Source organism: Lactuca saligna, chromosome 7 (assembly GCF_052625555.1).
Source record: "Lactuca saligna cultivar CGN05327 chromosome 7, ASM5262555v1, whole genome shotgun sequence".
Lineage (NCBI taxonomy): Eukaryota > Viridiplantae > Streptophyta > Magnoliopsida > Asterales > Asteraceae > Lactuca > Lactuca saligna.
Genome location: NC_136423.1, coordinates 134828206 through 134900294, shown reverse-complemented (window position 1 = coordinate 134900294; position 72089 = coordinate 134828206). Strand labels below are relative to the sequence as shown.

At 39.9% G+C, this 72089-nt stretch overlaps 2 protein-coding genes and 1 long non-coding RNA gene across 3 annotated transcripts; 1 reads left to right on the top strand and 2 right to left on the bottom strand.

The window, feature by feature from the left end:
- Nucleotides 1-17783: 17783 nt before the first annotated feature.
- LOC145006579 (uncharacterized) lies at nucleotides 17784-18966 on the bottom strand. The gene is made up of 3 exons (XR_013662953.1): nucleotides 18684-18966; nucleotides 18129-18548; nucleotides 17784-18044 (listed from the first exon to the last, which is right to left on the bottom strand). It is a non-coding gene; the product is annotated as an uncharacterized LOC145006579 (long non-coding RNA).
- Nucleotides 18967-20914: 1948 nt separating this feature from the next.
- On the bottom strand, nucleotides 20915-22731 carry LOC145005122 (premnaspirodiene oxygenase-like). The gene is made up of 2 exons (XM_078964173.1): nucleotides 21757-22731; nucleotides 20915-21643 (listed from the first exon to the last, which is right to left on the bottom strand). The coding sequence occupies exons 1-2, from the start codon at nucleotides 22648-22650 to the stop codon at nucleotides 21017-21019; spliced, it is 1521 nt and encodes a 506-aa protein (XP_078820299.1). The 5' UTR covers nucleotides 22651-22731; the 3' UTR covers nucleotides 20915-21016.
- Nucleotides 22732-55619: 32888 nt separating this feature from the next.
- LOC145005723 (pelargonidin 3-O-(6-caffeoylglucoside) 5-O-(6-O-malonylglucoside) 4'''-malonyltransferase-like) lies at nucleotides 55620-57043 on the top strand. The gene has a single exon (XM_078964834.1). It carries the CDS (start codon nucleotides 55650-55652, stop codon nucleotides 56934-56936), a length of 1287 nt encoding a protein of 428 aa, XP_078820960.1. The 5' UTR covers nucleotides 55620-55649; the 3' UTR covers nucleotides 56937-57043.
- Nucleotides 57044-72089: the final 15046 nt, after the last annotated feature.

Genomic DNA, 72089 nt, shown 5'->3' with positions numbered 1-72089 from the left:
GTGGTCATTTATGGGATGATTTGGTGCCCATTGGTTCCCTCTTTGAGTTGAGGCCATGGATCTGGACCGATAGAGGTCCAGAGGGCCTCACTCATCAAGCTTTATGGGTGACAATGGAGTCTTTGACCTTGTGTTGTAGTATTTGAGTCAAAAACATCATATATGGTCATATAGAGGTTGTATGTGCATCAAGATTGTAACTTTACGTGCTAAATGAGCTTGGAGGGACTGGATCTATGGATTAATGGACTGGATCTGACCTTTAGAGCAAGATTGAGTCAGTGCATGGCACGGACTCGCCATGTCCGAAGAACAGACTCGGCGAGTAGCATGAATGTTGCCCGACCACACAGTGAGTGGCCTCGCCGAGTTGGGAAGGGTGAACTCAGTGAGTCAAGGGGGAGTCAGGATGGACAGGTGGACTGAGTCAAACTGGACTCGCCGAGTTGTTCTTGAGACTCGGCGAGTTGAGTCGTGGTGGCCCCACAACTCGTGCCAGGTGGAACTCGTCGAGTTGAGGGAAATGCTCGACGTGTCAGGGGAGGGTTCCAGGGAAATTGGTGCATGCGCTCAGACTCGCCGAGTCGCTATAGCGCACTCGCCGAGTCCGATCAAAGTTGACCGTTGACCGTTGACCAGCGTTGACCAGATTGACTTGTTATAGTGTGGTCAATCCTAGTTGGGAAAGTGTTAATTAGAGATGTATTGTGCTATAGGGGGGGGACTACAGCTCGGCAGATCGAGTGATTAGCGATTTCAGGTTTACGATTTACCGAGACACGCGAGGTGAGTCTTCTCACTATACTTTACCTTGAGTAGGTAACCAGAGCTATGTGATAGAGTATTTGTATGCTATGTATGTTATGTGTTGTACTGCATGATTTCTATGTGATTTATGTGGTGCATGTTTATCAGAGTTAGAACCTGAGGGTTCACAGAGTTTGGGTGCACGGACCCACAGAGTTATAGCCTAGAGTGGCTAATATGTGTTATATGTGGTATTTTGGGGAACTCACTAAGCCTTGTGCTTACAGTGTTGATGTTATTTGTTTCAGGTACTAGTGACGACCGCGGGAAGGCGCCGGCTTGATCCGTACACACACACGTTTGGAGCTCGACGTTATGATCTTGGGATTTGTATTGTTTTGTTGGACAATTAAAATGGCTGTTTTAATAAATATTGATGGAATTATGTTTTATAAAAATTGAAAATTTTGGTTTAAATTTTCGGTGTTACAAATTGGTATCAGAGCCTTGGTTTGAGGGATTCGGGTGCACCTTCGGGGGTATTTGAACTCAAACTGAGGAATTAAAGAGATATTTTCAAAATAAAAACCAAAAATTTTCTAAAAGTCAAAGATTTTCCAGGAAGAAACGTGTGTACGATCAGCCAGCGCCCGAACGGTGAATTCCCAAAATATCTTTTATTACGTTATAATTATTAATGCGATGTGTTTGCATGCTTGAGTAGGCTAGGTATTGCTGATAGGACTAGAATGGCCTGTTTCGTGATGCCTTAGCCTAGGGAATGGTGAGCTGCTATGATATGCTGAGAGTAATTAGGTAGCAGCTAGGGCTTTGTGTGAGACCTGTTGCAGAGTGATTTAAGTATAATAGAGTACTTGGGAATTGGGATCCGAAGAGGAAGATTTGGGGTGTGTACTGAGACGGTGCGGACAGTAGTATTGGGCCCGTACTACTGAAAGCACCGGTGCGGTACACAGTCCAAATAAGAATCTTGGGATGCCAAGAGTCAAGGAGGGGTGGATTGTCGAATGTAAGAGTGTTCGAGTGAATTATAATTATCGCATGTTGTATTTCAGAGGTTGATCATGGTGAGGACACGTCATATGCCAGAGGATGCTGGAGCTAGTGATGAGGAGATTCGATAGATCATTCATGAGGAGGTGGCTGCGGTCATCAGAGCTGAGATACCAGAGATGTTTGGGTCTATTAAGACCGCTTTGATTGAGACATTTGACGAGCGCTATGCCGCTCTTTCTGAGGCTGCGGTTGCAGCGGCTACCGCAGCGATTGCTGCGGCAAGGCCCCAGGGAGGTGATGCGTCGTTGTTTAGGGAGTTCAGCAACACCAAGCCACCAGAGTTTGATGGTACGCAGGATCCGGTGGCAGCTATGAGGTGGATATCTGATATGGAGGGATGCTTCTTCACTTGCTCGTCCCCTGAGCATTTGAAGGTTCGGTTCGTGCTGAACTAGCTTCGCTTGGGAGCGAAGGACTGGTGGAAGTTTGTGACTGCGCACTTCACACCGAATGAGCTTTCGGCAGTGACCTGGGAGAGGTTCACTACCATGTTCCGAGATAAGTACGTTCCTCAGGTGGAGAGGGAGCGTCTGGCACAGGAGTTTCTGACCCTCAAGCAGGGTACCGAGTCAGTTACAGCGATTACGAGGATGTTTCATGAGAGGGCGATGTTCTGCCCTGAGCACGTGTCCACCGAGCAGGCACGTATGAGCCGTTACCTGAGCATTCTGAGACGGGAGATTCGGGAGTTCGCTGCGAACTCCTCGTACCGGACATTTGCCGAGCTTCAGGCAAATGCTCGGAAGAGGGAGATTGAGCTTGAGACTCAGGCCAGGGAGGAGGCGGAGTCTCTGGGGAGGGATCGGCGGCCGGCACAGTCCCAGCCGGCAGCCAAGCGGGCCAAGCCCGCTGATCCCAGACCCGGGAGCCAGAAGGGCCGCACTTGTGGGAAGCGCGGCAAGGGTCACGATGGAGTCTGTCGGGCAGGGTCTTGCTACAAATGTGGCAAGGAGGGGCATATGGCCAAGGACTGCCCCAAGGGATTTGCAGTGTGCTTCCACTGCAACCAGACCGGACACCGGAAGGCAGAGTGTCCGCTGCTGCACGGAGCATCTCAGGGGTCTGCTCCCGCCGCCATCAGAGCTACTGCTGCAGAGAGTCGGCCCGTGAAGGCCGAGGCACCGAGGGCTCGGGGAAGAGCCTTCCAGCTGACTGCGGAAGAGGTCCGCGCTGCACCCGACGTTGTGGCTGGTACGTTTCCTTTTCATTATTTAATTATGGTGTTGAGATATTATGCTTATATTATGCTATGCATAGGTACCTTCCTTGTGAACTCTGTACCTGCTTTAGTGTTATTTGACTCGGGTGCGAGTCGATCTTTTGTATCTTCGGCATTTAGTCAGCGTATCAGTGTTAGTCGTGGGGCATTGAGTCGGCCCCTGCGGGTTTCCATAGCCGCCGACAGAGTGATTTGTGCTACAGAGGTCCTCCGGGGATGTGTATTGGAGATTTTCGGGGTTGAGTTCCCGATCGACCTGATTCCTATTGCGATGGGTGATGTATGTGTTATAGTGGGCATGGACTGGTTGAGCCGATTCGGTGCGGTTATCGATTGCGAGCGTCAACTGGTGACTATGCGAGATCCTAGTGGGGGAGTTCTTTCGGTTTACGGTGAGGGTACACGTTCTGGATCGGCCTTTTGTTCGGCTGCTAGGGCAAGGCAGTGTTTACAGCAGGGCTGTAAGGGTTTTGTGGCGTATGTGATGGATACACGAGTGATCTCCGAGAGACCGAGTTCAGTGGATGAAGTTCCGGTGGTGCGTGAGTTCCCAGATGTCTTTCCCGAAGAGTTACCAGGTGTGCCTCCCGTGAGGCAAGTGGAGTTTGGTATCGAATTGGTTCTGGGAGCCGCGCCTATTGCTAAGGTGCCGTATCGCCTTGCGCCTCCAGAGATGCAAGAGTTATCCTCGCAACTTCAGGAGTTGCTGGGGAAGGGGTTTATTCGGCCAAGTAGCTCGCCGTGGGGAGCACCCATCCTGTTTGTGAAGAAGAAAGATGGCTCGCATCGCATGTGTATTGATTACCGGGAATTGAATAAGCTGACGGTCAAGAACCGTTACCCGTTGCCGAGGATCGACGATTTATTCGATCAGTTACAGGGAGCATCTTGGTTCTCCAAGATTGATTTGAGGTCGGGCTATCATCAGGTGAGAGTGCGGGACGAGGACGTCCAGAAGACAGCATTCAGGACGCGTTATGGGCATTATGAGTTTGTGGTGATGCCTTTTGGGCTCACCAATGCCCCGGCTGTGTTCATGGACTTCATGAACAGGGTATGTCGGCCGATGTTGGATCGGTCGGTGATTGTGTTCATTGACGATATTCTGGTATATTCGAGATCTAGAGAGCAGCACGAGGAGCATTTGAGGGAGGTCCTTGGAGTTTTGAGATCGGAGAAACTTTACGCAAAGTTTTCCAAGTGCGATTTCTGGTTGCGGGAGGTCCAGTTTCTGGGACATCTCGTTAACCAGAAGGGGATATTGGTCGATTCGGCCAAGGTTGACGCAGTGATGAGGTGGGAGGTGCCAAGGTCACCTTCTGAGATCCGGAGTTTCCTTGGGTTGGCAGGGTATTATCGGAGGTTTATTAAGGATTTCTCCAAGATTGCGGTTCCACTCACCAGATTGACCCGGAAGGGTGTTACATTTTCATGGGGGCCCGAGCAGCAAAACTCCTTTGAGACGCTTCGCTAGAGGTTGTGTGAAGCTCCAGTATTAGCTCTTCCGGAAGGGATGGAAGGTTTTGTGGTATTCTGTGATGCATCGATTTTAGGACTGGGAGCGGTATTGATGCAGAAGGGTCATGTGATAGCATATGCATCGAGGCAGTTGAAGCCTCACGAGACGAGGTACCCCACACATGATTTGGAGTTGGGGGCAGTGGTGTTCGCCCTCAAGATTTGGCGGCACTACTTGTATGGGGTTTGTTGTACGATTTACACGGACCATAAGAGCTTGAAGTACTTGATGGATCAGCCTAACCTAAATATGCGGCAGAGAAGATGGTTAGACGTGGTCAAGGATTATGATTGCGAGATCTTGTACCACCCGGGCAAGGCTAATGTGGTAGCCGACGCATTGAGTCACAGGGCGGAGAGTACTCCACTGCGAGACGTATGTTTGAGATTGACCGTGATAGCTCCAGTCCTGGACGCCATTCGTGGGGCTCAGGCCGAGGCCGTGCGTCCGGAGATGCAGAAGAGAGAGCGAGTCGTTGGGTTGGTTTCTGAGTTTATATCGGATAGTCGAGGCCTTATGACTTATCAGGGCAGGATCTGGGTACCGTTTGTGGGCGGTACACGTACTACATTGATGGAGGAGGCTCATAGATCGAAATTTTCGATCCATCCCGGGGCTACAAAGATGTATTTGGACTTAAGGAAGGAGTATTGGTGGCCTTGTATGAAGAGGGATGTCGCATGGTTTGTCGAGAGGTGTTTGACCTGTCGAAGGGTAAAGGCCGAACACCAGAGACCGCATGGCAAGTTGCAGCCATTAGAGGTTCCCGAGTGGAAGTGGGAACAGATCACTATGGATTTCATCACCAAATTGCCGAGGACTGCCAGAGGAGTCGATGCAATTTGGGTGATTGTGGATAGGTTGACAAAGAGCGCTCACTTTCTTGCCATCAGTGAGAGTTCTTCGGCGGAGAAGTTGGCGGAGATTTACGTGAGGGAGGTTGTATCTCGGCATGGGGTGCCGATCTCGATTGTTTCAGACCGCGATGTGCGTTTCACTTCCCGTTTCTGGAAGAAATTTCATGAGGAGTTGGGTACTAAGCTGCATTTTAGTACCCCATACCACCCCCAGACCGACGGTCAGAGTGAGCGGACAATACAGACACTCGAGGACATGCTTCGAGTATGTGTATTGGACTTTGGGGGTAGTTGGGACACGTATTTGCCTTTGGCGGAGTTTTCCTACAATAACAGCCATCATTCGAGCATCGGTATGCCGGCCTTTGAGCTGTTGTATGGTAGGAGGTGTCGGACTCCCATATGTTGGGGAGAGGTTGGGCAAAGGGTAATGGGCAGTACAGAGATCGTGAATCAGACGACAGAGCAGATACAGCTGGTCAGACAGACGTTATTGACCGCTCAGAGCCGACAAAAGAGTTACGCGGATAGACGCCGGTCCGAGCTGGAATTTCAGGTCGGTGACTTCGTTCTCCTGAAGGTTTCTCCTTGGAAAGGGGTGATCCGGTTCAGGAAGAGGGGCAAATTGGGGCCCCGGTTTATAGGTCCGTTTCGTGTGATTGCCAGGGTAGGCCGGGTAGCCTATCGGCTGGAGTTACCAGCGGAGTTGGGGCAGATTCACAACACTTTTCATGTATCGTAGTTGAGGAAATGTATAGCCGATGAGTCGGCAGTGGTTCCACTAGAGGATATTCAGGTGGATGCAAGCCTGAATTATGCTGAGAGACCAGTGGCTATTAGGGATCGGAAGATCAAGATTTTGAGGAACAAGGAGGTACCTCTGGTATTGGTTCAGTGGCAACATCGGAAGGGATCAGAAATGACCTGGGAGCCGGAGGGTATGATGCGGGAGCAGCATCCGGAGCTGTTTTAGAGCAAGACTTCGAGGGCGAAGTCTAGTTCTAGTGGGGGAGAGTTGTAACATCCGGATTTTACCAGGTATCTTGTAATCTAATTTTTGTTATATTGTGAGAGGGACTCGGCGAGTTGGAGCTCAGACTCGCCGAGTAGGGACGCGGGATTGAACATTGGTGCGCGCCTGGACTCGGCGAGTCCAGGATATGGACTCGGCGAGTCTGCGCTGTGTAATGAAACCCTAAATCTCCAGGTTTGAGGCCTATTTAAAGGGCCTTATGGCCGTCATTTGTGCTCACCCAACCCTCAGTGAGTGTCCCTAGTGTTCTTGAGCGATTTGTGAAGAGAAGGGAGCCATTCTTGATCTTGTGTGTGTTATTTAGCAAGAAGAAGGAGACCCCAGGCAAGAGGAAGCAAAGGAGGTTGCTATTTCGTGGATTTGGAGCTTAGATCATCACTCTAGAGGTATTATCTCGGACCATTTTCTGTTTAGTGAAGCTTGATGCAATTTAGGGCTTAGTGTGGTCATTTATGGGATGATTTGGTGCCCATTGGTTCCCTCTTTGAGTTGAGGCCATGGATCTGGACCCATAGAGGTCCAGAGGGCCTCACTCATCAAGCTTTATGGGTGACAATGGAGTATTTGACCTTGTGTTGTAGTATTTGAGTCAAAAACATCATATATGGTCATATAGAGGTTGTATGTGGATCAAGATTGTAACTTTACGTGCTAAATGAGCTTGGAGGGACTGGATCTATGGATTAATGGACTGGATCTGACCTTTAGAGCAAGATTGAGTCAGTGCATGGCACGGACTCGCCGAGTCCGAAGAACAGACTCGGCGAGTAGCATGAATGTTGCCCGACCACACAGTGAGTGGCCTCGCCGAGTTGGGAAGGGTGAACTCAGTGAGTCAAGGGGGAGTCAGGATGGACAGGTGGACTGAGTCAAACTGGACTCGCCGAGTTGTTCTTGAGACTCGGCGAGTTGAGTCGTGGTGGCCCCACAACTCGTGCCAGGTGGAACTCGTCGAGTTGAGGGAAATGCTCGACGTGTCAGGGGAGGGTTCCAGGGAAATTGGTGCATGCGCTCAGACTCGCCGAGTCGCTATAGCGCACTCGCCGAGTCCGGTCAAAGTTGACCGTTGACCAGCGTTGACCAGATTGACTTGTTATAGTGTGGTCAATCCTAGTTGGGAAAGTGTTAATTAGAGATGTATTGTGCTATAGGGGGGGGGGGACTACAGCTCGGCAGATCGAGTGATTAGCGATTTCAGGTTTACGATTTACCGAGACACGCGAGGTGAGTCTTCTCACTATACTTTACCTTGAGTAGGTAACCAGAGCTATGTGATAGAGTATTTGTATGCTATGTATGTTATGTGTTGTACTGCATGATTTCTATGTGATTTATGTGGTGCATGTTTATCAGAGTTAGAACCTGAGGGTTCACAGAGTTTGGGTGCACGGACCCACAGAGTTATAGCCTAGAGTGGCTAATATGTGTTATATGTGGTATTTTGGGGAACTCACTAAGCCTTGTGCTTACAGTGTTGATGTTATTTGTTTCAGGTACTAGTGACGACCGCGGGAAGGCGCCGGCTTGATCCGTACACACACACGTTTGGAGTTTGACGTTATGATCTTGGGATTTGTATTGTTTTGTTGGACAATTAAAATGGCTGTTTTAATGAATATTGATGGAATTATGTTTTATAAAAATTGAAAAATTTGGTTTAAATTTTCGGTGTTACAACATGACACCAGTTGAAACCCTCCATGAAAAGCTGGTGAGCTCTGGAGATGAGAGTAAGCCCATTTGTATAGTTGAAGTGAGACGCGATGTCTTGTCCGAATGTGTACCCAATCCCATGTGGAGAAAACCCCTACCCGCATCTATCATCTGGATCCGACCTTAACAGATCACACATTGTTCCTTCATGTGGGACCTACAAATTCTTAAACACACCAATTTAAGTATTAGAATTTAAGTATCACTATCATCTAAGATTGTAGAATCCAGTGTTTATGATATGTGTATACTAACTGGATCGTGATTTTTTATAGCAAACATGGAGTCCCAACGACCTGTTGTCTTAGTTCTAAGTGGAAAATCAAAAAGTGAGAAGGAATTTGCAAGGTCTTTAAAAGAAAGTTCATCCCTTAAAATTACAGATGTTGTAAAGTTCCAGACCTATTTGCATTCTGAGATGGAAAAGCAATCGGAAAAAGATGAATTCAACATTGATACTTACATGGATCTTGAAATCACTAAAGAAGGGCATTGGTCCTTCAGAAAAAGAAGAAAAAGCTTACTACTGAAGAAGGGCTTCGTGGAGAAAATTGCAATCAAGCCCTAAATTGAATAGTTCTCCATTTAAAGAAAACACAGTATAGGGCTAGAGTTGATAATTTGGAAGAAAAAAGATGAAGAACAGAAGAATATGAGGTCAAAGTAACAGAATGGAATAAATAAAGGAAAATTCTTACCTTTTTCTTCGAACGGAGGGTCAATTGACTTTCAATTTTCGGTGTTAGGGCTTAGCGATTGTAAGAGGAAGAAGACAGACGTACTTTCATAGATGATGGTTGTAAGCGCTTGATCTTGCGAAACGAGTTAAAGTAAAGAACTAGGGTTTTCTTGTTGTAAGTCAGGGGAGAAGCCGAGAAGGTAATTAGAGGAGAAGGGGGGAATCGCTCAAGAAGAAAAATAGGATGTCTTCGTAAGATGGAAGGGAAAATTGGTTTAGAAGCTGGTCAAACGTAATGAAATGTTGAAACGTTTGGAAACAACTTCTCCCAAATGGTTGGAGAAGATTGTCGGAGACAGTTGGCGGTGCGAGATCGGAGGTTGGGTGGTGGTGCGATGCTGCTATGAAGACCAATGCCCTAGGGCTTTTTCTTGCTAATCGGAAGAGGCGGGGGGGAGGGGGGGTTTAATTTTTGGGATCCAATATAGGCGGGTGAAATCCCGCTTAAAACGCGTGTTTCATTAAAAAATTATAAAGCAACACTCTTAGATGACACACGTTTTATGAAAGATGCCCTCCGCATTTTCTTTTTTTTCTTTTCTGACACTAATTTTAGGGCACGCACAAATGCGGTGCCCTCTATCCTTCATATTTTTCAAAACTGACATTATTTTTTAGGGCACGCACAAATGCGTATCGTCTATCAGCGCGTGTCATTGTTTGCGCGTCATTAAAGGTCTTTTTTCTAGTAGTGTATCCTCATTATTTAGATAATCCCTTATGATTTAATAATTAAATTAATAGTCTAATTCAAGATAATTATTAAATAAAGAGTTTTAATATTTAAAATTTTAATTTAAATGTCATAAATTCGAAATTTTAAGATAGATTAAAACTAAATTGTTTTGAAATGTTTCAAAACTTGCCCTCAAGTTTTGAAATTTAAAAGTTGATTAAAAAGGTTTAATTAGGAGTGTTAAATTCTAAAACCCTAGTATTGTTTTGAAGAGTTCAAATCACACCCTTATGGTTTTATTAATTAATTAAGGTGTATAATTAAAAGAGATTTAATAAATCCATAAAAGTTTTGGTTTGCAATTTAATTGAATTAAAGGTATAATTATTAAATTTGACCACATAGTTTTGGTTTGCAATTTAATTAAATCACACCCTTATGGTTTTATTAATTAATTAATGAAATGCACCCTATATTATATATATAACATTAAAAGTCTAACATTATATATATGTATGAGTAAAAGTCAGTCTTACTGTTAGTAGTCCTCATTCACGAAGCTGGTCTATAAGGGGTGTTTAAGGAAATTGCCTATAAAATGGCTATTGAATGGATATGCACTCTTACCCACCGCACTCTTGACTAGTGGAGGGTCGTTAGCCGAACGGGTAGGATAGGACGAAACCTTCCATTATAAGTATAATGAAATACAAAGTAACTAAATGTTTTTCTAATTCCCAATCTTAGTTACTTAGGCAAAAGTGAATTGATGCAATTCCATGAAATTAGACTTTGTGCCCTTGCGAAGACGTTAGCGGAGCGTGTGTGGTTTACCGGCACACTAAATGGTTCTAAGCAAATGTTGCAAAGGGTGACTCAAAGGATCTAGGAGTTTTCATAGATTTAAAACTTAAATTTCTTTTTTGTTTTTCATGGTGGAAATTAGTGAATCGTCATTCACTTACCTTCAAATATTCTGCAACTAGATTACGACATCCCTTTTCTAGGTTGTAGAATATTGTGTTGGGTCCTAGCCTTAGTATTTCATTTGGGTGATTTACTAAGGACTCAATCTATCAACTAACTTGAATTCGTTTTTCTCCCGTTTTGTAGATGTCAAAGTTCGACAACTATGGTCTTCCCAAATCCCGTGGAACAAGCATTCCACATGAAGATGATATTCCGCGATTCGATCGAGGAACAAGAAATCATGCTTCACTTCCTCCTCCTCCTCCAATTATTCTCCCTAACCCACAAGTTCAAAGGCTTGAAAAGTTCAATATCACTCAAGCCCTTTTGGCAAGTGAACATAAAGAAGGAAAGTCGGTGTGTGCACACATCCTAGGGATGAAGTCACACATTGATAGGTTAAAAATGTTGGGATCCGTTGTCTGTGAGGAAATGGTTGTTGATTGGGTTCTTCAGTCACTTCCTAACTCATATAGTGAGTTCGCAAGGGAGTACTATATGATAAACCACGACGTGACCCTTATAGATCTCACCTATATGCTTATTGCTGCCGAATCAACAATGGTTTGGCGCAATAGAAAAGCAAAGTTGATTGGTGAATCTGCCTTCAGGACCTCTATGGATACAGACAATGGCAATGGAAGACATGCAATGATCGAAAAGTTTGATCATAAGAGAAAGGCGATGTCTGAAGTAGTTCCATGTGTTGTTCCAAAAGAGTCAATTTGCTTTTATTGCCAAGAGAAGGGGCATTGGAGACGAAGTTACCCTATTTACCTAAGAGATCTAAGAGATGGGAGAGTCAAAAGTATGAACACGCTTCAGGTAAAATCCACTATCTAACTCCGTTAAGTTCCTATTCATTGATTCTTAATACATGATGTGATAAGATTCCATTTGAATGTTTTGAAGGATCGGTGAAAAGAAAGGAAGCTTGATAAGAGAGAAAGATGAATCTAATCACAAGAGATAGATCTTGATCGCATGGACTTGAAGATTGGATTTTGAGCTTAGATAGTTATGATAGAGTTGTTAGAAATTTTCCTTTTACATAGTTTTTCAATAGATTTTGCATTCTAAGGACAAATGTTTTTCCGCTGCTTTTATAAATAAAATAAATTTTGTTTGACTTATTTATTTATTTGTTCACTTCCTTGCATTGAAATCGTTATGAAAATTGATGTTTGCATATTTCTACAACAAATGGGTATGATTCTTATTTATGGTGATTATGGAAATGTCGAGAATTTACCAAATAGGGAGAGTTTCTCATCGCCCAAATTTCAATTGGACAGAAATTTGGAATCATGCAACTTGGTTGCATGATGAATGAGAAATTTCATATTTCGAAATTAGACTAATACGTTGACAAAGTATCAAGTGAAGGACTAGGAGATCGAGTACACAAAGTTGTGTGTTGATCAAGTTCACCATAAGAGTAACAAGATTTTCATCATGATTTACTAAAGGTTTAGTAAATATGATTATACTTATAAGATTAAGTGTGACTGTGAATTGATTAAAAAAAAGGTTTAAATCAATAGCAAAACGAATAAGAAGAATCAAGTAAGCAGAAAGATAAAAGTTTCTTCGTTCTAAGAAGAAGGGAGAGTAGCTTTTATGCTTTATGATAGGTCTTAATGATTAAGAACCATGTCTCAATTGATCCTCTAAGTAAGTCTTAGTACAATTGTATGTTTAAGAAGAGGAATCAAGGATTGAAGAAATGGTTAAATCAAGAAGTCTATCATACTTCGTTCCAATAACAAGTCTTAAAGTTAAGATTGTGGTAATGAGTGAAAAGTATTAAAGGTTTATAACATTCATAAAATGTGGAAAGTTGTGATGTCTTGAATAAGACAAAGACCAACTTGGACCAATTTATGAAGTGTTTTGATAAAAGCTACACTAACTCTTGAATATTTGGTTGTCAACAAATGTTTATTGACAAGAAATCTTATATGTCAAGGAGTCAGTGGGAGTCTTAATGGTCTTAAAAAGTTTAAAGAACAAATCAAATAAACTTTATCGATCATTACTAGCACACGAGTTGAGGTTTTCAACCTATCGTGTTAACAATATTTTGATTATGTGTTGTTCCAATTGAGTTAATTATGCATATGAGTCCTATGAGTTCTCATTTTGAACGCATAAAAGGCAAGGCACCTTAATCAATGAAAGGTACATTGATAGGAAAAGGTGAGCTGCTTAACTACTTGGGAGATGTGATGGGCAGCTGTGCTACCATAAGGCAAGAAATCAAGATTAAAAAAGGCTCAGTCCATATGAGTTTGAATTTGTAGTAAACTTTGGTTTTAACAAATTCACATGGATAGGAACAAATACACCATTTAAATCTAAGTGTCATAAGATTTCCTCCTTCATGAAAATGATTGTGAGGAAATGCTTTCACTAAGAAAGATTTTAAGAAGATAGTGATTGTAAAATTGCATTCTCGAATTCGATCATGGTTACGGTATCCATTTCCATGATTTGAATTGTGAGGTTTGGCAATTAGTCTTAATTGTTTAAGACACACATATGAACTATCTAAGGCAAAGGTGTATAAGTTCAAGAAGCCTTGATAAAAGATTATCAAAGCACTAAGTATTAGAAACATGGACTTAAGAAATTCAATAGGTATTGTCTTTCTGAAAGTTAAAATGTTTGTGAATACATGTCAAAGCTAGTGGGAGCATAAGTGTTATGTTTTATAGTAATCATCATGATAGTGGGAGCATAAAATTTATGATTGTATGATTATTATAGAAAGTATTGCAAGTTGGCAATATTAATTATAGAAAAACAAGAGTTATACCTTGCAAAGTCGTAAGGGTTGTAAAGTTGTTTTGGTATAATTAAGGGAGAGAATATTATGCTTCATTTCAAATCTAAAGGATTAGGTTGAGAAATGTTGATAAATTTAGTCAAAGGTACATACTGTGTTCTTAAAATTTCGATTATGATTACGGCATTCCTCTTCACAATTCGAATTTTGAGAACATAGCAAATAAAACATTATGCGTCGTGTCCCATACGCTTCAGGTATAGGATCGATTGCAAATGCTTTAATGTTTGACCATTCTAAAATTTTCCAAATGTCTAGTGCATTTAGAGGGAAAAAGGGACTACAATTGGTTTTGACTGAAATAATTAAACAACTATCAAAGGACAATCCAAAATTCGACGAGGATTGGTCGCTTGTGAGTAGTTGGAAGTATAGTATTGGAAAATATGGAAATGTTTCCATATTGGATGGACCATATCGACATCATTACAAATAGAAGAGATTCTATTAAGAATGAGTTGTCATGAGGAAAATATGGAAGCGTGTTCATATTAGGAACTAAATATTGAAAATCTATGTCTAGTTTAGAAACTTTTATGCAAAAGGATGTTCAAAGGAATGTACTTTGAGTGAGAGACATCATATCAAAGGAATTGTCTTGTAACAATCTACGTTAGAGGACTTTGTAATATCATTGGCAATAGACTTTGAGACTTTGGTGCAGTGACATTACAAAAGGATCGTTGCATAATGTTTTAGAATCTAGTATATTCTATAAGTAACAAGAATTTGATATTCTTACACTTAAGAAAAATGGATTTGGAGTTGTAAAATGAGAATGATTGGAAATGTGTTCAATTTGTCTATTTCACAAAAGTAAGAACCATAGGTAAACATTGTGTGCATGCTAGGAGCATGGGACAAGTGTAATAATTCAAGTAAGAAGTTGATTACCCGAAACGACAAATAATGAGTAATCGATATAGTGATAAATAAAACGTGTTTTATTTATGCTCAAAGGTTTGAGGCCATATGGGATTAGTATTATTCTTGTGTTTCACCTTGCATGTTTTGACTTCCAGAATAATTGAGTTTATTAAGAATAATTGAATTATTCGAACGGGCCACAGTCATTCATATGTTGGAAGTAGATATGAATGAAGGTTGTCGTGAATTAGTGTGTGGATTGTCTAGAAGAGTATTAGACATAAGCAAATGTTTGCTGCAGCATTCATGAGTGCTTATAAATATGATTTGAGCATTGGATTAAACCCACGCTCACTTGGATCACTCCATGAATTATATCACGAGTGATTGGTGAGATGATAACATCTTATATTCTTGAAACCGAGATGTGTGAGTTGTATCTTGCTAATCGGTTGCACATTGATAATATGTAAACGCACTAGTAACTTGGTGTTATAAAACATATTGTTGTGTGTGATTTGGTTAGTAAGTGCAAGCGAGCATTGTATCAAATTTTATCCGTTACTTTTATCCAAAGAAGGATAAAAGCGATATCTTTGGGCCCCTCGATGGTTTAGTGATGACAAACGTAAATGCTCGGCCGGGCTAGGGCCAATTTGATTTGTTCAATTAGTCAGTCGTCATAAATCGGAAATCAAGAAGTAGTACAAAGAGAATGATTTGAAATCATATCTCATACGATATCTAGAATGGAGGAATATATGATCCCTTATCTAAGGACGCGCGTATCTGATAGGATCAGAGTTGACAGCGGCTTTAGAAAGCTACGATTGCAGATCAGGATCTGAAGTCATACGCAGAATAGTTATTAGACTTATCCAAGTGGGAGACTGTTGGATTAGTGTCTAAGTCCATAACTATTTTGGTATGTACTTGACCCGATGGTGCATGGTCCTTTTGGGTTGCCTTCACCAAAGCAACTTGATTGGAGAAATAAATAAAGAGAAAGAGGTTATTATGATTTATTAATATGTTATAAGAATAATATATTAAAGGAGAAATCATATTTGCTTAATTAATATTGATCAATAATTAATTAGGAATTAATTTTGTGATCAAGTGTAATTAATTAAACTAGAGGGGCTGAATTGTAATTATGTGATAGTTACACAATATGGTAATGGTTATCCTAAATATGGGTTGAACGAATTCAAGGAGATAAGGATCCTTGAAATCATCCAAAGGATAAAGGATAAGGGTTTTCAAGGCTTATCTTATGGTTGCTTTGTGGATAAGCAACTAGATAAGGATAATTACTGAAACCCTATCTCTACACCTATATAAAGACCCTAAGGCCTTAGAATTCGTGTAGTTATTCCCAAGAAGTCCTAAGGACGAATTCTAACCTCTCTCCTCTCTCTTTATACCTTCTCCATTTGCTCTTGGTGTTTGTAAGCCATTAGAGGAGTGACACTTGTGACTCTAAGCATTCCAAAGTCAATTCAAGGAGATTTGGGGTTGTTATTGCTACATAACAATCAAGGTAACACTATAAACTTATTCTCATGTTAATATGATTATATGTATGCTAGAATTAGGGTTTATAGTCTTGGATTCAAAGCATGTACAATAGAGAAACCTAGATCCAATTTTTAGGGTTTGTATGAGCAGATAGGATGTCTTATGACCAAAACCCATCAATAATGGTGTTGTATTTTTCATTTATTGTCTTAATTGTCTTATTGTTATTTTATATTCCATTTAAAATTTAAATATCATACCTATTTTATTAATATATTGTTTATGTAAAAATAATATGCCACTAAAAGCAAACAAATAATATTTATTTTAGTAATTCTATAGTGGCATAAAAATAGTGTCACTAAAACCTATGAGTGCTTTAGTGGCATAATAAAAAAATGACACTAAAACTCATTTAGACTGCATCGGCACAACCAAAAAGTATCACTAAAGGTCTTTAATGGCAGGGCTTTTAGTGACACTTTATTATTGTGTCGCTGATTGCCCGAGAGGCCTTTTAGTGGCATTTTTCGGTTTTTAGTGGCACATTTTATATGCCACTAAATTTGTATTTTTCATATAAGTGTTTATATCGTCAAAGGTATTTAGTAATCTAATTTTTATGACTTTTATTGTTTTTAAAAAATACAGAATGCTTTACTGGAAGAGATAAACCAACGAACCCAAGCTACTTCTGAGGCAAGCGGTCTAGCACCAACTAATATAAAAGATTGTTTTGAAAGAATATTGGGTGTTCGACGCGGACATATCAGAGGTATTGGGCGTAAACCCCCTACCGTTGTGTCTATGTACAATCAGCAACAACCAATGACACAAGAACAACCACAATCACAGGTAATTATTAGTAAATGCTATAATGGAATGGTATAATTAATTATAACTAGAACACAAATTTCATGATACAAAACGGATGGGGTACTGTAAACATTTTAAATAAAATTATATGTAAATTAATTATGAATTGAAGGTTAAATGGGTTTACAAGTAGTTTATTTTGAATATATATATATATATATATATATATATATATAACATTTCACCAAAGGACAATAATGCCCTTAACCGTATTTAGTAATACTAGACGCAAAATTATGTAATAGTTTTTCTATCACAAAGTTTTCAATACCTTATAAAACTATTTCGCTAAAACATAAACATACAATAGTAAATTTATGAATAAAAAAATATAGTAAAAGGTAAGTTCCTCATTACATTCTAAATTAGCCATAACCATTACTCTATAAAAAAAAGTATGTAGCTATAATATGTAAGATATAAATTATATTGCAATTTTGTGGATCCTATCCTTGCAACTTCATTCAATCTACTAAAAATTACTAAAATAATACGACATGCCTCTAACAATCAAGTTAAATTAATGTTTTTTAAATTTAGACCGAATGCATTTTTTTAATGACAAAAATTCCACTATCCTTCTTTTATTTCTTTTATAATTTGAATTTTTACCTAATAAAAGCTAAGAAAAAACCTAATCATATTCTAGGATTTTATATTGCATTTTCACATTACGACATATTGCACTTGACCGTATTTTGTAATGCTAAATGGTTATATAAGTAGTGAATCTAAAAAAAAAATACGTATTGCTAAACCTGTGGTCAACCACAGTCCTATAATTGTGGATTTTTTACAATCTTTTATATACGATAAATGCATTAAATTATCACTATTATTAGTATTGATAACTGCTAACACTTGAGGAGTTCTAATGCTAATTTTCTTATCTGTATCACAATGACAATAATGAAACATACTTTTTACTCAAAATAGATGTTAATTTCCTCTTTAAATGGTTATATAATTAGGTTAGTTATTCACACCTATAATTTATATATTATGCAATATTGATTTGACTTTCAAATAATACACATGGAGCCTTTGCAATCTACTAGATTAGTGTAAATATAAAATTTTATAATTTTCGTATATAGCCTTTTAATATTCTACTCTACCTTGTATCTTTACAAAAGATTATGTCATCTAATACAATCTAAACAACCTATTAATCTCTTCTCAAATGTATAATAATACTTCAATAATTAGTTACTAATCAAAATAGTTAGTTTCAAAAATACTTTTCTAGAGTCTGATTTTCCAATTCAATTACATATGAAGTATGTTAAAGGTCGATAACTTATGGATTTCCATCTCAGTAACCTTTCTTCAAATGCCTCCAAAACAACGACATATGGCTTCTACTTCCAATACAATAGTACCCTGTCGTTCACGTCGATCACGCAGGAGTTCACTTTTAGAAGAAATACCAGCATTGCCTTATTATTATGACTGTGGGAATTGTACCTGCGTATGTGAGTATTGTGGGGCTTTTTTTGGTATCATGAGAGAGTATTGTATTTATCCCGAGCCAATCATCCACGATATACGAAATGTTGTAAGTCGGGTAATGTAGTTCTTTCCTACCCTCTTCGTCCACCTAATGTGCTTATGCAATTCTACGAAGATGATTACTTCATGCATAACATAAGAGCATATAATTCCATGTTCTCTATGGCGTCTTTTGGTGCAAACGAAGACGACTCAATCAACAAAGGTCGTGCACCATATGTGTTTAAAGTTAGTGGTCAAATTTACCATTGGATAGGATCTTGTTATCCTCAAGACGTTCATCAACCCCGTTTTCTCCAATTGTACATGTGTAATACTGAAAATGAGGTTGCGAATAGACTTCATTCTTTTCATGGTAAGGGGGAGTACTTTTTTCTGCGGATGTTGTAGAATCCTTAAGTCAAATGTTACATACAAATAATGAGTATGTTCGTACATTTAAGACTGCGAAAGAAATAGCTCAGTCAATGAATTTAGATTCATATGTTGTACGTTTATTTAGTGTTGTACCTGACAGAAGATATGGGCCACCGGCCCCTGGAAGTTTAGGTTGGGTGGCGGTAATTAACGGTTGTCTTGTTAGTGACAAAAACTGAATCTTGATCCGATGTCGATACTCAACCCCAATAAGTCGGAATCATCGTTCATAAACACAGAAGGATTAGAAAGAGGAGCAATTTGACCAAAATCATAAGTAAATTGAAAGAACCTACCACTTACCGATATTGCTCACATGTTTGGTGGCAGTAATTGATGGCAGACTTGTTGGTGACAGAAATGGAAGACTGGTTCTTTGTACGGGAATCGTCGATTGTGAAACCCAAAACGTCAGTCAATAACATAGAAGGATTGGAATTCAACAAAATTTGTACGGTAATTGAAAGAACGACAACATAACGAAATTCCTCACCCTTTAGGGTTCGTTTGGTGGCGGCAATAGAGCGGTATGAGGTTGTTTATGAGGATTCGATTTCCTTTCTTGTTGGATGATTTGGAATCGTCTTTCGATTGGAGAAGATAAGATTGTAATCGTCTGTTATCGGATGAGATTCGATGGGATTTCCTTGTTGGATGAGATTCTAATCGTGTTTCGATTGGAGAAGATGTGATTGTAATCGTATGAGATTCGATCGGAGAAGCCAACGTTCACAGTTTGGAATGATTGTAATCGTGTTTTGATTGGTGACGATGCGATTGTAATCGCATGAGATTCGATTGGAGAAGCCAACTCTGGAATTTTTTTTTTTTTTTGGATGAGACGATCCAAAGGGTGGAGGATTTGTTATATAATGTATAAGGACGAAATTGTATTTTATACAAAGTCATGTGGTGGAAGTTTGAAAGTTGAGAATTTTACTGTTGATAAACATGTTAGGATTTAATATATGTATATAATATTATTCTGATATATTGTTAATATATTTTGTTTTTTTATAGTTGCAAATGCTCCAAACAATACTACAGGACCCGGCTTGTTCTGCAGCATTGGAAGAGTGGTTTCGCTCATTGTCGCCACCAAATAATGGAGATGATGATGAGGACGAGTAGTTATTTTAGGATTTTATGAAACGTTTTGTAATTCGAAACAATACTAAATGTGGTATATATATGGATTAATATTTTGGATTGATTTTATGTATTAATATTTCTATATAAAATTATCAGATTTTTCAAATGCTATATCGATTAATATTTGGATTGATTATAAATTTAATGTGAAATAAATAAACAAAAAAAAAAATCAAAAGAGCATTAGCAGCGATGGGAATAGTGGCGACGGCGTCCTATTAGCGGCGACAACATATTAGCGGCGACGGGCAGCATTAGCGACGACGGGAGTATTAGCGGCGACACCAAGTATTTGCGGCGACATTCAGCATATTAGCGACGAATCAATACCGACGACGTATTTGCAGCGACATGTCGTCGCTAAAGGTATTAGCGGCGACACGCCTAACCTTTAGCGGCGACGTGTGTCGCCGCTGTTGCCCAATCTTCTTGTAGTGTACCACATGGCAATTCAAAAAGAGATCAGGGATACCTTGGCCTAGAGTCACAATATTTGGAGATCGTGTATAATTTTAAGGTTACTATAATACCTTAGTTGGGACATACCTTTTTTTTTTAGTTGAAAAAAAAAAAAAAAAAAAAAAACTAACAATTTTATCATTCTATCCATACTCTTACACATGGCATATATAAAAGAGATTATATTAAGTTGAACACACTTTAAAGAAATATTTTACAGCACATAACTATGAACATGATGACCAAAGAGAATATATTTATAGTTACTTAGGCTATCTCCAATGGGAGTTCAATGAGGGGTTTAATGGGGAGTTTAATCTCATTACACTCAAAATCTCCATTGTAAAAAAAATGAGTAGGATTCAATGGAATGGGGAGTTCAATCCCCATTGAACTCTATATTCTCTCTCCACACACACATATACACACACACACACATATATATATATATATATATATATATATATATATATATATATATATTCAAAATTTTAACTAATGTTAATTTTAATTTTAGTTTTTAATTTTTTAATTTCATGCTAATTAAATTTTTAAAAATAATAATAAATAAAAAGAAAATGATAAATGATGTGACAATCCATTAAATTGTATAGAATTTAATGGAGTGTAGAGTTTAATGAGTAAAGTTGTATAATGAGTGGAATGTACATGTGTCAATCCATTGAACTCATATGAGTTCATTGGAGATGGTCTTACTTTTGAAACAATGCAATTTCAAATATGACTAAAAGCTGGAATAAGGTACGTACTATAGACCTAAGAACCAAACACATGATGATCCTAACTAGTGCAGTTTAGGAGTCCCCGCAATTGAGATCATAAGGGGCTGCAATCAGTTGCAAGCTCGTCTTTCTCCCAACGGAAGCACCAAATTTCTCCTTCATATCTAAATCTCTAATATTCATCCCATTAGGGAGTTTCCAGTTGAAGTGATAGAGTAAGCTTGCAAGAAGAAGCTCAACATTAGCCACCCCAAATAGAATTCCTGGACAGATTCTCCTTCCTGCTCCGAATGGTAGATACTCCATCTTGCTTCCCTTGAAATCATAACAATTGTCTTCGAATCTTTCAGGTAAAAAACACTCAGGATCATGCCAATACCCAGGATCCCTTGCAAGAGCCCATGCATTAACAATCACTTTCGTCTTCAACGGTATCACATATCCATCAATCTCGCAACTTTCCCGACATTCTCTAGGATGCAACAGGGGAAGCGATGGATGTAATCTCATCGTCTCTTTGATCACTAATTTTAGATACTTCAATTCATGAATATCTGCTTCATGTACTTCTTTCTTTCCATTTAGCGCTGCTCGAACTTCAGCTTGTGCCTTTTTCATCACTCTCGGGTTTCTTACAAGTTCTGACATTACCCATTCCATAGTTGTTGATGACATATCTGTTCCAGCTGAGAAAACATCCTGCATACAAACAAGCCATAATCAGTTACTACAAAATGTTCAATCAGGAGAAGTTTTGGAGTGAATATCAGTGATTGCTCATGAAAACACTAAATGGTGTCCTGTGTACTAACCACTACCAACGCTTTGACATGGTCGGTTGTGAATGGAAACTCAAGCTCGCCACTGTTTTTAAGTCTGAACAGAATATCAAGAAAATCTTCATTATCTGTGCCAGTTTTACATCCATCTGTATGTTCCGAGTTCTTGTGGTCAACGAGGATTCTGTTTAGGGTCATATCAAGGTTTCGATGAAGGGTTTTTAACTTGGACCCCATACTGGTAACAGCATGAAGAAACTTATACGAAGGAAACAAATCGGCGATATCAAAACCTCCAGCCAGAACGGACAGTTCTTGTACACTCTCAATCAATAGATCCTGCCCCTTATAGATCCTACCGAATGCAGCTCTTGATGTTACAGTATTTATGAACGTGAAAAAATGTTTGGAAAGATCTACAGGAGATCCTGCAGATGAAAGAATATGGTTCATCAGAGCACCGACCTCTTCCTCCCGAATTGAAGAAAATGACTGGACTTTCGTAGCTGTGAGGAGTTCCATGGCGCAAATCTTGCGCATCTGCCTCCAGTGATTGCCATAGGGTGAAAATGGGATGTCTGAGGAGTTGTACAACACGGTCTTGGAGACTAGCAGTTCAGGTCTGCTAGCGAAGGAGAGATCGTTCTTTACGAGTATCTCTTTAGCTATTTGAGGAGACGAAACAACCAACACAGATAACTCTCCGAGTTGAAGATGCATCAAGGGACCATGTTTTTTTGCCAGATTTCTAAGAACATGATGTGGTAGTTGTGAACTGACCATTGATAACATGTTTCCGATGAAAGGCAGCTTCCATGGACCTGGAGGCAATTTGCCATCCACCTTCCCTGAGCTAGATCTCTTGATTAACTTAAATAGAATGAACAAAAAAAAGGAAGTCGCTATGAGGCTCATGATGGGGGACATGCTTTGTAATTGTAATGCTTTGCAATCCTTTTAGAAGAACAACCAATATCTATAGACATATGAGAAGCAGCTGCAGCTGGTCATTAGTTCTGACATCTTGGAGCTATTTTATGCCGTAAGATAATCTATAATTAATAGGGGCAGTTGTAGGGAATATTATTGATCTTGTATCGTTTTTTTTTTAGTTTTCTACCCCTCAATCGAAGGATCTTGTCTTTTTGATCGTTGGTCCAATAATACATAGATAAGTGTGGACGTATCTATTTCCATGATAATTGTCTAACACCACCCACCCCACAGAACCCACTCTCAACATCTTTTGCAATGGCACGATATTTCGTTTTGCAAGCCTCATAGAGTATCTCCTTTCAATATTTGGAAGGCTTGTAAATGATATTTAATATTAAAATAATATTCTCTATTTTAAGACTTTGCTACTTAGGTCCCTTTTTCATGGTTGTAGATTGCGATTGAGAAAGTACCAGTAAAAATCTCTCTCGATAAAAAAATCCTAATTGAATAAGAAATCATGTTGTTTGATTATGCAACTGACTAAACGTGTTGACCGATAAAAATGTATATTTTACTCTAGTGCTCTATACATTGATGGACGAAGTTGTTAAAGAGTTATAAAAACATACGAATTATCATACAAAATGTAAATTACACACAAATCATTTAAAACTCTATATAAAAATTATACAAGGAATTATTGTTTTTATAAAGTTATAAATAGATTCATTATTTTTCAACAATTCATGCAATTCATTAATTGAACGGATTCACATTTATCAATCAATTTAATCAAATGATGGATGAAATTGAAGAATCCATAACATGGGATTTCAAACCAAATATTAATTGCATAATTCATCCAAACCAATATCAAGAACAAGAACACATCAAGAACAGGAACTAAAATAGGGGATTTCAACCAAAATCATACAATCCTTAACAAAGATAATTATCGTTTTGGAATGTTAACTTCATTTAGTTGCAAGTCAGAAGCATGACACTATAGGTGACTATGCCCCAAGTCCACAACCAGACAAGGAACATGAAGTAGGGCGGAAGCACGCATCCGATGCCCGTAGAATCTTAATTACATATTATTCTCACATATACCCTCAGTAGTGATAGGCTAACCGTATACGTCCCAAGCTTCCATGCTTGATCTTAACCTGTTATACGAGTGATATCCTCGAAAGGTTTACAAGGAATAAATTGAAATGGTTACAGAAGGTATAACACACCTCCAGAGAGTGCTTCGGGGTTTTGCAATGAAGGATGACCCGAGGGTTAGAATTAGATTTAAGGTTATGAGAGACAAGGGCTTCGATCCAGTTGGTTAAGTGGATGGTCTTCTCATAATATATGCAATCGATCAGCATATGCAAGTCATATGTCATTTGACATTGATGAAATCGACGGGTGAATGGCTCTATCCGAATACCACCACTAGACATGGAACAGGAATTAGGACAGAATTATTCTCTTTAATTCTATAGTATTTTGATTATAATTAATCTTGATGTATACATCAATTCATCACAGTTCACCGATAATGACCCTAAGGTCATATATGAGTGTCTTTGATTTGATTGAATGAGAGAATGTTTTAACCACCTTTTGAAAGACGGTAATTTTAGCAAACATACCAAATTCATTACAAACATATGGTACTTAAACGTTTTTGTTTGTTGGAAACACTACAAAAGTCCTAATAAGATTCCTTGTTGCTCCTGTTGGTTTGTTTATCACACTTCTCCTGCTCTCTCGTCATTCTTCTCAGTCGGACAGTCTCTCTTGAAGTGTCCCATCTTACCGCATAGGTGGCATACTGGATTTACATCGGTGTTGGTGTTTGGGGCGATAAGCCGGGTCCGAGTTCTGCAGGAGCGGTAAGTGTGTCCATTCTTATTGCAGTTTTTACAATACAATACCCAGCAAGCCCCATGGTGGTGGTAGCTACACTTGTTACACTTTGGAATTTTGCCAATATACCACATGGCTAGTGCTTGAGTGACAGGTGTTGTGGCAAAGGCCAAGGCATGCGTCGTGATCGCTAGTTTAATCATAGGGGTAGCCATGGATTGTTGTCTTTTAGCGCGTTTTTGAGTTAGAGTGCGATTCTTTTTGTCCCAAAACTTTCGTTTCTTGTTCTTAGGTTTGTGGCTTGAGGCGCCTTCATTGGTGGACACCTACTGGTGTTCTTGACTATTATTACGGTTAGTATTACCGACACCACCTTCACCCCTGTTGGCATTGTTAGCATTAAGTTGTGCCATGATCGCTGTTACGACTGTTGTGACTGTAGCTTGAAAAGTAGCAGAGTCTATCTGCAGGGTTGACGCCTTGCTAGTTGGTTGGTTGCCTCTTGGTGAAGACATAGTTTTGTTTCATGATGAAAAACGAATTCATGAGTGGGGATGATTATCTTAAGTGCATTCTTACGATTTATATTCATATATATAAATTTTGCACATTGTTGTACTATTCTTAGTGTTTCTGTTAAACACTCCCAAGATGGAGTTACGGAAATGGGTAGAAGTAGGTTTTGTACGAATGTTAAGTTTACTCATCCTAGTTACTATCTTTGCCCAAACACACTTAGCTGCAGAGTTTTGATGGGATCTGGTGCATTAGTGTTGGTATGATCGCACCCTATAAGTCTACGAAGACGACACCTTTTAACCAAAATGTTTAAAGGTGAGATGATAATGAGTCTTTAGAATGGCTATACGTCGCGAGGTTTCTAACTAAGTTTATCTTAGTTCAAATTGTAACATATTCCGGTGTTTATGGTCTCCCTTGTGATGCCTGAGACAAAGTCGATGCACCTTGCAACTCTGCCAATCGATGCTTGGCTACACCCATTCTCTCTTTGAGCCGTATTTCTACCCTGTTACTCTTTTTCCTTTGCCCAAACGGTGATAAGGTCCTTATGAATTTGGTCTCTGAAGTAGCAGTCTCTATCCGAGTCTCGGGTACGTGAGATGGTAGTGTCTGTAGTAGCACGTAGTTCCCGGACTAGATTCGCAGTCTCCTTGTTTTGATCGCCAATGTTCGTGATCTTCCAGGTCTTCACTGGGAGGGCTCTGTGAGTTGATCCCCCGTGGTCGAGGTCATAGCAACCTTGTTGGTCTCCAAATGGTGATCGTTGCCGTTGTTGTCGACTACAACCATCGATCACGGTTGCCCAATAGGGAACATGTTTGATGTAGCCGAAACAGTTTGCGGGAACCCTGGCTATGTACGGAGGGTTGATCACCTTCGGTTCCTCTTTGGTTTCTTCTCCTAACCATCCACCATTTCTCCGGTTGGGAAAGTAGGGGTCTCCTGGTAATTAGAATCTTGTCATGCTATACGTGCGAGAATAGGAGGGTAGGAAGCATATATTAGTTGTATTCCTAGAAATATTTATAGGGTTTTGATCCTCATTAGTTACTTCTATAATGACATAGTGCATACTAATCACATATAACAAAGATATCATAGACCTTCGAATAGGTGATCGTACCCTAGGTCCACATCCAAACAAGGAAAAGGAAGTAAGGCAATGACCATAGATTCTAAGTCTATGATCTCTAAGTTATATATAACTTTAGAGTATCCACTTAGTGACTGTAGACCCGTTATTAAGGTTATGTTTAGTTTTCACATACGTTATTATATTATAAAATATTCTTATATTATTTTAAATGTTATGTTTCGTCCTTAGTAACTTTCTTGTATGGGAAGTTTTTTTTAAGCTTGTTGCTCACTACGAACATACTTCGGCATACATTAGTCACACCTTGGATAAATATAGTTGATCATGCTATATCCATCCCAAGTCTGATTACATATCCCAAGGTCTACTCGTAGTGTACAACTCCTCGTTTTACTTTTGTATTGTCCTAGATAATGATACTATACTAGTATGTATGTATGTACTCGTACTTTTAAACAAAAAACTATTTCATTTCTAAAGGTATAGTTATTCGAAAACGTTTGAATCGGTGAATTTAGTCCCAATGCATTTATAGTTTGTATATCTTATGTGGTTCGATATACTTAGTTAACTATAAACAATGCTCTGATACCAATCTGTCACACCCCCAAACCAAGGATAGCGGAAACGTCTAGGGGTGGTGGACTTCATGTGTAGTATCATAACAACGAGTATAATAGTGTTCAAAGTAAATACAACCATCACAAATATATTCGAAAAGTTACATCGTAGTATGTTTTAACATATTCTATAATCAATTACATTATGATGACAAAATGAAATGTTTGACGTCCTCTACAAGAAAAAGACCCTTTTACGACGCGCAAAACACGACGCTCTTTGATTTATGTTACGCATTAGAGAGCGACATTAAAAAAGTGTCATCTCTTCAAAAATTTTAAGGATTTAGGTCGCGCATTACTGAGTGCCCTTAAATTAGTGTCTCATGTAAAAATATTAAAAACACGGAAGGCACTTGTGCGTCGTCTGTGAATGTCGTTTTATATTTTTTTTAAGAAACGGGTGTCTCAGAGGGAAAATGAAATCTCCAAATTTTTTAAACCCCCACCTTCTTCTCCTTCGTCTCCACCCCTCATCCACATCCACTACCTCCAATATTCATTTCCTCTTCTAGCCTCAAACTACGGCGATGCACCTTCCTTCTCAAATAATGCTTCATTTACCACCATCGTCCGATTATGTGAGCCCAAGGAATTGACGGAGACGAAGAAGATTATGGATCAATTGCTTCATATCATGTTTAAGGTTAAGGGTTTGATATTTCTTCCAATCAACCCTCACACCAAATTGTTCGATCTCCTTTCTTTTTACCTTGTTCCTTCTACTGATGCCTTCACCTTTTACCATCGATGTTGATCTTTGAATTAGCAACAAGAAGCCCTAGGGCCTCCGCCTTCACCCACCTCTTCACCCACCTCCAGCGCCTCCAACAAGAAGCCCTAGGTCCCCCGCCTTCACCCACGTTCTCACATGTTAAAGATACGGCATCCCAAAATTGGAAGAACTAGGGCTTTTGTGCTTTGGATCTCACAGGAAACAAGTTTTCCTCGTCCCCACCTCGCCCATCCAAATTCCTTCTTCTTCAAATGATTAAATGTTCTTACCTCTCAACCGTACCTGAATCAATATCTCTATCTCTCGTGTGCCTATTCTCTCAATATCTCTCGTGCTTTCCTATTTACAGCCATAGTTTCAGAGCGAAAAGAAAAAAAGAAGAAAGAAAAGATGTGCCTATTCTTCCTCTGGTTCGATCACAACCCTTCTTCTCCCTTCTTATTTTTTTTTCCGATTTGCAGGTGATTGTTGCACTAGCAATCCAACTTTTTTTCCCTAACCTTATAGTCCCTCAGAGCAAGCTTGGTAGATTGAAGAATTAGCTCAACTTGCGGATTTGATGCTGCAGGCTGTGGCTTTGCTTAACGATGAAGATGTTGATGCAAATTCATCGTCTTCTTCAAAACGCCCTTCCACATTTCTTAATTTTGTTGCTCTTGGCAATACCGTAAGTTTGTCTTACATGAGCTCTTTTGATCCGACTACTTGCTTTTGTGTTGATTGACTAAGTTAGTGGGTCTCTCGATATGTTTTTGTTGCTATCCCTATTTTTGATGGATCTTTTTCTAAATGTAGTTGGGAACTCTTTTTGCTTAGATTTCAATTTAGCATATAGGTGATTCAAAACTATTACTTGCAGCAGAAACTCATCTACTGTTGCTTAATGCCATATGTCGAAGTATTAATTTGCATTATGCTTTCCACTAGATCAGGCTCCACTCATCAACTGCTAGGGGTCTACTGTTTAGCTAATCATGGAGCCAATCTGATCTTGCTAGCCTACCTTTTTTCTTTTTCAGGTTTACCAATTTATGGATCTTAAATAGTTCATTTCTAATTATGGGCTACCAATTGTTCAGAGTGCAGGTAAATCAACAGTTTTGAATAGTTTGATTGGGCATCCTGCTCTGGTACGAACTTCATTTTTCTTTATTTTCATATTCAATCTGGACATATATATTCACTTTATGTTTTTTCTAATTCATTATGATAACACAACAAGTCATTTCAATTTTCAAATTAACCTGAGCAGCCAACTGGTGAAGGTGGTGCAACTCGCGCGCCTATATGTATTGAATTAAAGAGGGATGGTAACTTAAGCAGCACATCAATTGTACTGCAGACTGATAGAAAATCCCAACCTGTGTTTGCAAGTGAGTCCTCATGTCATACTTAAGGGCTTAAGCCAATTCGACACACACATACACACACATTTAGTAATAGGGTTCTATATATATGTGATTATTGAATCTGAATGCTCTTTTTGTCCACCAACTGGTGCTCTTCGACACTCATTACAGGATAGGCTTAGTAAAGTTTCAAGTAAGAGTCGGGATGAAATATTTTGAAGCTTAAAACAAGTTTGGGTGAGTCTGTTTGCTTAAAAATATCAAGAATTTGGCAAATGCATCATAGTAATTTGGATTCTTTTTATACCACTTAAGCTTGATTGTTTGTTTTCTTCATTTTTAAAAAAAAAATTCTATGTTTTTAACATATTCGAGATACAATTTAATTCCTTGTTTGATGTATTTCACCATTCCTAAGGGAGGGTGAAGGAATTCAATTCCATTCTTTTTTTATTAAAAGACCAAAATACCCCCATTTAGTCACAGAGAGTGGATGAGTAACTCTTGAATTCCATTTTATGCGCAACCACTGCCTTCCTATTTTGCTTCATTTACTGCTAATCGTCTTCATTTGTTATTCAACAAAGTCCCTATATTATGGGCTCATTAACATTATAGTAAGAAATATCATATGTCAGAAAAAGAGAAAGATTACATTAAGACTATATGCTCTTTATTATAAAGAGAGAATACATTAAGATAATACGAGTATCATGTAAGATGTCAGACATAAATAGTAAGATAATATCATGTCTCACAAAAAGAGAATACGATATGATTAAAGTAAGGTAATAATTTGTCATTTTATGTTAAAGTTAAATACCTGACTTTAAGTTTCGTTTATTTAAATCTATATAAACACATTAGTTTTCTAATATTGATTTAGAAATATCAGGAAGATAGCCCAAAAGAAGACAATTCAGATGATGATGATGAAGAATCTCCTGATATTTCAAAGTTGAATGTGTTATCTGGCTCAGCATCTTGACACTCTTCATTTCCATTCTTTCAGAATATCTAATCAACACCATTGAGGTATCAGAATAATTATCTTAAACTAATAATCAATGAACCTATTTTCTAAAATATAGACATGATTTCCATTTCTAGGGTGCTTCTGTTGCAATGAATATCTCTATATCATTTATCAGTGTCATCCTTCTTCCTATTGTTGGAAATGCAGCAGAACATGCAAGTGCCATCATGTTTGCCATGAAAGACAAGCTTGTAAGTTATTAGTTATTACAAGAATCATAATTCATTTTATTTAGTTTTTTAAATATTTTTAGTTACAATCTTTGCATGATATCTCTTTAGGAGTCACGATTGGCTCCTCAACACAAATATCTATGTTTGTTGTACGTGTTTTTTTCTCTGTATATATTAAAAGAAAGGTTAATTTAAATAAATAGCAACATAATTTAAACAAATACTAACTTTTATTTTAAAATTTTTGTGTTTGTAACTGCAGATTCCATTTTATGTTATTGTTGGGTGGATCATGGGGCATCCTTTCGACCTAAATTTTCAACTTTTTGAGACAACAACTCTTATTATCACAGTTATAGTAGTGGCTTTCATGTTGCAAGTAAGCTTCATATTCATATATTTTTACAAAACTTTGACTAAATTAAAATTTTTATTTAAAAATGGTTCTTTTATATATTTTGTAGGATGGAACATCCAATTACTTCAAGGGAGTAATGCTTGTGTTTTGCTATTTAATAGTTGTTGCAAGTTTCTTTGTACATATAGACCCTCTATCTATACGTAAGTTATAGCCATTGTTCTCTTTCATTTGATTTTTGACTAGACCTTTTTTCTTCTACATTGTTTATGGAAATGACTTTTGTCTCTGGTTTTGCAGAAGATAAACCTTAAAGCTTTGAATCCGTCAGAAAGAGTTTCAAGTCAATTGTATGTTCTAGTTTGACTTTCCTTGATGGCATATAGTTATTATTATTGCAGACTATTACTAACTTAACCGAGATGAATGGATTACAATGTTGCCTAGGGCTTTGGTGGTAGGATTTGTGAAAACAGATAACGATTTCCTTTTTGCTTTTGGTGATTTTATATTGAATGCATGTAGTATCACAGAGTTATAAGCAACTAGTTGGCTTGATTCCTTACTTATGGATTGTTATGAATTCAGTTCAATCATCAGGAACAACTATGACATTTGTGATTGTTGAAGGATCAATTATAACCGTAGCTTCTGTTGGTGATTCACGTTGCATACTTGAGTATGCAGAAGGAGGCTTATATTATCTATAAGCAGATCACGAACTTGAATGCAGTGAAGAAGAATAAGTTATCAGGTCTTATATTATGCTTTCTTTTTTTAGTCCTATTTCAGTATCTGATGATTTTTATAATTTTTGTTTATTTTTGTAGGAGAGAGAGTGTCCCTGCTAGTGGTGGTGAAGTTGGCCGACTTAATGTCGGTGGTGGTGCACAGGTATGATATGGCTCTTTTAATCACATAACATATTTAATATTATTGAAAAATGGGTTTATTTAGTTTTTATATTTAAAGAAAAATATAACTTGTTTAAACTTATTTTTTGGTAGATTGGTCCTTTGAGATGTTGGCCTCATGGCTTGTGTTTGTCAATATCAATTGGAGATCTAGATGTTGGGGAATTCATTGTTCTTGTTCCTTATGTTAAACAAGTTAATGTCAGTTGTATTTTTGAAGGAATGGAATCCATCAAGAGAAGTGGAATTGGAATTGGAATTGAAATCTAAAGGACATGCTTGGAATATTTACAAACAAAAAATAAATTAATACCAAGAAATCTATAATAAAAAATTTATTTTTCTTTTGAAAAATAAAAAAGAAATAATATAATTTGTATGACATTAACTTCTGTGCAATGTATTGTATTTTTTGTATATGGTATTTTATTTTCTATTATGAGACATGAATTGCAAATTTAATTTGAAAAACAGTAAATCTATAAATAATTCTTTTAAAAAAAATTACGATACGCAAAAATGTGTGTCGTCTTCATTTATGACATTGTCTTTCTTGACGGGGGCTTCTTTGATACGCATTACGTGTCATAAACACGCGCGTCGTAAGGTTACGACACACAAATGCATGTCGTCTTCCTTTATGATAGGGCCTTCCTTGATACGCATTGCGTGTCATAACCGTGCATCGTAAATGCGCGTCATAAATGTGCGTCGTAAATGCGCGTCGTCTCTCTTTATGACAGGGCCTTCCTTGACGCGCATTTGCACGTCATCTGAGCATTTTACGACGCGCAATGAGCATTGTAAAAGGCTGTTTTTCTTGTAGTGGTCTGAGCATCCCATCCTCAAAAGCTGTTGTTTATCTGATTTACTGATTTTTCGAGAATACAAGTGGTTTCGAAAAAGTGTCAACAATTAAGTTGGTGAGTTCATAAGCTTTTGAATGTGATGCTAAAATCATTTTCTTTGTAAAAGTGATGTTTGTTCAAGAAAAATCCAATATTTCCCTTATAAAAGACATTATAGTCTTAAAATTTAAGACTGAAAAGTACAAGTATCTTTCCATACTTAAAGTAAATTTTATGCAAGTCATAATCGACCTAAACTCGTTTAACTTAAGTAAAAAACTTGTAAATCTTATGTTTTTTTAATACTCCATGTGAGTTATTATAACCATACTATGACCCAGTCGGCCTCGTAATAGCTGTTGCATGCAGCTCAGGTGTGGGTTTGTCAGACCCAATATAGATCTATACACAACTATCACGTTCTCCCTACAAGAGACTCTGGTTACAATTTACAGGACTTTTGATTTCGTTACTTTGGATGTAACGCGAAGCGAATGTCTCACAAATTTATTCATTAACAGATTTACGTGAATTGAACTGAAAACCTTTGTTAATGAGTTTGAAATGTAATTGAAACATAAACTATACTTATTATAGTTTAACATAATTGTTTGTAATGTATATGAAACATAAACTATACCTATTATAGTTTACCCAAAACATTTGTAATGCAAATGAACCCCATTTTATTTCAATTGAATGTATAGCAAAAACATAACTATGTTTATCATGCCTTATCTGGTATTATTTGTAATGACAAAGGACTCTACCAATCAATGAGTATTTTCTTTTATATAATTATACTACAACAGAAAACACAGGTAAAATATGAAATCATCAAAGATTAACACTTTGCTCAACACGTTACAAAGTGTGATGAAAGTTGTAAGCTGTTAACATGTTTTTAACATTTCTGCACTATTTTGGAAAAATCACAGAAAAATCATACGAAGTCAAAAATTTAATCCATAAACTCTGAGAGTTTAGAAAATGTGTATAGTTTGTTTATAAATTTTTATTATGATTTTTAGATGTCCCTAACTTGTATGAAAGTATCCATATTCACAGACTGGTCCGAATTTGTAGCTACAGTGATAGACAGATTTGTAAAAATCACCATAAATTGTAGAAAAAATGTATGGACATGGGCAAGTAATCATTTTAAAGGTATAAACCTGAACTATTTGCACCTAATACATTTTTGAAAACTAAAAATTTTAAGATGCTCAAAACAGTTCGCGAATGAACATTAATTTTTCTATTAAAAGTTGTTGTTTGAGTTTAGTTATGTTATTGGTGATTTAACTTGTATTCTCCCCTAAAACTTGAAGAAAACAGGAAAATGGGGGGGTATGAACTCACCTTGAGTGATGTCTTAAGATGGATGGTGAAGAAAAGAAGTGCGCAACTCAAGAACACTTAGATGATGCTTGAAGATTCGAAGATCTAACAATAATATGACGATATTTGTTTAAGGAACTCATGATTTGAGTGAAGAAGTGTAAGGAAATCAAGTGTGGGAAGTGATTTACTTACCAAGGTGTACGTGAAGCCTTAGAACTCCTGGAGAATTCGAGAATTTGGGGAGGAGAGTGAGAGAGAAAAGTGTTGGCTCTTTAGTTAAAAGTGAGTGAAATGGGAGGAAAGAGGAGATTTTCAGCCTTTGGTGAACCTTTACAGCTGGAGGAGGGGTGTCAAAGGACAAATAGTTGACTAGGTAGGGGGAATAGTGACTGAGGGTTGTACCATGAAGGTATGGGGGAGGTTGCTTGTGTTCCACGCTAAGGTAAAGTCAACACTCCACCTATAAATCTTACCTACTAGATTTTATTCTTAGGCAAGGATTTTCCCCAAAATATAACTAAAATATGAATATTTAGGGTTTATTATGTTAAAATATGAGTTTGGGTGAAAATCCCGCGTTAAAACCACGAAAAACGAGCTTAAAACGAAGTTTGGGTCAAAAATCGGCAATATGGACCAAACCCGCGAGGTTCGGCTCTAAGAAAGTGAGAACCGAGAGAAAGAACGGAAGGAACCAAGAGTAGAGAAGGGGGTCGAAGGTGCGAAGAGGGAACTGAATGCGAGGCTCTATCTTGGCTGCTGTCTGCGAGGTTCGGTTCTGACAGGTTCGACTCCTAAGAGGGTTCAGCTCCTTAAGAGAGGACTTCCCAGGGGGTCACCCATCCCGGTACTACTCCCGCCCGAGCACGCTTAACTGCAGAGTTCTTATGGGATCTGCTGCCCTCACGGCTTTAAAACGCGTTGTGATAGGGAAGGTATTCACACCCCTTATAAGGAATGCTTAGTTCTCCTTCCCAGCCGATGTGGGATCAGATCTAACCCACTTTCACCCCCCATTATAGGGTTCGACGTCCCTGTCGAACACATCGACCCGTGCCCTAGCTCTGATACCATTTGTAACACCCCCCTCTGACACGTATCACAATATTGTCCGCTTTGGGCCACTCGGCACGAGGACTTCCCAGGGGGTCACCCATCCCGGTACTACTCCCGCCCGAGCACGCTTAACTGCAGAGTTCTTATGGGATCTGCTGCCCTCATGGCTTTAAAACGCGTTGTGATAGGGAAGGTATCCACACCCCTTATAAGGAATGCTTAGTTCTCCTTCCCAGCCGATTTGGGATCAGATCTAACCCACTTTCACCAAATTGTAACATCCCGAAATATCAAGAGTAGAGTTGTAGGGCTAAAAGAGTAAATTGGGAAAGAGCGACTCGGCGAGTCCATGTGTGGACTCGGCGAGTAGAGTCGCGACTTGGTCGCGTGTTAAGTGGCCGACCCGGCGAGTCAGTGTATTGGGCTCGGCGAGTAGGCGCTGAGTGGAGAAAACCCTAATTCTCGGGGTTGAGCCTTATATAATGATCATTATGTCTTCCTCCCAGCCTCTTTATCACCCCTTGAGCCCCAGAAAACCCCAAAATCGCGGAGAAGCACCATTGTTGAGTGGATTGGAGCTTGGAGAAGTAATGGTTGAAGGAATTTTGGGAAGATTGAAGGCTTGGAGCAAGGGGCTTTGCTTGGATTCAAATTGCATTGCAGTTGGGGCATCACTTAGAGGTAATATCTCGTTTTTGGCCTGTTGTTATGTTGTTTCTTCATTTTGGGATTTGTGAGAAATTATCTATGGATGAAATGGGAAGTCTAGAGGTTAGATCTGAGGTTGCTACCTCAGATCTTGAAGGGAGAAGGATCAGAGAGCATGAAAGTCCCTATGTTGGAGTGTTTAGTGAAGCTTGCATGTCCCAAACCCTAGCCCCAATGTGAAAACGGCTTAGATCTCTTTGGATTCACGTAAAGTTTTCCCCTTTACGTGATGGATGAGTGGTAGGAGGCTAGATCTATGTCTTGGAGCAGTTGCATGGCCTGGAATGCTTCGGAATGTATTCAGACCGGCGGTACTCGGTGAGTCACATGGGTGGACTCGACGAGTTGGATGAAGATGGCCTGGAACTCGGCGAGTTGTATGAACAACTCGGCGAGTAAGTTGAAGATAGCCGTAGACTCGGCGAGTCTGTTCTTGGACTCGACGAGTCTTGTCGAAGAGTCCCAAATATTCTCTGGTTGAGTCGAGAATCGGTGAGTCGAGGGATGACTCGGTGAGTCGTGTGCGAGTGGACTCAGAGTTGTTGGACTCGGCCAGTCTCGGGGTGACTCGGCGAGTTAGGTCGCAGATTGAGTGAAGTTCTGATTATGGGAACTCGACGAGTCACAGGGTTGACTCGGCGAGTAGGGTCAGTCAGGGGTTGACTTAGACTAGGGACTTTGATTTGTTGGCCGTTGACTCTTAGGGTTTGGTCAGCGATGTGGCCTTTGGGCCAAGAGAAAGGTAAAATAGTCTTTTACCCATAAGAGGGTGTTATGAGAGGATTTATTCTAGTCTCGAGAGTTATATTCATGAGAGTATTTGCCTTACGTGTTAGGCGGTGGCGAGTTCGAGATCCAAGTGTGGGGATATTTGCTTTCTGCTTGCCAGGTGAGTCTTCTCACTATACTTTACCTTGAGTAGGTAACCAGAGTTATGTGATTAGAGTATTTGTATGCTATATGTACGTGATGTGTTGTACTGCATTATTTCTATGTGATTTATGCTGTACATGTTTATAGAGTTGGAACCGGAAGGTTCCCAGAGTTAGAACCTGAGGGTTCACAGAGTTTGGGTGCACGGACCCACAGAGTTATAGCCTCGAGTGGCTAATATGTGTTATGTGTGGTATTTTGGGGAACTCACTAAGCTTCGTGCTTACAGTGTTTTGTGTGATGTTTTTCAGGTTTCTTTCAGTATCACGGGACAACACCGGCTTGATTGTACACACCAGAGAAAGAGTCATATTTTGGAGGATCCTGGTTTTCTATGCAAGTGAAAATGGAGTCATGTTTTGTAAATCGACTATGAATGAGATTTTAAACAAGTGTTTCTAAGAATAAAATAATTATTTTAAATGAAAATTTTGTCTTGAAATTTACGGTGTTACAAGTTGGTATCAGAGCCTTGGTTTGAGGGATTCGGATGCGCCTTCGGGTAAATCTGGACTCAAACTGAGGAAGTAAGAAAAGTTTTAAAGAAATAATTTTCTAAAAATGAATAAAAGTTCAAAGAGAAAGCAAGAAGGAGCAGTGTGTACAATCAGCCAGAGCCCGAACGGTGATTTCCCAAAATACCCTTATTTTTGTGTTATAAGATATGCATGATGCACTTTATGAGATATTATTGCATGCTAGAGACAGGCTAGGTATTTCATATGTTAGGACTAGAGTGGCCTGATTTGTGATGCCTTAGCCTAGGACTCGTTGTTATAGGTGTTATGCTTTTGAGTATGTGATGAGTGAGAGTATCCAGTTAGAACCCATGAGGGGTAGAGTTACAGAATTCGGTGGTACTTTCGAGGATGAGCCGAGAAGGTGAAGTTATCACAGAGAGGGAGTCCTATGTATTCTTTGATGCTCGAATGCTGCTTGCTTTGTGCTTTGTGGAACTCTCGATGATGGGAGTCAGCTACCAAGTGAATATGACGATATTCAGGAGGTAGATGGCTGGCATCATTAGGAGCTCTTCAGCAGCTGATAGCAAAGAAGTGGGAGGACAATGGAAGAGCCTAGGGAGTAACCCTAGCCAAATGAGTGCGCTTGCAGAGTAGAGAATTTCGCTGGGGAGCAAGCACGCGCGATGGGATTAGTGAAAGGGCAGGTCGAGCAGTTACTTAGAAGCTCTGGGATGGTCCGTGTGGAAAGTATGGGTAGATGTGGCAGGTAGTATGGGCCCGTACTACTGAAAGCAGAGGACCCATACTTGACACAGGGAGTATTCTGAAGGTTCTAAGGAGCGGATGGAGGAGTGATGTTATGGTTCGAGTACCATACATCAGAGCAGATTGAGGAGTGATGTTATGGTTCGGATACCATACATCAGAGCAGATTGAGGAGTAATGTTATGGTTCGAGTACCATACATCAGAGCAGATTGAGGAGTGATGTTATGGTTCGGGTACCATACATCAGAGCAGATTGAGGAGTGATGTTATGGTCCGGGTACCATACATCAGAGTAGATTGAGGAGTGATGTTATGGTTCGGGTACCATACATTAGAGCAGATTGAGGAGTGATGTTATGGTCCGGGTACCATACATCGGAGCAGATTGAGGAGTGATGTTATGGTTCGGGTACCATACATCAGAGCAGATTGAGGAGTGATGTTATGGTCCGGATACCATACATCAGAACGGATGGAGGAGTGATGTTATGGTTAGGGTACCATACACCGGGGCATATTAAGAAGAGATGTCATGGAATGAGTACCACGATTCGTAGTGAAGGTTGTTTGTGGTTCTCCGGTTATTCGGTCATGAGTAAGTTCGAAGAGGCGTCCCTTGAGAGGGAGATCGAGAGTCCCTCACAGTATTTTAGTAAGGAGTCAGTGAGAAGGGAGAATTTCGATCTGAGTTGAGCGATCAGTCGATAAAGGAGATGTCACCTCCTATGATCTGGGAGGTACTGCTTATGTACGTGTGAAAATATGAGGAACATGATGTTTTGGTTTTGGGTTTAGGGGTAAACCCTGCAGGTCGTCATTGATGATGATTTCCCACCAGAGTATCAGGTAGCATGTGTGCCACGAGGCAGTGATTTATCATGAGCAGATAGTCAGTTTGGACTGAGATAGTCGAGGGCCATGCTACACCTAATTGAGTATAGTCGGGTGTACGGTAGTGGTATCAGTGGGGAGTTCAGTCGAGTTTAGCGGTGCAGAGAGTTTTCTATCCATGGGGTGTTGAATATGGGAGTGGGTCCTTGTTCTTGGGATGATCCCGGTGTTGGAGCGTTGGTTGATGAGTTGAGGTGAGGGGTACGGTGATTTTATGGTTCAGTCTATGAGTCAGGGATGTTATTGAGCAGTTGAGTTGTTTGGTACTAGGTTGGTACGAGATTTGGAACGACTAGAGGCAGACGTGACGAGAAGTTCTTGAGGAGTTCATCAGAGGTTCAGAGTATATGAGGTCGATTCATTTCCGTAAGGGGGATTATCAGGCGTTGTGTAGCACTTTCCGGGGGCAGGTGCGATTTTGCTGGAGAATATAATTATGGAATAGTTGTGTGCTATTTGTTGACGGTTCGAACCCTAAGTGGGGGAGAACCGGGTGCCGTATGTAAGAAAGCAGAGATTTGTCAGGAGCAGTTATAAGTGGAGTATAGAGATATGCGGTAAGAAATCATGAGACCAGAGATGTCGGTGATCGAGGAAAGGGGTCAGAGTGAGTTAATGCGGGAAGTACTTGTTTGAGAAGGATGAATGTCTCCACGACAGGTGTTTATTAGTCAGGAATCTGGTATTGGTCGGTGTTGGGGCAAGTAGATAAAGAATGATTGGGCAGCCAACTCCCGGGTCGGTATGCGTATCCTTGTTTGGATTTTGAGCGGCGGGAAAAAGGGTTTCGGAGAATTATCAGCATATTTCGTAGCGTTAGCGTTTCTTCGTATTGCAATTGAGAAATTGAATACACCGAAGTTGCAACTTGGGAAAAATGAAGATCTAGTTATGGGGTTCAGAGGGAATGTATTATTGCATCTATATGGTGCTTGGGGCAGGAGATATGTGGTTGTGGCAGGATCTTGTGATGTTCGGTGGGGGTGTTCCGAGGTATCCGGGTATTGATATCTTTATTTCGAAGTTATTTGTGAATCTTGAGTTGAGACGACTTGTGGTATATCAGGTATCTATGGAACTAGTGATAGCCCTTCGAGTATGGGCATCCAGGGAGATTACTTGGGAGAGTGGATCTTCGCAAGGGTGGGCATCTGTTATGAAGATTGCCTCCAGAGTCTGTGATGAATATTCGAGACGAGTATGGGTAGCCGCCTATGATAGTCTGTGGAGCACGAGCTAGTGGAGTCAGAGGGTGTTGTGTTACTGCGGAGAGCCGTAGTACTCACTAGTCAGAGGGTGTTGTGATACTGCGAGGAGCCGTAGTACTCACTAGTCAGAGGGTGTTGTGATACCGCGGGGAGCCGTAGTGCTCACTAGATGGCAAGAGAGTGTGATGATGGAATGTTCTCCGATCAGTGTATGATGTGGAAGAGTTTTGGGATTGAGTGGCCCTAGTATTGAGTTTTTGGAGCCTGGATGTTGGACCGGGGGCGAGACTGGGGTCCCCGTCTCTGTCGGGGAATGTGGTGAGATGGAAAGGGATATGCGCAGCAGAAACCAGAGATCATAGTGGAGACGATCCTCGGTTGGATTGTACTTTCTTGCATAAGGAAAAGAGAATTTCGTGACTTGCGTGTCACGGGGTCGGGATAGTGGTCACGGGGAGGAAGTTAGTGGGATATTTGGATCATGATTTGGGTGACCTGTAGAGGCTCAGCTGTGGAGTCAAAAGCTGACCTGGTGCCCAGTCTCGAAGAGGGATATGTGATGAGCTAGAGCTTATCCTGATGATGTCGAAGGACACCTCAGAGGGAGTGAACGATTCAGACGCTCAAAGACATGCTTCGGGCATGTGTATTAGATTTCGGAGGGTGTTGCGGCACGTATTTATCCTTGGTTGAGTTATCCTATTTCAACAGCCATCATTAGTGCATTGGTATGCCACCCTTTGTGCTGTTGTATGGGAGGAAGTGTCGGACCCTCATTTGCTGAGGAAAGTGTCGATTCGCGGAAGTGGAAGTTCTAGTGAGAATGGATGATTTGGAGTCTGATGGTCGAACATTGTGTCTGTGACAGTGGTATGGAATGACATCATGATGGGATGTCTGCTGAGAACGCGGAAGGATTCCGCGGGTGTAGAGCCAAGAGTCTCAGGATGGATGCAGGGATGGAGTCTGGGACTCCCAACTTGATTCTGATCAAGGGTTGTATGCGTAGTGGTGGTTTCTCCTGGGGATGTTAGAGATTTCATCAGTGCGATGGGTTTTCCTAACCCGAGAGTGTGAAGGTTGGTGCGGCTTGGGTGCTTGATTGCAAGAAGAGGACTCATGGGAGTTGCTCTGGGATTTAAGAGTGGGCCTTTCCGTCGTCACAGATTGGATAGAGAGGGATTTGAATCGGGGATCCGATGGTTCATGTCTTCTAACCCTTATGGGTCGAGTGATTGTTGAGATTTGGGGCAGTGATACTTCATGGGTAATTCTCGGATCGTTGTGTGTGGTCATCAGAGGGTGCATCCGGTGCCCGGTTCGAGACAGTGGTTAGGACACCGTAAGGAAAGGGAAAGTGTGTTCGAGTTTTGATGGGTATGCCTTGTAAGAGCGGGTCCGATTAAGGCCAGGTGGCACGTTGTGGGAGTATTTCTGGAGTTGAGTTGTTGTAGGCTTCGAGGGCGAACCCTAATTTAAGTGGGGGAGAATTATAACATCCCGAAATATCAAGAGTAGATTGTAGGGCTAAAAGAGTAAATTAGGAAAGAGCGACTCGGCGAGTCCATGTGTGGACTCGGCGAGTAGAGTCGCGACTTGGTCGCGTGTTAAGTGGCCGACTCGGCGAGTCAGTGTATTGGACTCGGCGAGTAGGCGCTGAGTGGAGAAAACCCTAATTCTCGGGGTTGAGCCTTATATAATGATCATTATGTCTTCCTCCCAGCCTCTTTATCACCCCTTGAGCCCCAGAAAACCCCAAAATCGCGGAGAAGCACCATTGTTGAGTGGATTGGAGCTTGGAGAAGTAATGGTTGAAGGAATTTTGGGAAGATTGAAGGCTTGGAGCAAGGGGCTTTGCTTGGATTCAAATTGCATTGCAGTTGGGGCATCACTTAGAGGTAATATCTCGTTTTTGGCCTGTTGTTATGTTGCTTCTTCATTTTGGGATTTGTGAGAAATTATCTATGGATGAAATGGGAAGTCTAGAGGTTAGATCTGAGGTTGCTACCTCAGATCTGGAAGGGAGAAGGATCAGAGAGCATGAAAGTCCCTGTGTTGGAGTGTTTATTGAAGCTTGCATGTCCCAAACCTTAGCCCCAATGTGCAAACGGCTTAGATCTCTTTGGATTCATGTAAAGTTTGCCCCTTTACGTGATGGATGAGTGGTAGGAGGCTAGATCTATGTCTTGGAGCAGTTGCATGGCCTGGAATGCTTCGGAATGTATTCAAACCGGCGGTACTCGGCGAGTCACATGGGTGGACTCGACGAGTTGGATGAAGATGGCTTGGAACTCGGCGAGTTGTATGAACAACTCGGCGAGTAAGTTGAAGATAGCCGTAGACTCGGCGAGTCTGTTCTTGGACTCGACGAGTCTTGTCGAAGAGTCCCAAATATTCTCTGGTTGAGTCGAGAATCGGTGAGTCGAAGGATGACTCGGTGAGTCGTGTGCGAGTGGACTCAGAGTTGTTGGACTTGGCGAGTCTCAGGGTGACTCGGTGAGTTAGGTCGCAGATTGAGTGAAGTTCTGATTATGGGAACTCGACGAGTCACAGGGTTGACTCGGCGAGTAGGGTCAGTCAGGGGTTGACTTAGACTGGGGACTTTGATTTGTTGGCCGTTGACTCTTAGGGTTTGGTCAGCGATGTGGCCTTTGGGCCAAGAGAAAGGTAAAATAGTCTTTTACCCATAAGAGGGTGTTATGAGAGGATTTATTCTAGTCTCGAGAGTTATATTCATGAGAGTATTTGCCTTACGTGTTAGGCGGTGGCGAGTTCGAGATTCAAGTGTGGGGATATCTGCTTTCTGCTTGCCAGGTGAGTCTTCTCATTATACTTTACCTTGAGTAGGTAACCAGAGTTATGTGATTAGAGTATTTGTATGCTATATGTACGTGATGTGTTGTACTGCATTATTTCTATGTGATTTATGCTGTGCATGTTTATAGAGTTGGAACCGGAAGGTTCCCAGAGTTAGAACCTGAGGGTTCACAGAGTTTGGGTGCACGGACCCACAGAGTTATAGCCTCGAGTGGATAATATGTGCTTTGTGTGGTATTTTGGGGAACTCACTAAGCTTCGTGCTTACAGTGTTTTGTGTGATGTTTTTCAGGTTTCTTTCAGTATCACGGGACGGCACCGGCTTGATTGTACACACCAGAGAAAGAGTCATATTTTGGAGGATCCTGGTTTTCTATGCAAGTGAAAATGGAGTCATGTTTTGTAAATCGACTATGAATGAGATTTTAAACAAGTGTTTCTAAGAATAAAATGATTATTTTAAATGAAAATTTTGTCTTGAAATTTACGGTGTTACATGACATACTTGGAGAGATTTGGGAGAGATTTCACATACTTGGGGAGATTTATCATACAGAAAGAGATTTGGAGAGAGATTTCATATACTTCGAGATATTTGGGATAGAGAGAGATAGAGCGAGGGAGACCGAGAGAGACTTAGTTTGTGACCTTTGCGAGTGTTTAATTTCGAAAGGCAAGGATTGTACTCCCCGTTTAGCCTCGTCATGGGTGTTATATGTCCCCATAGGGTATGAAATAGTGTTCTACCAAATTGTTTCATCACTTACCCCGATTAGGGTTTAGAATTTCTAAACGTACGAACTTTCCTAATGATAACTTCTTATTAAAATAGCGAGTTGAACTACTTTAAGCATAAGGAAAACCCTAATATACAAGGGTTAGATGAGTTGACTGGTTTGACCCGTTGACTTTATTTGACTTTGACTGACTAGAAATTGACGATTGTCACACACGATTTAGCGTCACGATTTAGCAACAGTCATTGTCAATGTAATTTTTATTTCGGTAATAATAGAAAATTATATTTGTACTGTTCAATGTATGTTTAATAACTGTGAGTACTGATTTACGCCGCGCATCTTGGTGTTTCCGCCAGCAGTCGAGGTGTAACATTAGAACCCATAAAAATGTGATCTTGTTCCTTCTATTCCTTCCATGCAAGTGTCAAAATGTCTTAATGGATTAATAAGTTGCGTTTTTGGCTTTTGGACCTTTTCTAGACATGGAAAGTCATAAAGTTGAAAACTTTATGACTTAGAATGATGTTGTGGGATTAGATCTGAATGTTGGATGAAATGACTTAAGAGAATAAGCACTTAATAGAAAAGTGTCATTTGACCGAGTACATTGGGCACACCTTTGAGTACCATGTGCGTACTCATATGGGTCCCGATTTCGGATGGTGAGTACACCATTCGTATGAGCTGAGTACGTTAGGTATACTAAGCTTGAAGTTTGACTTTTTTAACTTTTAACTTTTCACCAAGTTTGACCGTGGGTCAAGCTTGAGGATTTTCGGTTATTAATTAAGATTTTATCTAGTTCTGGTTTTAGTGGATTCGCGAGTGCAAGCAGCGTATAAAAAAGGGATCGTATCGTAGTGTTTCAGAGTTTTTTTGTTTCAGATGAGTTTTCTCACTATGCTTGTGGGTCGAAGGCACCAATATCAGCCCACTAAGTTGTGTATGTAGGATGCTTGTAGTCTTTGTGACTCTTGCATGATTTTTTGTGTACATATGTGCTGACCAGTTGGGTCTGATTTATTGTTACTATTATATGTGATACTGTGTATATTGAGACCTTGAGTAGTCTCCAGGGTTGCTGATAACCCATAGGGCGTGCTGTTTGTCCACTAAAACTTCGGGTAGTCTCTAGGGTTGCAGATAATTCATAGTTGTTTATTTGTGATGTATTGTGTGTGCTATTTTGGGGAACTCACTAGACTTTGTTCTTATGATTTGTGATTTAAATGGTTTCAGGTTTTCTAATAATGAAGGAGGCGTTAGGTTCGATTGCATCGCATCAATAGGAGACTTGTGCACGTGATAACTTTTGACGATACTTTATAAATGTGTTAAGATTAAATAGTCCTATTTACGATTTTGTAGTTGTGATTTGACTAAACACTTAGATTTGCTTTGCAACACTACCATCAATTTGCATCGAATCATTGTTAATTTTAGTAGTCCCTAACTCTAATAGCTCCAGCTTAATAATATTTATTTCCTTTTTCGGTAGCTCTAAGCAACAACAAAAAAAATTTGTATCACCTCTATTAACACATACTCATGAAACATCTTTCAACATAGCTACATTACGCTAAATTCACAAGTACTAACTCTACATAAGTTAGCTCAATCTGAACACATAGGTATCATAATAATCAAACATCTAAGAAAATTTAGGTGGTAGAAGATCATGTCATACCTTCACACATGCCTTACACGTCGCCTATTATTCATGTACGCATCGCGTACTACTACTTCTCTTGTCATATATTTCTTCATTTATGAGTCGCGTATACTCCTTGTACGCTTCGAGTTTCATCAAATTCAGCTTAAACATCATACTTATGGACGCATCTCGTATCATCTGTGTACACGTCATGTTTAGTCAAAGTATGTAACCAAATTACATAGCACTACGCGACACATATATCCAAGTTAAGCATCACGTAACTGCTGCAGATTCCCCATTTAGTGAAAGTTCCATATATTCCCTGAAACTTTGGAATACACTTATAAAAAATTTAAATGCAATTTCTCCAGTGATTTTTGAAAGCATACATTATTAAAATCACAAGAAAAAAATTACTTACTGTGTAATATTGTTGTTTAATATTTTTAGTTGTATTATTTCCCTGTGTTACAAAATAATTTGTGATTTCCATATATTTACAATCATGCCACCACCTAAGAACTTTTTCTATGAAGTTTTTCAATTAAAACCTAATCAAGTGAACATATGTATCGTTTAGGAGAATAATGAAAAAAAATGATAATGAAAAGAATACAAAGAGATGATTTTTTTTTACAAATATGTCTATGTATGTGTATTTCTATGTCTATGTTTATGTGTATGTCTAGGTCTAAGTATAGATGTCGGTGTAGATGTGTAAATAATATGCATTTTTTTAGTAGTGATTTGCTAGTTTTCTATGTTTTAGGAAGTTTAGAAATAAACACTAAATAATTTTTAAAAATTAAATAAAAAAAAGTAAGACATGCTGTTGGTTCTTATTTCAATATATATATATATATATATATATATATATATATATATATATATATATATATATATATATATATATATATATCAAGGTTGTAAAAATCGTTCAACGGTAGCTCGGCGGACAACTGAGGATAAGCGATTAACCAGACTTGACGTGAATTAATCGGGCACCCTAAATTATTAATAAAATTATTTAAAAAAAAATAATATTTCCTAAAAGAATTAAGTATTTGGAAATTTTCAATTTTGAAATTTTGAAATTTTAAAAATTTTAGTATAATATTTTAAAATGTAACATCCCGGAATCGCAAGAGTAGAGTTGAAGGGCTAAAAGTGTAAGTTTTAGAGGATGACTCGGCGAGTCCATGGATAGACTCGACGAGTCAAGTCGCGGTCATGGTCGCGTGTCAAGTGGCCTACTCGGCGAGTCCCAAGGATGGACTCGGCGAGTAGGTGCTATATGGAGAAAACCCTAATTTTCAGGGTTGAGCCCTATATAAAGAGCCTTATACCCCTCCACAGCCTCCCTTATCCCCCCCTTGAGTTCCAAAAACCCTAAATTCATGGAGAGATCATTTGTGGAGCAAATTAGAGCTTGGAGAGGTGTTGTTTGAAGAGATCTTGAAGGAGAAGTGGCTTGGATCAAAGGGCTTTGCTTGGATTCGAGTTTGGCTGCTATTGAGGCATCTTTTGGAGGTAATATCTTCGTCCTTAGGTTGTGCATTCCTAGTTTCATCATTTTGGGGTTTGTGGGGAGTATGTCTTGGAATGTTTTGGAGTTTAGAGGATAGATCTGAGGTTGCTACCTCAGATCTAGATTATTGAAGGCCTAGAGTGCATTAAAGTTCCTGTGTTTGAGTGCTTAGTGAAGCCACCATGTCCCAAACCTTGGTTTTAAGGTGAATATGGCTTAGATCTCATTAGATTCACGTAAAGTTTGCCACTTTACGTGATGGATGGATTGTAGGAGGTTGGATCTATGTTTTGGATCAATTGCATGGCCTGAGATGCTTCTGTATGGATTCAGACCGGTGGTACTCGACGAGTCACATGGGTGGACTCAACGAGTTGCTTGAAGATGGCCTGGGACTCGACGAGTTGGAAGAACAACTCGGCGAGTAGGTTGAAGATGGCCTTGGACTCGACGAGTCCATTTGGACTCGGCGAGTCTTGTCGAGGAAGTCCCAATATTTCTGGTTGAGTCGATGAATCGGTGAGTCAAGGGATGACTCGGTGAGTTGGGTGCGAGTGGACTCAGAGTTGTTGGACTCGACGAGTCTTGGGGTGACTCGGCGAGTTGGGTCGCTGATTCAAGGAAGTTATGAGCATATGGACTCGGCGAGTCATCGGGTTGACTCGGCGAGTAGGGTCAGTCAGGGGTTGACTTTGACTTGTCCGTGGTTGACCAGTTGTCTTCCAGGGGTATTTTGGTAATTAAGGGTATTTATTGAGTTGTATGTTTTGATGTTCAGTGGAGAAGTTCGTGTCAGAGTTCGGAGCAGCGGGATCTTATCTTTTCAGCCGGCAGTTTCGAGGTGAGTTATCCTTACTATATCAACAGGGTCTAAGGCACCAAGGCCGGCCCTTTATTGTATTGAGATTCGGTTATGGTTATTATGTTATTGTTTGATGTGTCTGCATCCTGGTAGCTAGGATGGTACATGCTAGGAGGCCTTGCTAAGGTCAGTTTTCCCGATATACAGAGTGATGCTATGCTAGTGACCGGTTAGGTCGGTAACCCGGTTAGGGTAATGATATGCTATGTGATCTGCTTGCTCGGTTTGTTGACTATGACTGTTATATGAATGTATGTTTTGTGCACATGGTTGGTTGGACTGGAGATGGGTTGAGGCGGGTCCTGCTTTGTGCTATAGGCCAAGATACCCAGGGCGGACCGGTTGTTCCGAAGGCCCAGCGAGCGGTCCGGATAGGCTGTAGGCCCCACGAGGGCGGACCAGACGTGTCGAGGCTCGGAGAGTGGACCAGGCCAACTGAAGGCCCGATGCGGGCAGACCAGTGACACTGTAGACTCAGAGAGTGGACCGAGTGGGTTGAAGGTCCGGTGTGGGCGGACCAACCCCACTGTAGACTCGAAGGACATGACTAGACCTGGAGGATGGATCCGTTGGACTGAAGGCCCGATACGGCGGACCAGTCACACGGTAGACCCGATATGCATGGCTGTTCTATGTTCTGTTATGTTATGTATGTTTTATATGTTTTGGACCGGAAGGTCGCCGCCTGGAAGGGCGTATACGTGGTTGGTATTTTGGGGGTATCTCACTAAGCTTTCGGGCTTACAGTTGTGGTTTAATGTTTTTCAGGTTCTTCAGGAGACTGTGGCAAGGCGAAGGCGCGATCGTACTGCTCCTCATGATTTTGTAGCAATGTGATTCTGGGAATACTCTAATGACTTGTATTGAAAACCTTTTTGTAAACATTTTAATGAAAATCGGGTTGTTTTGAAAATTTTAAATTGGTTGTATTTTTCGGATGTTACAAGTTGGTATCAGAGCCTTGGTTTGAGTGAATTGGAGGAACACTTGTGTGACTCCAGTCTCAAATCGAGGAGAGTTTTCAAAAAGAGAATTTAAAATGGTTTTCAAAATAAGTAAAGGAGGACGCGGAGGTACGATCAGCCGGAGCCAGTAAGTAACGCCAAAATACCATACATGACAATTGTTTTATTGAGCTTTGATAGAACAACATGCTAGAGTTAGGCTAGGGATCTTCAGGATTTATTGATGAGTTGCCTGATTTATGATGCCTGCTAGCCTAGGGTTCCTTGTGAGAGATTTCTAGTGTTCCTCTAAGTTGTGAGGATAGAGCATTGTTATGTGTGTCGCTAGGGTGTTGTGGGAGTACTTCATATAAATATGGGTTGGTGTGGAAGGTAGTATGGGCCCGTACTACTGAAAGCACGGACTCATACGCGTATCAGGGAAACCATGACCTCTAGGGTTGGGATGAGAGCTGGTTCCCGGGATAGTGGATTATGTCTAAGATTTGGTGTTTTATTTTCAGTATGGAGATTTCAGGGCACGCTGGGAGTAGATCCGGGTCAGGATCAGGAGCAGTAGAGGGAGTTTCGGGTGGGTCTGTACAGCCAGAGGTTGTCAGTCAGATGAGTACGCACGAGTTGGATGCGAGGATTCGTGAGATCGTGCATGATGAGGTTGCTGCATTGTTTCGGGCTGAGCTGCCAGAGTTGTTTGGGTCGATCAAGACCGCCATGGTGGAGTATTTTGATGAGCGCTATGCGGCTCTCACGGAGACGGCTGCGGCGGCGGCTACCGAAGCAGTAGCAGCGGCAGGGGGAGGAGCCAGTAGAGGTTTTCAGTATCGGGACTTCGATAATACGAAGCCTCCCACTTTTGATGGAGTTCAGGATCCGATCGTTGCTATGAGATGGTTATCAGATGTGGAGGGATGTTTCTTCACGTGTTCATGCCCTACTGATCAGAGGGTGAGGTGTGCTTTGAACCTATTGAGGCTCAGAGCAAAGGATTGGTGGAGATTGACCACGGGGTTGTACTCGGATGCGTAGAGGGCTGCGATTTCATGGGATCGGTTCAGAGAGATGTTCAGCACTCGTTATGTTCCGCAGGTCGAGAGGGAGAGGTTGGCTTAGGAGTTCTTGGAGCTGAAACAGGATTCGGAATCAGTGACGGAAATCACCAGGATGTTTACTGAGAGGGCGATGTTTTGCCCTGAGTTCGCTTCGGAGTAGGCTCAGATGTCCCGGTATCTGAGTATGCTAAAGAGGGACATCAGACAGTTTGTGTCTGCGCAGAGGTGCGAGACTTTGCTGGAGTTGCAGGAGGCCGCCAGGCGGCGTGAGTTAGAGATTGAGTTACAGATGCGTGAGCTGAGGCAAGCTCCGGTTCAGTCGTAGCCGACGACGAAAGGGTCTAAGACCGTTGATTCCAGGATGGGAGATCAGGGTGGCCACGTCTGTGGAAAGTGTGGAAGGAGTCATGCCAGGGTTTGTCGGTCCGGTGGAGCATGCCGCAAGTGCGGAAAGGAGGGACACTATGCGAGGGATTGTCGGCAGTCAGTGCCGGTTCGGGATTTGAGGATATGCTATCATTGTCATCAGGTTGGACATTTGAAGGTCAACTGTCCACGGCTTGCTGCAGGACCGGTGCAGGCTCCAGCACCGACTACGTTGAGGATCACAGGTGGAGATCAGGGTGGAGCGGAGCCCCCAAGGGCTTAGGGTCGTGTTTTTCAGCTTGCTGCTGCGGGTATGTTTCTTTCTGATGTTTTGATTATTTATGATTGTTGTGGAGTATTGTTATCTGTTGGTGTCGTTGGTTGGTTATGGAATTGCGTTTCGGGTTTTCGTGTGGTATCCGTTGTTCCTTGAGGGTTTGGCGAGTTGTGATCGAGATTTCGTTTTAGTATCTTTTGTTCCCTGAAGGATCGTTATGGTTATGGATTAGTACGTCGAGCTATCGTTGATTATCTTTGTGAGGATTGGTGGCGGATGCGGCGTTGGTTTGAAGGCCAGTTAGATTCTGCAGTCTGAGGAATGGATAGTTGAAGATTGGGTTCCTTGCGAGCGGGTTGTTCAGTGTGGGAACATGATTTTTTTATGAAAGTTGTTGGCGCTGGTGAGAAACATTTTGCGTGTAAGTGTTGATTTTCTGCAAGGTTGCTTTGGGAGATCGGTGATGGCGACCGGTGATTAAACTGTCAGTGTCTTAAGTGGAGGAGAATTGGAAATTCTCCGGATGATCGTTGGGCCTGAGAGGTTGTTTAGCTGCTTGGGGAATTCAGCGGTATTTCTATCAGTTGAGAGCAGACTCGTATGGGTGAGTAACAGGCGTGCGGGGCGGAATACAGACCTAGAGCAGTTGATTGAGGAAGGCATGGGAGCAGGCCAGGATCGAGTATGTATGATGGAGATAGAGTTCGGAACCCCTAGAGGGCTAGAACGGTATGCACGGGAGGATTTCCCGAAGGGATGTTTCGGAGTGATGAATGCTAGTTGAGCGGTCTGGATAGACTGAAGGCCGGTAGGCGTACCAGTCAGACCGAAGGCTCGGAGGACGGTCCAGTCAGATTGGCTGAAGGTTCTGAGAGTGGTCCAGATTGGCTGAAGGCCTGGGGAGGCGGTCCAGTCATGCTGAAGACTCTACGAGTATTGTTGGATCGGATTGAGGTTATGGGTTGCGTATGTTGCAGTGTGATTACATTGGGAGGTCTGGCCCCGGGTAGCGATCTTGAGCAGTGAAGGTAGTGCATGGGCTTGAGAGTCCCTGTGATGAGAGTCAGAGTAGTGGTGATGCATGGATGTTGGGTACGCTTTAAAGAGGTAATGTAGCGTGGGATGAGCACCATGGTGCCTGTCATGGTGACTGGACGGACGAGTGGTTTCCTTGGTAAGGAAAGAGGGAGGAATGGAATTCCGAAAAGGGAGTGCGAATTCACGGAAGTGAAAGCGGCAGTATAGAGTTATAATTGGAGTGGTCCGTAGATGGTCTTTGAGTAGTGTGTTGCGGCGGTGGAATAAAAGCTCATTCGACTTGATATGTTTGCTCAGGGCGCGGAGGGAATACCGCAGGTGTAGAACCAGGGAGAGGGGTTCGGAAGGGACGTAGAGAGAGAGTCTTGGACTCTCAGTGAGATTCTGATCAGGGTTTTGGCTATGTTTTAGCGGTTCATCCTGGAAGGATGTTTGAGGATATCATCAGTGTATCAGGTTTTCCAAACCTGAGGGTGCTAGAGCTAGATCAGCATGTGTGTGTGATTGCAAGAGGAGAACTCGGGGGAGTTGCTCCGAAATGGAAGAATGGGTCTTTCGGTCGTCATGGGATGGATAGAGTGGAATTCGGATCGGGGATCCGATGGTTCGTGGTATTATAGCCATATGAGTCAAGTGAAAGATGAGAATTGGAGCAGTAAGGCATCATGGGTAATTCTCGGTTGTTGAGTGTGGTTATCGGAGGGTACAGTTGGTGCCCGGTTTGAGTAGGTGGTGGGGACACCGTATGGAAGGAGAAAGTGAGCTTCTAGTTCTATGGTTGTACCTTGAGGGACTTGGTTCGGTCAAGGTCAAGTGGCGCGTCGTGGGAAGTAATTTGAAGATGAGATGTCGTAGGCTTCGAGGACAAAGCCTAATTTAAGTGGGGGAGAATTGTAACATCCCGGAATCGCAAGAGTAGAGTTGAAGGGCTAAAAGTGTAAGTTTTAGAGGATGACTCAGCGAGTCCATGGATAGACTCGACGAGTCAGGTCGCGGTCATGGTCGCGTGTCAAGTGGCCTACTCGGCGAGTCCCAAGGATGGACTCGGCGAGTAGGTGCTATATGGAGAAAACCCTAATTTTCAGGGTTGAGCCCTATATAAAGAGCCTTATACCCCTCCACAGCCTCCCTTATCCCCCCCTTGAGTTCCAAAAACCCTAAATTCATGGAGAGATCATTTGTGGAGCAAATTAGAGCTTGGAGAGGTGTTGTTTGAAGAGATCTTGAAGGAGAAGTGGCTTGGATCAAAGGGCTTTGCTTGGATTCGAGTTTGGCTGCTATTGAGGCATCTTTTGGAGGTAATATCTTCGTCCTTAGGTTGTGCATTCCTAGTTTCATCATTTTGGGGTTTGTGGGGAGTATGTCTTGGAATGTTTTGGAGTTTAGAGGATAGATCTGAGGTTGCTACCTCAGATCTAGATTATTGAAGGCCTAGAGTGCATTAAAGTTCCTGTGTTTGAGTGCTTAGTGAAGCCACCATGTCCCAAACCTTGGTTTTAAGGTGAATATGGCTTAGATCTCATTAGATTCACGTAAAGTTTGCCACTTTACGTGATGGATGGATTGTAGGAGGTTGGATCTATGTTTTGGATCAATTGCATGGCCTGAGATGCTTCTGTATGGATTCAGACCGGTGGTACTCGACGAGTCACATGGGTGGACTCAACGAGTTGCTTGAAGATGGCCTGGGACTCGACGAGTTGGAAGAACAACTCGGCGAGTAGGTTGAAGATGGCCTTGGACTCGACGACTCCATTTGGACTCGGTGAGTCTTGTCGAGGAAGTCCCAATATTTCTGGTTGAGTCGATGAATCGGTGAGTCAAGGGATGACTCGGTGAGTTGGGTGCGAGTGGACTCAGAGTTGTTGGACTCGACGAGTCTTGGGGTGACTCGGCGAGTTGGGTCGCTGATTGAAGGAAGTTCTGAGCATATGGACTCAGCGAGTCATCGGGTTGACTCGGCGAGTAGGGTCAGTCAGGGGTTGACTTTGACTTGTCCGTGGTTGACCAGTTGTCTTCCAGGGGTATTTTGGTAATTAAGGGTATTTATTGAGTTGTATGTTTTGATGTTCAGTGGAGAAGTTCGTGACAGAGTTCGGAGCAGCGGGATCTTATCTTTTCAGCCGGCAGTTTCGAGGTGAGTTATCCTCACTATATCAACAGGGTCTAAGGCACCAAGGCCGGCCCTTTATTGTATTGAGATTTGGTTATGGTTATTATGTTATTGTTTGATGTGTCTGCATCCTGGTAGCTAGGATGGTACATGCTAGGAGGCCTTGCTAAGGTCAGTTTTCCCGATATACATAGTGATGCTATGCTAGTGACCGGTTAGGTCGGTAACCCGGGTAGGGTAATGATATGCTATGTGATCTGCTTGCTCGATTTATTGACTATGACTGTTATATGAATGTATGTTTTGTGCACATGGTTGGTTGGACTGGAGATGGGTTGAGGCGGGTCCTGCTTTGTGCTGTAGGCCAAGATACCCAGGGCGGACTGGTTGTTCCGAAGGCCCAACGAGCGTTCCGGATAGGTTGTAGGCCCCACGAGGGTGGACCAGACGTGCCGAGGCTCGAAGAGTGGACCAGGACGACTGAAGCCCGATGCGGGCGGACCAGTCACACTGTAGACTCAGAGAGTGGACCGGGTGGGTTGAAGGCCCGATGCGGGCGGACCAACCCCACTGTAGACTCGAAGGACATGACTAGACCTGGAGGATGGATCCGTTGGACTGAAGGCCCGATACGGTGGACCAGTCACACGGTAGACCCGATATGCATGGTTGTTCTATGTTATGTTATGTTATGTATGTTTTATATGTTTTGGACCGGAAGGTCGCAGCCTGGAAGCGGGTATACGTGGTTGGTATTTTGGGGGTATCTCACTAAGCTTTCGGGCTTACAGTTGTGGTTTAATGTTTTTCAGGTTCTTCAGGAGACTGTGGCAAGGCGAAGGCGCGATCGTACTGCTCCTCATGATTTTGTATCAATGTGATTCTGGGAATACTCTAATGACTTGTATTGAAAACCTTTTTGTAAACATTTTAATGAAAATCGGGTTGTTTTGAAAAATTTAAATTGGTTGTATTTTTCGGATGTTACATAAAATTTGAAAGCTTAAAAGTTTAAAATTTTAAAATTTTGGTGTAATATTTGAATTTTTTTTTTTGAATTCTTTAAATATTTCTCGCTTATGACCACCGAGTACCACCAAGGACCGCCAAACTCGAGTTTGACCGATTTTGACCAATTTCCACCAAGCACCCTAATCGTAATAAGTTCGAGGCTGCCAAGCGATTAATTGGTCGTCAAGGTCGATTTCTGCAACACTGATATATATATATATATATATATATATATATATATATATATATATATATATATATATATATATATATATATATATATATATATATATATAGGGGACAGTTCACTTGAGATTAAAAAAAATAGAGATCTTGAGATTTAACCTCAGCCACATATTTTTCATTTGTCACTCTAATGCTCTAACGTACCGGCAACAACAGGGTACGCCTAATCATAAATGATTATATGGCAGAGATGTATAATCATATATGATTATATATGTTTATACGTATATGTCTAATCATAAATGATTATACATATATGTCTGTTCATAGAATGAGTAATCATAAATGATTATGACAGTTGGTGACAGAGGAGGTGGTGGTGACAGAAGAGGTAGTGGTGACAAAGGTGACGATGATATAAGTAACGGAAGTGACAATGGTGTCGTCGGTTGGTGTCAGAGGTGGTGGTAGTGGTGGTGGTTGTGGCGGTTATGGTGGTGGGTATGGTAGCAGAGGAGAAATGAATGGGCGGCGTTGTATAATCATTTATGATTATACCAGGTCGGGGGACCTTAACCCCAAACTGAATTACCTACCATACATGAAGCCCTTAGTGGTGGGTTTTCGATGGCGACTTTAGATCCAGATGTAGGCCCTCCTGTCTTGTTCTCATTGTCATGTGTGTTCGGCGTTGAAATGATGATAGCGGGGGAGGACGGCTGGTTTTTCGGCGTGTCTTCTCTCAACTGTTCTAGCTTCGTCGGCGGCTATGTGAGCTCAAACACAAGTAGCAATGAAGAGGTGATTGTTGGGGGTGATCAGTGATGGAGGATCAAGAGGGGTGAGGAGGTTGTGGCAGCCTCTTGGCCTGTCGATTAGAGAGAGAGAGAGAGAGAGAGAGAGAGAGAGAGAGAGAGAGAGAGAGAGAGAGAGAGAGAGAGACCTATAGTTTAATTTAATAAAACATTAAATTAAATAGAAAAAAGATTAAAAAAAAATATCAAGAGGGCATAATAGTCATTTTAATTTAGCAACGAACCAAAACCACAACCAAAATACCTCAAAAGGGTCACCGATCCAAAAAAGTCGTGGTTTGAGCCAAAACCCTAAAAAAATTACATAGGACTTTTGTTGGAGCTTTGTCAAAAAAAAAAAAGTAACAATACTTTTCGATTATAATTAATAAGCTTTAGAAAAACTCATTGGAATGGGTATAAACATGTAAAAAAAAAAAAAAAAAAAAAAAAAAAAAAAAAAAAAAAACTCGCCATTTTAGAATCTAGGTGCTCTAATTAATGACATTCGATTTTTATGTTTCTTTATAATAATTATGAAATATTGAATTTCCATTACACGTTTGTAAAATCAAACATTGTGTGCTGAATCAAGCCATCAATAAATTAACTTCTACGCTATAAATTCTCGGATATGTATGATGAAGATCATCATCTCTTCCCAATTTCTTATTCTCTGGGTGAAAAGTAACTACTCTATGGCGATGAATGTCCAAATAGAATCAAGAAAATTTATAAAACCATCAATTCCAACTCCTCCAAACCTCCGTAACTATAAGATAGGCTTCCAAGATGAGGTAGCTCCCCCTATGCATGTTGGTACTGTTCTCTTCTTCTCTTTCAATAGAGATAGCAACCCAAAGTTTGTTGCTCGACTTGAAAAATCACTTGAGAAAACCTTAACAAGATTATACCCTCTGGCCAGAAGATACGTTCGGGAAATGCATGTTGTTGACTGCAATGATGAAGGTGCCGAGTTTATACACAGTAAAGCTGATTTGAGACTTGAAGATATTCTTGATTCTCAGTGGAATGGTAACTTGATTGACAAACTCATTCCATGTATTATGCCTGGAGCTGCTGATCAAATCGACGTTCCTATACTTGCAATTCAATTAAACACTTTGTTGTGTGGAGGTATTGCACTTGGTGTAAGTATTTCACATAGAATTGCTGATGCTGCGACACTTTCTACATTCCTGAACGAATGGGCTGCTTTGAATCGAGAAGATAACGAAGTTGAATTCATTGGTGCGGGTTTCAGCGCACCCTCTTTCTTTCCTGGTCGTGGAGTTGAAGGTCGTAAGTTGAGTAAAGATGCATTAACCAATCTTGTCACCAAGAAACTTTCATTTAGCGAGAGTGAGATATCAAAGATGAAAGCGCAATTTGTGATCAATGAAAAAGGTTGCACCCATCATTTGTCAAAGGTACAGATAGTATCAGCTATCATATGGAAGACTCTCGTTAATGTGGATCGAGTAATACACAGTCATCTGAGAGATTCTGTTCTCACCCAAGTTCTAAACCTGCGGGGAAGAACTGCATCTTTAATTCCAAAAGATTCTTGTGGCAATCTTTTGGTGCCATTTACAACCAAATCTAGTAATGATGAAACAACCAAAGGGTTGGCATATCTTTTGAGTAATACTCAGAAGGAAGTCTTACGTAACTACTCAAAGATGCGTCATGAAAGTAAAGAAGGGCAATCGATGGTTCTCAAATCTTGGTCACAGAGCAAGTTCATGATTGATAGTACTCCACATGCAGTTCTCGTTTCTAGCTGGTGTAAGTTCCCCTTTTATGAAGTTGACTTTGGTTTTGGAAAGCCTATGTGGGTAACAACCGGGAGCATGCCGGCAAATAATTGGACAATTTTGATTGACGGAATGGGAGGTGGTGGAATCGATGCATATGTTGGTATGGAACTTAAAGACGAGCCTTATTTGGAAGAGGCTTTAGACATGAAAGTTATCGATACCTAAAATTAATGGGCTTCTAGTCGTTGATGATCCGTTTTCTAGTTCAAGCCAAGGATATTAATATACATATATGTATCAATAACTTTTCAGATTTCCAATGCTTTTAATGTATTCTGGTATTTATATGTAATTCCTATTCTATTATATATGATGCAGCCCAAACCTTAGAAGTCGAGAGCTAAAAGCATTTCTTGATTCGGCGAAAATGGATACGTGTTTGGTTTGGTGTCGTTCTTACAAAAATAAATAAATAAACCCTCCATCCAAACTCCTGAAGATAATTCTAAATAAGAAACATAGTTTTTTTTAACCAGCAGTTATATTAAACACAGCCTAGACTAGAGATGAGAAAATAAAACATACAATGTAAAATACAATGTGTGAAATATGAAACATAGTGAAAGAAATAAGTTCATTTAAGTGTGTTTTACTATGAAGAAACACGGTCTTTAATAGAAAAACAAATATCTTAAATCACATTAATTTATTTTATTGAGTCGATTTAAGTGTGTCTTCTTATGAGAAATGAATCAATTTCCTTCTTTTTGTATGGTAATTGATAGAGTCGGCTTCGACACGTCGTGTAGCACCTTCTTACGCATCGCTTTCTGCTTTCTGTTTTAGTTGCATCGTGTTCTCCAATAAACATGTGATGCGTTCTCACACCTCTTCTTCCTTAACAATATACTTTGAATGTGCCATGTCTTCATTACCTACATTTCATGTAGAGTAAAAGTATGTTATCATCTCATAAAACGGCAACATACAATATCGTTCTTACGTCAAATGCTCTCAATGCCTCACATACCTCTATAGTACGCATTGTGTGCTAGAAACGATTTAGCACTTAATTAACTTTCCAATCTCTTTAACCATTAACATCTCATAATTTGTACTATTATGATCAAAGGGCTTCTAACCCAGCGGTATTAGGTGGTGCCCTTCCTCCTTGAGGTCAAGAGCTTAAGTCCCGTCGTGAACATAGGTGGAATTAGGTGTTAGTTTAGGTATAGATTATATATTTGTATTTGTCGGTTCAAAAAAAAATGACAATTTCTTAAGATCATAATAATGTTTGTTAACATAATTCACGAGACAATGTTGAAATTCCATAACATTCATAAATTAGCCAAAACACACATGTGACCAAAATCGTATATTAAACTATAGCTTATAAAACAGGTGTTACAAGCTCTCTCCCCCTTCCAAAGATTTCATCATCATAATCATTTTGAAACTAGTGTGGGTATACAAGTGTTAGATTCCTTTTAGATCACCCATCAAGACTACACTTCTACATATCTCGTAACACAACACATATATACATCAAGCATATTCTAGGTTCACCCAATTGTTCCATATAATGTATAACAAGTGTCCCAACGGATCAGAAATATCATCTACTTTTCTTGCAAAGTATAAAATACACATTTCGTTTTCAAAAATTTTGCATCATTATAGTGTTTTCTTAAAACGACATACTAATCTACTCCTAAATTACAACATATGTTTCCAACGAGACTTACCTATAACCTCTTAATTGAGAGAGTCATGAAGGTGTTTAAGCTACTATTATGTGCTTATATAATTCACGACTCCTTACCCCATTTTTAATCATAAGCTTTAAATCTATAAAAAACTTATCTCTCGCCTTACATGAACACATAAGTGTTCCACATGGTGTACTACTAACCCATGATATGTGGTTCTCACAAGCATCATAGAGCTCATTTTCCTGTAAAAGTTTCTTTAATTGTAAAGAGATTTGATCGTCTCTACTCAAAATAATTATTAACAAACTATACTTTGAAGGTTCTATATTCAATCCTTCAATTTAACATGTACAACACTCACTTTACCAAGAGAAAATGTTACACATCATTCTAGTTCAACTATTATATAATGTCATAGCGTACAGTTGTAATAAGCCACAACATACTAATATCCGCCACAACATAATATTATTGTCTACTACTTGTAGTGTATTCTCTAGTCATTCTCAACTAATATCATTTCATATATTGTTAATAATGGTGTTTAACCATTTTTAACAAATAGTATTTGACTAATGACAATCAACCATTACATTTAGCCAACTAATAGTATTTGACTAATGACAATCAACCATTACATTTAGCCATAGCTTTAAGCTATTATTACACAATTATAGCATCCGCATTACAAAAGCCTGTAAATTTCACAACTTGCTTCAACGCTATTAGAATAAGCAAAAAAAATTATTTATTCGGAACATATTCATCAACATCCAAATTGTTGTAATTAAAGACCATTCTAGAATAAAGAGCATATATATTACTTAAAACTACTAAAACCCCTAAAAAGAATCCTGAAATTGAATACCAGTGTAGTTGGACAAATCGTAACATAATCTGCACACAATGATGGGTTTTGATACATAAAATAGATAGTTCTCCATAAAATTTGGCAACAGAAGCTTTAAAATTTCTTATAAATTTCGAGTATATAACAAAACCAACCGATTAAGTATCCTTTTAAAAAGGTTAGAATGATGTTAAAACAACCATAGGGTGTTTAGAAATACAACCTTTGAAGCCTTTGGACCCTTTTGGATTTAGGGTGTTGATGAAAATGGAAAGAACAAGAAGTTTAAACTTCTCTATAAGTATCCACCACCAAGAATAAGGTACAAAAATTACTAGATTTCTTGTATAACTTTTTTCTTTAAGCCTTAAGTTCTTAAACAATTAAGCACTAAAAGGAAGACACAAAGTAAACTTCAAAATCCAAGTAATAACTTCAAAAGATGAGAGAGCCTCTTGTTATGGTACTCACGGATTTTAGAGAGAAAAGAGAAGAAATTGAAGACCAAAAAGCTAACTCATTTTTCATGCATAAGACCCTCTTTATATATCTCATGCTAAGTAATGCCCTTCCAATAATATACTCTAAAGTATTATCTAGAAAGAAAGGCAACGGGAATAAGAGGATGAAGGTTGACAAACAACCTCCATCACTCAAAAGTTTCTGCCATATGGCCTAATGGAGACAAAAAAAAAATTGTTGGCTAGTCTTCTAATCATAGTAGAGTAAGTCATTTATTAAATCATGGTTAATCAAAGTGTCCAAAACTTTGTACATGGCTTATTTTATGATGCCATATCATATAATGACAAGTTTTCTATTTCTTACAATACTGTTTACATAAAACAATAATTTTTCTCTAATTAAATACAAAAGTTGAATTTATTTAGTAATATCAAATTACTTAATAAATATTCAATAAGTAGCAAATTGATTAAGGTGTGACCACATAGGATCATATGCCATTAGCAATGTCACTTAATAATGATTCTTGAGCATATAGATCCAACAATCTCCCACTTGCACAAAATTCATTAAAGACTGACATAGAAAGTAGTTGGCATCTAGCAACAGGTTACTTCCCCTAATAACATACGAAGGGGTTCCATCAATCAACATCCAATTCTAGGAGATCACTAGCTATAGTTGAAGTATGAGGTAAGTGTATCAATATTCTCTTTGTTATAGACATCATGTTGGATATGAGACATGGAACGTGATCATTCTGATTTCACATCCAACATTTAATTAATGCGCCTCAGATATCTAACTCTCAACACATAAGAGGAAAATATCATCTTGACTATATACACACTCTTATACAGTGTAGCGCTTGGTTCCTGGTACGTACTTTTAATATGAATATTTGCACTTTTACTCTGTGACTCGGCGAGTTGGAGGTCCCAACTCGTCGAGTAGAGGTGAAACTTGGATACGAGTGGAAGGACCTACTTGCCGAGTCAGATGCCCCGACTCGACGAGTAGGTCTGTCTGGATGAAACCCTAATTTTATGGTTTGCACCCTATTTAAACACTTTAACTGACCTTCATTATATCCTCCATCACCTCCAAACAGCATTCACAAAACCCTAGCCCATTTTTGAGTATTCATGATCCATAGTTGTGTGTTTGTGGTGATTTTAAAGCTAGAGAAGGAAGAGAAAGCTTAAGGTTCTTGGGGAAGCAAGTAGATCCAGAGATTGTGCCACTTTTCCAGCTCATTTGAGGTATAAAGTCTATACCTACCTTATTCCTTCCTTAGATCCATCCATGGGGTAAGTTAGGGTTTTATGATTCATGGGTGCAAGCTTGAATGGGAGCTATAACTTTGGATCCAGAGCCTTAAAGGGACCCCATGGCATAAAGGTGCAAACTTTGTGGCCATGGAAGTCCCATGCATCATATAAACCTCTTTTTAGTACCATTTGAGCCAAATACCCCATGCATGAACGTCAAGTTTCTAACCTTATGTGTAATATGGACCCTAGGAGGTCAGATCTATGTTTTGAATGCATTAAGCCAGACTGAAGTCGACTGAATAGTTTTTGACATGGAGGAACTCGGCGAGTCACTCATGTGACTTGGCGATTCAGGTCGTAGTTTTCCCCAAACCTCTTCTGATAATGAACAATGTGTTGAGTTGGAAGAAGACTCGGCCAGTTGAGTTGATTGTGGACATTATAGATCGTGGAACTCGGCGAGTTCAAGAACAAAACTTGGCGAGTTCAAGACTAAGCCCCAACTGCATGAAGAAGAACTTGATGAATTCATGGAGAACTCGGCGAGTCCAGGACTAGATGTGCCATCTTGCATGATACAGGACTCAAGTAATTCAAGGATGAACTCGGTGAGTCAGTTGTAGAAGGTCTCAACTTTGTTAAAGGAGAACTCGGTGAGTAGGGTCGAAGTTTTTAGCATTCTAAGGATTATAGAACTCAACGAGTTGGTGGTTCAACTCGACGAGTTGAGTCAACCAGATGTTGACTTTGACCTAGAGTTGATTTTGACGAATGTGTTGACCTTGACTTTGGCTTTGACCTGAGTTGACCCTCGAAAGGTGTTAAGAGTATGAAATGGTAATTGAGGAAGATTATTATGTGTAGGAATTGGGAGGAGTTGATCCCGACGGCGAGGATTGTTCAGAAACTTCACGACACTGAGGTGAGTTACCTTCCGGTATAAGTGGGTCTAAGGCACCAAGGTCAGCCCACTAGTAAGAGTTATAGTATAGATATATGCATTTGTGATAATTATCTGGTATGTTGTTATCTATTATGATTATGTGCTAGCCTGATATGATGTTATGTGATAGTAGTTAGTAGGGGGGATAGTCCCCATATTATGGTCGTAACGACTGAAGGGTAGGTCGGCACCCCAAAATTGCCAGACAGGGTAGGTTGGCATCCCATAATTGCCAGACAGGGTATGTCAGCACCCCAGAATTTCCTGACAAGGTAGGTCAGACACCCCAGAATTGTCCGGCAGGATGTATGTTATGTGGTATGTGGTATGGTGGGGGAACTCACTAAGCTTCGTGCTTACAGTTTTCAGTTTTGTTTCAGGTACCTCTTCAACGAAGGGGAAACACCTGGTGCAGTAGTTGTGCATCACACACACATGTTTTCCGCATTATGATGTTCTTGGGATTGTACTCTGAAAATATTACTATTTGTATGATATGGTTTTGAGAAATGTGGTTATGTTTTTACGAAAGGATGTTAATAGGTGATGTTTTATTACAAATGTTTTTGTAAACCGCTTTATTAAAATGAAATTTTTGGTCACAAAATTTGGGATGTTACTAGTTTGTATCAGAGTCTTGGTTTGAGGGATTCAGGCTCACTTTCGAGAGTTTCTGGAATCTACTCGAGGGTTTGAAAGATTTTCACAAGAAAATAGTTTTTCCAAAAAGTTAAAGTAAAGAGTTTGAGAAAGATCAAGGTGTGTGATGCGTACAACCGGCCGAGCTCAAGTAAGTTTTCCTCAAGATACCCATACATTTTATCTTATGGTATGATACGATTATGAGAACTACATGATAGATTAGGGATAAGGATCTAGGAAGGATGCATTTTATGCCTGCTTCATGTGTATGAGAACTGCATGCTATATTAGGTCTAAGGATCTAGGAAAATGCCTGATATGCATGTTATATGTGCTTATTGATCTGCATGATAGTACTGAGTAGTCAGTGATATGATAGTCTGGATAGGATATGCTTTGTTTGGGTTGCTCAATGCTTGAATGTTGCTTGCATTGTGATACTAGGAGTTCTAGTTAACATTTAATTAACTAGTAAACGAATGCACTAAGTTACATATTACGAGGACTAAATAATTTTAGAAGATTAGGTTTAGCCCTATTTCGCAACTCTCGTTTGAGTCTAACCGTTGTAGGGAGAGACCTCTCTTTCAAAGAATTATCTGGTCTTAGTAATATGTAATGGTATTCACAAGCTAGTTAGGGGGAGATGATAGGGACTTGCTATGCAGCTGATGGCGGAGAGTGGATTGGAGAGTTACCCTAAGGTAAGCCTAGACTGAGGTTAAAGAAGTGAGTTACACTAGTAGTAGAAGGGACTTGGTGAAGTCAACGCAATCATTGAAGAAAGTCCGGATAGATGTAGAAGTTAGTATGGGTCCGTACTACTAAAAGAAGAGGATCCATATTCGAATCAGGGAGGGCCGAATGGAACCAGGGAACTTATATAGTATGTGAGACCTCTCGAGACTATGTATGACCCTGATAATTGTAAGTTTTGTTTCAGAATGGTGGTGATTACATGTCACGGAGTAGGAGGATCAGGATTAGGTTTGGGTTCAGGTTCCGAGCCAGTTAAAGAGGGACTACGCGAGTTCATCGTGTCTGAGATCACGAGAGGCATCCTTGAGTCGCCCCTGGTGATTTTGAGTCGATCAAGGAAGGGATCATCGAGCTGATAGAGGATCACCTCAGGGCATTTAGGAGTGACATGGCATCTGGCCATACAGGGACATGTACCCTCTCCTTCAAGAACTTTAGGGGATGTGGTGTGCCAGACTTCCATAGGGTGAAAGACCCCATTGTTGCCAAGAAGTGGATCGCAGACATGGAGTTTGCTCAGTTGATGAGCTTATACCCTGAGGGGTTGAAGGTCTAATATGCAGTAGGATGTTTGAGAGACAGAGCCAAAGATTAGTGGGATTCAGTTGGTGATTCATTGGGGGCCTCAGCCATTGAGGCTATAACTTGGTCAGATTTTGTGGCCTGGTTTACGGTTGAGTGGAGCTTCAACAGCTGGCCAGGGAGTTCAATGATATGAGGCAGACGATTTAGTCCATGGCGGAGATTACCGTCAAGTTTAGAAAGAGGGCTTTAATGGTCCACAGTGTGCGGGGGAGGAAGAGATACAGAAGACCCACCATCATGACATGTTAAGAGCTAACATTTGGAAACATGTCAGCTACTCCGCATGCCCGACATTGGAAGACATGATAGCCAGGGAGAGGGAGAGGGAGATTGACATAGAGCAACTCCGAAAAAGGAAGGCGGTGGCTGGGTAGGTTAGTGGGGTTTCGGGAAAGAAACCCAAGGGATCCGACACTTGGTCGAAGGGCCAGCCGGGCCAAAGCCGTTGTAGGAAATGCGGTAGGCCGTGTGAGGGAGTTTGTAGATTGGGATCATCGGGCTGCTACAAGTGTGGCAAGACCGGGCACTTTAACAAGGATTGTACTACCCTTATCTCCACATTCCACACATCATACCTGATTTGCTTCCATTACAATCAGAGAGGCCATATGATGTGTGTAAAACCAACTAGTTTTAATCCTACTAACTTAAACATAAAGACAAACACACGAAAGGCAGTGTACCTATCGATTAGCAGTTTAGTTCAGGTAAGTAGGGTATCGAACACAAGGAACGGTAAACAATTAAAATAGATGCTAATATTATCTAAATAAAACAAGTAATAGAAAGAGTTTTCTCTAGTTTTGCAAGACTAGAAACTTAAACAATTAACTAAAACTTAAACTAAGAAACTAAGAGCTAAGCAAATAAAAATCAACTAAATTCAATAATAAAGAGGACTTCTATTTAGGTTCGACTCATTTGTTCCCATGGATGATTTCGATGTATCGGATTAATTCTTCATTAGCTACCGACTAAGATGATTAGTTCCACGTTCGCTATTACTAATCCTTAGGAAACAAATTAACTCAAGCAGTGGCCAGTTGTCTAAATCAACGGATTTCCTAGTAATTGATTCGGGTTAAATAAGACTTGTAATAGTTAATCAAATTGGTGATTCAATTAACCTCTTGTTGATGGTTTATCACACAAGCTCACACATTAACTTACCTATCTTCAAGTTAATTCTAGTTTCACATTCGTTATTCCTAGACATACAACTATGTGGTCACGTAAATCATATGAAATTAGCAACTAAGAGATGTTCATACAACTTAATTACTAATTTATTAACATAAGAATAGTTATTGTTAATACATAAGGTTCTTTAACAAGCTTAATAAAACATAATCGCTAATTAAAATTAATCCTAATCAAATAATCAATCCATGTTCACAAATTCATCTACCTAAACAGAAGTTATGAGTTTTTAGCTCATGATTACAGCAGAAACAAGCAAAAAAACGAAATCAATTGGTAAAAACATAGTTCAAACAAGAGATTAGGTAAGAGTAAACTTGATTTTGACTTGATTCTCCATAAATATTAAATGTAGGGTTGATTCCCTTGCTTCCCATGCTCCAGCAACACCTTTAGTCGACAATTGGCCTCCAAGGGTTCATCTATATCCTCGGGTATCGATCTGAAAGTCCCTTTATATAGATTTTCACAAAACAGGGGCTACTCGGCAAGTCCAGTGACCTACTCGGCGAGTCCGACACTTAAAACCCGTGTACGGCAAGTCAGCGCGTCCAGAATCGCGAAACTTCTAACCAACTCGGCGAGTAATCGACCCTACTCGCTGCGTACGTTTCAAATCAGCATTTTCTCAAAACACGAAATCGTCCGAAATTGGGTCTACTTTTTAGAACATTTTGAATCACATCAATCGGAGTTATGGTTCATGAGATATGGCCAAAACACTGACGAGGGGTCAAGCTGTCCAGCAACATCCTTCTTTCTTCAAAATCCAAGATCCAAGCTTCCAATCGCCAGTTCTGCTTCCTTTTCCATCCGAGCATGTCTTTGTTAATGAAAAATGAAATTATAAACTAATTAAGCACCTTTTGTTCATTAAAAGAGCAAAAACAACATAAAGTATTAAGATAATGCATGAATTTTATAAGTAAATATGCCCATATCAAAATACCCCACACTTGACTTTTGCTTGCCCCCAAGCAAAACTGAATTTGAACACATTAGAATCATATAAAACAACTCCAATCGAACCCATCCATTATACCAAGACCGCAACGCATGCATTTGTGTCTAAAATTTTCTGAATAACCCCCCATATTCCAAATACTCACAATCCTCATAAACATTCGCCCACTTTTTCCGAAGAATGCTCATTTTATGTATCCCTCCGAATCCATCCTCAGAAAACCTCTTAACCTCATGGTATTTTTGGTTGAGCAACCCAAGCATACATAATCTAGACAATTACAATTTATGATACCACATTGGAGCTCTTTGGAATTCTTCACTTCTTTGACATTTGATCTTTAATTTCTTTGAATTCACCACCTTGTTGTTTGATTTTTGGTATCTTCAACTTTTTGAATTTCTTCGGAATTTTCGATCTTCTAATTTCATACTTAACTTTGATGCTCCAAAAATTCTTCAAAATTTTTCTTGTAATTCTCTCTTTTTTTTTAACACGTAACTCACTTTTTTTTTCACTCAAAACCTATATGCTTAAGCAGGGGCGCTCAACTTCAACCTTTATTGGTTAACGATAATAATTTTCCTGGATACATTTTTGGTACACGATGCTAAACATATTGCATCCTTCAAACTAAGCGAGGTCGTGTTTTTGTCCCATGATTTCACTAGAATAAGGAAGCCACAAATGCATTGTATCGTGTATAGGCTCAACTAAACATTTTGGTTTATATGCAATCATCAAATATAATACTAGCATGATCCCTAATTGTTTTACCAAAATTTTCTAAATTAGCCCTAGCAATTTTAATGCAAACATTTCAAAATTTATCAAAAATTAACTAAAATAACCAACCCCCTACCCCACACTTAATTTATGCAATGTCCCCATTGCATGTCATGCATAAAATATGAAATATGAAATATAGAGAGAATTGGAACAAACTCCCCTGGGGTAGCAGTCGCGAGGCTGATCTTTTTCTTTTGAGCTCCATCATCAGATGACTTGGCATGGGAACAGCTCATCCATGCCTTGGGTGTTAAAATCTCGTGTGGTACAGCTCCAATTATAAGGTACAAACTCTTGGAAATCCTCGGAAAATGATCTTCAAAGAATAGAACCAATGCCCATATCAAATGTCATCAAATCTTCAACTCAAAAGTAAGAAGAATGAGCGACTCGTCGAGTAAGTATGTAGACTCGCCGAGTTGAAGCGTAAATGGCAGAAGAATCGTGAATTTTCACATGGACTCTGCAAGTCCAAAAGATGCACTCGGCGAGTAGACCGCTGTGTGACAAAAATTTTATTCTGTCCAAGTCCGTTTCTGATGTATGGGGGGTTATATAAACTAATAATTTCCCTCATTTTTATTTAGGTAATAAACACTATATAACCCTTCTATCAATTGGACTCATAGCTTGACTCAAAACTTCGTTTCCTCTCTCGCCTAGACTCGATTTCTCGCTTCATCAGCCTTGACTCTAGACCCTCACATGCATCCTTACACTCAAACTGAAAAGATCAAAAACAAATACCAAGTAATAATAAAAATAAATCAAAATAAAAAATTATCCCTAAATACTAGAAGTTTAGAAAGAAAAAGAAAAGCAAACTCTAATGACGGGTTGCCTCCCGCAAGCGCTTCTTTTTGTGCGATTCTTTAGCTGGACTCTCAACTTAATAAACTTCTAATAAATTCGATGCCCATCCATTCATTGCATTAAATATTTTCTTTGGACCAATTTGTAAAATTTGGCTCTTTGCTTCAAAAATCGGCCAAACGAGCTTGAATTCATAAAACCCAAGAATCTTGACAATTGGAACCGGATGGATACTAATAAAAAATGGATCGTGCCTCAGAACTTTCTCCAAAGTTGGAGTCGTCACCCCACGCTTCGAAACACAAACCGGAAGAACAGGGGGCCACGTCGTGGTAATGGTCAAACCACAACTTGGTTCCTGCAACTCAAGTTTTTCTTATTCTTCATTTGACCTCTCTGCTAGCAATCTTTCTAGTTCCTCCAAATCTCTTTCTGGATTAAATTCTTCATCTAGCAACTTTAGCTCTTGTGACTCAAATTGTTCTTGACCGTTAGACAAGATGTTATCTAACCATTTATCAAATTTTTTCAAATCTTCATCCCATCCACACTCCTCATCTTCTTGCTCAATTTCCTGTACTACTTCCTCAAGAAAACCATCAAAAGCATCGAGATTTGGAAAATACATAATAAATAAAAATAAAAATAAACTAAATAAGCTAAATATAAAAAATTAATCAACAAATAAAAAAATGATAAGAATTAGCAAATAAAATTAAATATTTAGAACCGTTCCCCAACAACGGCGCTAAAAACTTGATGTGTGTAAAACCAACTAGTTTTAATCCTACTAACTTAAACACAAAGACAAACACACGAAAGGCAGTGTACCTATCAATTAACAGTTTAGTTCAGGTAAGTAGGGTATCGAACACAAGGAACGGTAAACAATTAAAATAGATGCTAATATTATCTAAATAAAACAAGTAATAGAAAGAGTTTTCTCTAGTTTTGCAAGACTAGAGACTTAAACAATTAACTAAAACTTAAACTAAGAAACTAAGAGCTAAGCAAATAAAAATCAACTAAATTCAATAATAAAGAGGACTTCTGTTTAGGTTCGACTCATTTGTTCCCATGGATGATTTCGATGTATCGGATTAATTCTTCATTAGCTACCGACTAAGATGATTAGTTCCACGTTCGCTATTACTAATCCATAGGAAACAAATTAACTCAAGCAGTGGCCAGTTGTCTAAATCAACGGATTTCCTAGTTATTGATTCGGGTTAAATAAGACTTGTAATAGTTAATCAAATTAGTGATTCAATTAACCTCTTGTTGATGGTTTATCACACAAGCTCACACATTAACATACCTATCTTCAAGTTAATTCTAGTTTCACATTCGTTATTCCTAGACATACAACTATGTGGTCACGTAAATCATATGAAATTAGCAACTAAGAGATGTTCATACAACTTAATTACTAATTTATTAACAGAAGAATAGTTATTGTTAATACATAAGGTTCTTTAACAAGCTTAATAAAACATAATCGCTAATTAAAATTAATCCTAATCAAATAATCAATCCATGTTCACAAATTCATCTACCTAAACAGAAGTTATGAGTTTTTAGCTCATGATTACAGCTGAAACAAGCACAAAAACGAAATCAATTGGTAGAAACATAGTTCAAACAAGAGATTAGGTAAGATTAAACTTGATTTTGACTTGATTCTCCATAAAATTGAATGTATGGTTGATTCCCTTGCTTCCCACGCTCCAGCAACACCTTTAGTCGACAATTGGCCTCCAAGGGTTCATCTATATCCTTGGGTATCGATCTGAAAGTCCCTTTATATAGATTTTCACAAAACAGGGGCTACTCGGCGAGTCCGTCACTTAAAACCCGTGTACGGCAAGTCAGCGCGTCCAGAATCGCGAAACTTCTGACCAACTCGGCGAGTAATCGACCCTACTCGCCGAGTACGTTTCAAATCAGCATTTTATCAAAACACGAAAGTCGTCCGAAATTGTGTCTACTTTTCAGAACATTTTGAATCTCATCAATCATAGTTACAGTTCATGAGATATGGCCAAAACACTGACGAGGGGTCAAGCTGTTCAGCAACATCCTTCTTTCTTCAAAATCCAAAATCCAAGCTTCCAATCGCCAGTTCCGCTTCCTTTTCCATCCGAGCATGTCTTTGTTAATGAAAAATGAAATTATAAACTAATTAAGCACCTTTTGTTCATTAAAAGAGAAAAAACAACATAAAGTATTAAGATAATGCATGAATTTTATAACTAAATATGCCCATATCACCATAAAAAGGCCAACTTCCCGAGATTGACAGTAGTAGCAGTAGCGCCAGTGGCGACGCCAGCTCCAGCGACCTATGAATTATGGATGGTCGATAGGGAAAGACAGATACTCTGATAGAGAGGAGCCAAGCCTTCCAGTTGACCATTGAGGAGGCACGTTCCGCACCCAATGTGCTGACGGGTATGTTTTCTTCTCCTTAGCTCTTATTTTATGTCGTTTATGATATTTATATATATATGTTTTGTGTGTTGTTTATGATCCTTCCATGTGAACGGTATCCCAGTCCAGGTATTATTCGATTCGGGGGCTACTCGATCGTTTGTCTCTCTCACACTTAGCAAGAGGTTCCCTAAGTCTTCGGGCATGTTGGATTGCCCTGTAAAGGTTGATATTGCTGACGACCGATCAGTACGAGCAGCAGAGGTTTTCAGGGATTTTGTTTTGAGACTGTATGAGGAGCGTTACCTAGTAAATAGAGTTCCCATTCCATTGCATGGGAACAAGTTTATTATAGGGATGGATTGGTTAAGCACCAATTGGGAAGTGATCGACTGCGCGCAGCAGTTGGTACGGGTCAGGACCCCATGTGGGGGAGAGCTGGTGATTCAGGGCGAGAGTCCACAGCGTGGACCAGCTTTATGTTTGTTGGGTTTTAGTATACTACAACATCCTATGGTACGCATACAACCCTAAATTCCGTAGAACTATGTTTTCTCTAATTATACATGTAATATTGTTTCCAAAGCATTAAGCCTACAACTACCATACAATTGACATAAACAACATAAAATACTAGTTAGGAGTTTACCTCTTTATGTAGCTTGTAGAACTTGTTGTATTTGGCCTTTAAGAACTTAGCACCCCAAGTTTGATGCCTCAAACGTTCACAACACACCTTATACAAAGGATGACTTTTTTAGAGAATATCTTGCACACAAATCGGCTTATATGAACTCATAGAATATTAAGGTGCCGATTTGGTGATTTAGCGGATCCATTTATAGTGTGGCAAAAATAGGGTTACAACCATGCAAACCCTAATGCTCCATGACCTTTCATATTACTTAGGCTCCATGGGTTAAACCTTTATGGACTACCCATGGACTACCATATTGGTTTAGCCCATCCTAAATAATAATTGGCCCACACTATAAGAATCATAGATTTACCAAATCAATCCTCATATATTTAATTAGTCTCTTTTGATCACCAAATTACTTCTTGATCAATACTAATTAAATATTATGATTTCATATTAATATATTAGAACTTATAATATATTAATAAATCATAAATAACCTTTTCTCAAAAGTCCATCCTATCAAATTGTTGTGGTGATATGCAACCCGAAATGGACCATGCTACTCTCTAGTCAAGTACATACCAATTATAGTTATGGGCTTACACACCTAATCCAACAGTCTCCCACTTGGATAAGTCTAATAACTATTATTGCAAGTACGACTCTAAAATCCCGACTAGCAATCGTAGCTCTTAAAAGCCATAGTCGAACTTTGACCTAGTCAATGACACGTCATTAGATAAGGGATCATATATTCCTCCATTCTCGATATCATATGGACGTGAGACATGGATTATAATCATTCTCTACGCCCGTCTATTGTTTCCATATTTCTAATTTATCATGACCGACTAATTGAACAAATCAAATCAGTTCAGGCTTGGCCAAGCACTTAGGGTTGTCATCACTAAATCATCGAGGGGCCCATAGATATCGTTTTTATCCCTCTAAGGGTAAAAGGAATGGATAAAATTCGACTGCAATGCTTTCTTGTACTTACTCATAAAATCACACACAACAATATTTTTATAACACGAAGTTACTGGTGTGTTTACATATGTCATTGTGCAACCGACTTGTAAATTACAACTCACATGCCTTTGTTTCAAGAATATAAGATATTACCGTCTCAGTAATCACTCGTGATAAAATCCATGAAGTGATTCACATGAGCGTGGGTTTAATCTAATACTCAGACCTTATGAGCACTCATGAATGTTGTAGCAAACTTGTACTATGTCTAAACGCCTTTATACAATCTACAGACACATTCATGACAGTCTAGCTTCAATACCTACTTCCAAAG

Coding starts and splice junctions, on each gene's coding strand:
- LOC145005122 (XM_078964173.1), bottom strand. CDS start 22,650: ATGTCCCCCATCATGAGCCTCATAGCGACTTCCTTTTTTTTGTTCATT. Junction 21,644..21,756: donor ATGTCAAAGCGTTGGTAGTG/GTTAGTACACAG, acceptor GTTTGTATGCAG/GATGTTTTCTCAGCTGGAAC.
- LOC145005723 (XM_078964834.1), top strand. CDS start 55,650: ATGGCGATGAATGTCCAAATAGAATCAAGAAAATTTATAAAACCATCA.